At 36.4% G+C, this 56,585-nt stretch overlaps 1 long non-coding RNA gene across 1 annotated transcript; it reads left to right on the plus strand.

The window, feature by feature from the left end:
• The first annotated feature begins 4,119 nt into the window (after positions 1 to 4,119).
• On the plus strand, positions 4,120 to 11,312 carry LOC129283495 (uncharacterized). The gene is made up of 4 exons (XR_010296269.1): positions 4,120 to 4,233; positions 6,124 to 6,299; positions 6,963 to 7,059; positions 7,690 to 11,312. It is a non-coding gene; the product is annotated as an uncharacterized LOC129283495 (long non-coding RNA).
• The last annotated feature ends 45,273 nt before the right edge of the window (positions 11,313 to 56,585 follow it).

The following is a 56,585-nucleotide window of genomic DNA, read 5'->3' on the forward strand; positions in this document are numbered from 1 at the left end:
TTGTAAAACTTATCATGGGCTTCAGTTCAATTCGTATTGATTTCTGCACTTGATTTCCAATATTTGGATTATTTTCCTTATTTGTAATTTATTATGGCTAATTTGCATACAATCCAAATTTTGTGATTTTCATATAGGCTTGTATATTTAAGGACTTTTAATATGGTGTTTAGGAAACCTTCCTGTAAGGTATTGCCATATTCCAATTCCAGTAGATAATCTACTTGCAATTTTTGAGGGATGTATCACCAGTGTGTTTTCTTGAATATTTATAACATGTTAGATACTTTTATTTGCATAATATGCAAATTACACTGCAGACACTCCCTTACGAAAATGTCGTGTGGTATATCTGTGTGGTACCCGGCTTTACCACACGAATTACCACATGAATGTAGGTTACCACATGAACATCTGTGGTAATTTTCCATATCCTTGTGTGGTAACGTCAGCTGGTGGCTGTGGTAATTTGTTGTCTATGTGGTACTTCTGTGGTAAATCAAAATTACCACATGAATGCATGTTACCTCATATGCCATTGTGTGGTAATGTAAATTCAAATATGTGGTATTTGTGTGGTATTGTTATATTTCTGTGGTAAATCAAAATTACCACATGAATGCATGTTACCTCATGATGCCATTGTGTGGTAATGTAAATTCAAATATGTGGTATTTGTGTGGTATTGTTATATTTCTGTGGTAAATCAAAATTACCACATGAATGCATGTTACCTCATGATGCCATTGTGTGGTAATGTAAATTCAAATATGTGGTATGTGTGGTATTGTTATATTTCTGTGGTAAATCAAAATTACCACAGGAATGCATGTTACCTCATGATGCCATTGTGTGGTAATGTAAATTCAAATATGTGGTATTTGTGTATTGTATACTTCTGTGGTAAAACAAAATTACCACATGAATGCTTTACCTCATGATGCCATTGTGTGGTAACGTAAATTCAAATATGTGGTATTTGTGTGGTATTTTTATACTGCTGTGGTAAATCAAAATTACCACATATGAAAGCATGTTTCCACATTAGCCCATTGTGTGGTAATGTAAATTCAAATATGTGGTATTTTTGTGGTGTTATGCTCTGCGGTAAATCAAACTTACCGCATGAATGCAATACCACATGATGCCATTGTGTGTCAATTCAAATATGTGGTATTTGTGTGGAATTATACTGCTGTGGTAAATCAAAATTACCACATGAAAGCATGTTACGTCATAGCCCATTGTGTAGGGCTTATTATATTCACTCGCGTTCGTAATCACTCGCGTCGGGTTGGTAATCACACGCGTTTTTGATTTTTGGCGATTTTTTTTTTTCGGTGCGATTTTTTTTTCTAACGGTGTCTTCAATAGGACAAACGTACTGGAAAAATAAAATGAAATTGAAATTCGAGTTTCGTTTTATTTTAAGCTGGTAAGTGCCTTAAATAAAACGTTCTCGACCACTGTTTTAAGATAACAAGCAAATTTTGACTACTGTTTTAACATAATCACATTCCACATCTTAAATCTTAGAGCCATAGGCGGCGGAAGCGGGGGGGGGGGCTCCCCCTAAAAAAAGAGAGAGGGGGGGAGAAAGGAAGGGAAAGAGGGAGAAAAGAGAAAGAAAGAAAAAAGACAGACAGAAAAAAAGAAGCAAGGAAAAAAGGAGAAAGAAAGGAGAAAAGGAATAAAGAAGAAAAAGGAGGAAAGGCTACTCTCGATTTAGCTTTGCCTTTGGAGGATTTTCCTGAAGTCTGTGGTATTCTTCATAAAGCATAGTGAGGTGCTACAATTTCATAATATCACTATTTATTTGCTTCTCTTTCTTTGTGAATTATTCTACACTAACGTAAAAATCAGGGAGGAAAAAAGTGCTGAAGAAGAAAAGCAAGAAGGAGGAGGAGAAGTAGAAGAAGAAAAAAGAAGATGGAGGACATAAGGGGATAAAAATAAAATTAAAAAGAGAAAATTGAGGAGAGGATGTAGAAGAAGAGAAAGAGAAGATAAAATAAGGGGAAGACTGAGAAGAGAAAAGGAAGAAGTGAGAAGGGAGATGAACAATAAGGACAAATACAGAGAAATAAAAAAAAACAAATACAGAGAAATACAGAGAAATTTAAAAGAACAAATACAGAGAAATTAAAAAAAAAAAAAAATGTTTGAAAAAAACTCCTCAAAACAGACTGCTGCCAGCTGTCTGGGGCGGATCAAGCTTGTTATCTATTCTTGGTACTTAAAACAGTAGTCGAGTACATTTTATTTTAAGGCACTTAATTGCCGGCTTAAAACGAAACTCAAATTTCCCTGCATGTCTGTTTCATTGAAGACACCGTTAAAAAAAAATCGCACCGAAATAAAAAAAATCGCCAAAAATCCAAAACGCGAGTGATTACGAACCAGAACGCGACGCGAGTGATTATAAACTGCCTTGTGTAGTACTGTCAATTCAAATATGTGGTATTTGTGTGTTATTGCCCTTCTGTTGAAAATCAGAAATACCACACAAAAAAAGTTTTCACACCCATAACTTAGACCCCCCTCAGCTCACCCCCTATCAAAATTAAAAATTGATTCGCCGGAGGGGGGGCAGGGTGACCAGACGTCCCGTATTTCCCGGGATTGTCCCGTATTTTGCTTCTTTGTCCCGGCGTCCCGACAAACCCTTCCCGGGACGCCTATTTGTCCCGTATTTCAGAATATTGAACAAAATATATTTAAAAGTGACGAATTTTCATTAAAATAACCAACAGATGACGAAGCAGAGACAACAATAAAATCGATAAATAAACTTTTGCAAGGTGATTTTCTTGCTAACCCAATCGAACTGGCCTCCTGCCTTTGTGTGACAGGCTAGTACTAGCAAGGCATGTAGGATCGGAGCAGATTCTCTACACCAAACACAATGAAACATGCCAAAATAATCACAAAATCGGCGGGAAATTTGTATAATTATATTATGGGTTCTCAGATTACTGATTTGGGGATGTAATCGGAGGAACAAGTTATTGAGTTTTCATAACTAGATCTAGTTGTTTCAACTTTCGTTTTGAGTCTTGTTCTATATAATGCCGCGATGTTTCATCTAATTTTTAAGTAAAAAAAGAATCACTTTGAAATTTTATTCATTTCTAAAACATTTTTTAAAAATATATTTTAAAAACACCAAATATCATTATGATTTTTGTTAGATGATTGGAATTTTTTGCTTGAAGTTTGAACTTTTCTATCCTTCTTTCTTCATCCTTCTATCCTTCCTGCTTGCCCGTTTTTGTTCCATCTATCTCTATGTCCTATTTGCCTTTCCTGATCCTTTCTCTCTCTCTCTGTTCATTTTTTTTCCTCCCTTTTTCTTACCCGTCTTCTTTATCAAATTTCCTTTTTTTATTTCCTCCATTCTTTCTTTCAACTTTTTTCTTCCCCTCCCTTCCTCTCCTTTTTATTTTAATTCTTTCTCTTCTTCCATTATGTTTTCACTCCTTCCTCACTTCATTCTTCCTCCCTCTCTTTCTTTCATTCTTTATTTTATTTTTCCTTATAATTCTTTCCCTTATTATTTCTCTCCCTCCCTTAATTCCTTCCTTCCCTCCTCCCTTACTGTTTCCTTCTTTCTTTGTTTCTTTCTGTCAAAGAATGAAGAAAACATTTTTCTTTCCTTCATTCTTTCTTTCCTCCTCCTTTTTCTTACTTTTTTTCTTTCTCTCCTTTATTTTGTCTTTCACACATGTATTCTTCTTCCATTTCTTTCTTTTTCTCTCTTTCTGTATTCAATTCAAAGAATGGCGGAAACTTTTTTTCTCTTTTTTATTCTAACTTTCTTTTATTCTTTTTTTATTTTTTCCTTCATTTTCCCCTTAATTTTTTTTCTTCTCTTTTCATCTCTTTTCTTTCGCCTTTTCTTTCTTTCCTTCCTTCATTCTTTCGTTCACCCTCCCTTCCAATTTTTTAAAGTTTTTTACAGGTGTAACACTGTGTAGCCTTCTTTGTTGATCTTTTTTCGATTGTCCCTTATTTCATTTTGTGAAATCTGGTCACCCTGGGGGGGGGGGGGCGGCGACAGGCTTGCGCATGCGCACTTACCGCCAACATTTGAAAAGAATACCGTTTGCGTTACGTTGCAGTTTATTGAGCTCGATCGAGAAGTGGGACGAAGAAGGCCGTTATTAATTCAACTACTTAAAGAATGCGGGTTAGATGTGGACGACTTCGAAGACATTTGCAGTAGGCTAAACAGTAAGTTAGATAACCATTTTCTATGATTTTCTTTTCGTAGTTTGTTAAATGCCCCGGCTTGCAACTAGCTAAAGATTTCGTCAATGAAAATGACATGACACTGGCAATCCCATCCTGTCTAACCGGGCGCTCGCCCGGCCCCGAGCGCCTGCTCGCTGCTGTGATGTGGACCACTGGCTGGTGGTCTCAAGTCTGCACACAGTCACAGCACACCTAAACGATTTGAGTTTAGATTTAACGTGAATTTCCTGTTATTTTACAAAATCTTTCAATTGATGATGTTCCTTGTATTCTTATAAGTGTGCAAAAAGTCTCATTAAAAATTAAGAGAAATTATTGATTTTCTTGGGAAAATATCTCGGCCAGTCATGGTCATTTACTTGCATTTTGATTGAACAAAATTATTAAGTTAGTGGTACTGGTACGGTAGCCCGACAGCAGATCAGAATGACATGAGAAATTGAGAATGAACGTTAAGAATATTACTTAGAAATTAGCGGGAAAATTATGTGGAACAATTCATTTTATGATAAAATTTTTTGATAACTATCGGGAAACGGTATCATGTAAAAATGAAAGGCTACGTCGGACCCGGGTCGCACCGCGGACAATTCAGTTTAACATGCATTGTAGCGTATAGCATGCATGTCCAGCTCAGCTAGGCGCGCTGGCAACGCGGGCTAGTGTGGCTGCTCAGCTCAGGCTTGGCTGGCTGGCTAGCCGGCTGGAAGTGGAAATGCGCCAGTTTCTATGCATGGATATTTTTCCGGTCATCAATAAGAAGATCGTAGTTTGTTTGTTGCCGAAATGATTCTGAAACATCCTTTACTTTTGAGGATTGATGATGAATGATGCAACAATTATTTCCGATGACTTTTCCCCACTTTTTATGATTTTTTTTTGCCCGTGACGCATATAGAGCTTGTGGAATTTACGTGTGTCGCATGCGACGCGTGTTCTACACTGGCGAGAACGTTGCTGGTAGGATGGGGGTCGGGTGTCCGGACAGTTTTATCTTTTTGAAGCCTTCCTTTTATCTTTGGATTACACTAAAAATATGAATTCAATACTTGTTATCATCTTCTATTTTGTTCTTTATAATATTTCCTAATAATTTGTACTAAAAATTGATGGAACTTTGCTTTTTTTCCAAATGACTTTCTAAAATTGATCGTCCAGACACACAACCTGTCTGGACACACAACAACTGGGTAATACTAATAGTGGCCGATGTCTGCGCACTTATTCACATGATGCGAAGATTTCGATAAGAAAGCACAGTCACAGAGGCTGCATTTTGAGGACCTCACATGAAATGCCCTGGAAAGAATTCCATATGCAATTCCAATGTACCCCCCACCAACATGATAAAAAATAAGATTGTTGAGACTTAATTCCATTCCAGTTCGTTCACTTCAGATTTTTCTATAATTTTTTTACCCTTGTTTTGGCACCTTAGTTGGGACTTGAGATCACCTCGTTTTATTTGCAGTCAAGACCTGTTCCTGCTATGCTAGCAAGAAGTGCTGATGCCGGAAGGGGTATTTTAACGATTATCAGCCAATAGTTCGCCTAGACTTGACTCACAGACCCTTGAGTAAATAAACCGATGTCTATGGACAATTACACACACTAGATACATCCATACATGCTCGAAATTTGACGGAATAAAGCCATATTTTAGTATGTATTTCCACTCCTAGTACTATCCACTACCCCATCATATATGTTCTATATTGTGCTAGATATATTATTCTGAACCTTCTTCATATTTTTATTTTCAATTTTAGTGGGGTTGCATATGGAACTCTTGCCAATGCCCTAAATTCATTATTTTCCAACCATTTTAAGTCAGATTTTTTATGAATAGATCTGTTTATGACATTCCAGGAGAAAGAGAGGGAGACCCAAAACTACTTGTCCTGGCATCACATTTGAGGAGGAGATGAAGTCGGTGAATATGACCTAGCCCGGGGGAGTTTCCAGAAGACGGCCCAGAACCACTGGCCGCCAGGAGTGGAGGTCCTTTGTTGTTGCTCTACATGTCAGGAGGCATCGGGCAGTAGGTAAGACTAAGTACAGTAGGCTCTTTCAGGTGTAAAGTTTATTTTTTGTTTGGAGTCGTTGCGTATCTTCCATTATCAGAATCGCGCAGATTCGGATGTGCGCAATCTTAGGGCACCTTATCTGTCAATGGTCCTAACTGTACTTAGAGGACTCTGTGATGATATTTTTATCATTTTTACATTGTACAAGGGGTATTTTCATTCACGGAGCTAGACAAGTCTCTGTTGCCTGTAGAACTTAGTACACAAAGATGGATTTCCCTTTAAAAATCCACCTTTCCCACAATAATTTTGGGCAAACATTTGATTTTTCCAATTTGTAAGCCTTTTGTTATCTAAATATACAAAATTAAGGCTTAAGAAATGTTACTTTTAAGCAGGTAAACATTTCGAAGGATCACTTGCTTGCAATTCCCATGCTATATAACACAATGACATGACCTTTAAGTCGAGAGACGTCCATATGCAAGAAAATACAGAGGGAATTGGTGCAAATGCATAGCTGATTGTGCTAGTACTAGATTCCTGGCTGACGTGTATCGGTTTGGACGTTCTAATGACAAGTTTAGAGTGTAATTTGGCGCTAATAGAGTTTCACAACGGTTGGCATGATTTCTTGGCATGATTGAGGTTAACATTTTATTTTTTTTCTCTCTTTTGCAGCCCTGGTAGAAGCACCATCTTGATACCATCATTCAAACTCTCATCAGCTGTATCATTATAGGTGGACTAAAAGAACAATATTCATGCAGATATAATGGTGTGTACAAATTTATCCTTTGTGGAAGGTATTTTTTATAATTATTGTGTTATTTTGATTATTTACATGTGCATGAACATGAGATGCAGTTAAATAATTTTGATTTTGTAACCACTCTGATACAAAGCTTGTCTAATAATTAATGCCCTTACAAGGTTCATGCTGTTGTCAATTCAAACGTATTAGATAGGCATAAGTGAAACATCAACATCTGACATGCATTATTATCACATCAGAATTGATCTTCGTTATGTGAAATTGGCAACTTGTAATTTCTTATTCAAACTGATGGAATTATCCCATAACCATTTAAAACACATTTAAAAAAAGCATGAATTAAAATCATGTTTAATTAAAATAAATATTTTTTTTTTAACTTTAAAATGTCCTTCCCTATACAGAGATGGTTTGGAGGTGCAGCAGATCTTGAGGGCATCAAGCCCCCCTCCCCCGACCTGACTTTACATGTTAATATTTGAAGTATAAATATGGAACAAACCCCACATTGTTTTTTAATCATTTTTTAAAAAGTTTGGAAATTGATATTGAAACCATGTAGTTTTTAATGAATATTAAATAGTTAATGCAGGAAAGGCTTTTATGTTTATCTTCTTCTGTTATTTATTGCAGATGCCTTAAGTTGAAATGGAAGGTGTCCTGAATCTGCACCCATTCATCTGGTTTCGTAACTCCTTTCATAGTGCTATTGGAACCTGCTCCCTACCAGTATAACATCAAACAGATTGGAAGAATAAAGGCCAATGGGAAGTGCCTTTTATATTTCTACTTGCCACAAAGCAGTCCATGGTTTAGCGCTATCTAAACTGGACTATTGTAATGCTCTTCGTGCTTGAATTAGGGCGATCTGGACTGACTGCATATAGTACAGAATGCTGCATCTATTGTGCCATTTGCCATACGCCAACTTCGCTGGCTGCAAGTCAAGGAAAGGATATACATGAACATCAGTGTCCGTCTCCTGATTTTCAAAGTCATTGACAGAGATCGAGATTACATGTTTTATAAGGAATCCCTTGTGCGTCATTTTCATTCTAGGCGCACTTGCCTTTTTATTTTTGTGATCATTACGCACCTACGAATTAGCTACTGGTGATGCAACTTTCTCCACTACTGCTCCAAGGCCGTGGAATTAGCTCCTTCCTCTCCTCCAGTTGTCAACAACCTTTGATCAATCCAAATACAATTTGAGAAGACCTACCATCCTGATCTTTGCTCTGTACTTACAACAATACTGTCACTGTCTGGTAATTTGAATTTTTTTAAATCTCATGCGCTTTGTATCTCGCAAAATAACGTGTTGTGTAAAAGCGAACATGCATTGAGGTCAAGTTTAAGGGTAACCATGGATATTGCCTTTTATTACTTTTTAACAAAACTGAAAAATTCATCCAAATTAGACAAGGGATAATAAAGTAATGTATGACATTCTAACCTCTGCATTAATTTGGTGAAAGAGCTCTAAGCATATATGCAAGTAGCAAGCTGATGATGTCATACTGACGTACATTGTACATGTACACGTATCCCCAACTTATTATTTTGTATATAAAATTGTGCATTTAATTTTGTTTACCAAGAATGAAACAAATCGGATTGTAAACTGTATTGATGTGACTTACCTGTATTGATTATTGCTGGAAGTTCTTTTGCTACATGGGATTGGAAGACATACTTATTACACACATGAAGTAAATTATTATTTTATCTGGTAACATGAGAACAATAAAAATGTGGGCATGATATCATAAACTTACATGTATCTACTTGCATGTGTTGATGACCAATATTTTTGTAATTATTTTTTTTTTAATTTTATCTGATTTTGATAAAATTTTCACTATTTTGCATGGTAAAAATTACTTTATTTTAGATTATGTTGAGCCCGTATCATATACAAGTACAACTTTAAAGATAAATTACCAGTTGTAGTAACAATCTTAAAATGAGTTCGAACAGAATCCAATAGAATTACCAGCAAAATATAAAAGACATGTGCCATAATTAATTATAGCTCGGGAAGAAAATGTGTAATTGCTGAGAAATGAGCAAAATAAGCATGTAATTCTATCCAATGTCAGGTATTTTTCAAATCAATCATAATACACTGTCCTGTCCCACATGTTCTTTTCTGTGTTAGTGATCATCAAAATAATTAATTTTAAGTTCAAAATTAGTGATTTTACAAAAATACAAGCTTACATTAATGTACCAGATCTAGAGATTATGTACAATATTTTGACAATTTCTCATGAAATAATTGTTTGCTGCAACTGCTGTCTTTTTAATACGTTTAAGTGATAGTGTAATACAACCACAAACTTTTCTTAAGAATTAATGTACATGTATGATTCTTTCACCCAAATTTACATGCATTGATACTGTTGACTACTTGCCAAAAGTTCCTGCCAAAAGCCTTTTTTAACGATGTACATGCTTTTATAGACGACCTGCCAAAACATTGTATTGTAATATATATTCAAGGTCCAACCAAAAAGAGATGAATAAAATGTTTGAAGGAAATTGAAATTAACTTTAAAAATGATAGAGCTCTGTCAATGCAGTATTATTACAGGGTTCCCACAGTCATGGAAAATCCTGGAAGAAAATTGGTCATGGAAAGTCAGGGATATGTGAAAAGTCATGGAATTGCATTTACCTCTTGGCTATGACAGCTTTCTAGTTTTTTATGTCTCACAACTCTCATACTCTGTGATTGTACTCTACTATTATAATTGGTGTTCATGATCATAACATGTCTGATTTTGTAAACTGTGCCAGAAAGGAATTAAGTCATGGAAAGCAGCAATTTAGTCATGGAGAGGTCATGGAATTCTGTTTTCAAATTTCTGTGGGAACCATGAATAGGTTTGTGCACTTGACACAGTGTGCACTACAGATGAACTTTGTAATGCCATGATATAAACCAGTACAATATCTTAAAGGAAAATAAAACCCAAAATATAATACCACATGATACCATTGATAAATACAGGACAATGAAAATGAATCCACTCATATACCCCCAATCCGATGTCCCAGTATGGAGTACCACCTTTTCAAAGTTGGCATCTTCTGGTACAAAGTCTATGGATGGGGATTATTCCGTCAGCGACGAACTACATCTCTAAACGTTTGGGCATTATATATTCTATTTCATCGATAATAAATCAAATGTACAGATAAAACTCATAAAATATTAATTAAAATTTGTTTAATATTATATGATAGGTTCAAATTACGACTTGATGAGTTTTAATGATAAAAATTACACCCTAATCTACGATTTACAAATTGGCAGCGGAAATTGGGGTGTAAATCTTATCATTAAAACTCATCAAATTGTATTTTGAACCTACCATATATTAAACAAATTTTAACTAATATTTTTATGAGTTTTATCTGTACATTTGATTTGTTATTGATAAAATAGAATATATAATGCCTAAACGTTTAGAGATGTAGTTCGTCGCTGATGTAATAATTTCCTAACTAACCCCGCGAAAATGGCGACCTCCATCCAGAAACTTCGAACCATACTGTAAGAGGCCAACTTTGAAAAGGTGGTACTCCGTAATTGGATTAGGGTATGAGTGGATTCATGTTGATTGTCCTGTATTTATCAATAATATCATGTGGTATTATGTTTTGGGTGTTATTTTCCTTTAATTCAGATATTACATGCCAGGGTATTGTCCTAGTTTTCATTTTCTCCAAATACATATTATCATCTCTCGTCTATTTCTACTTGCCCTTCAGCCTTGAAGTAAACTTGGGGTAATTATGCATTTTGTTATACGCAATTTTGAGTACAGTGCACTTTGCCGCAGCTACTTATATGATATTACCTATTGTAGACACATCCTTATGTTTTGTTCATTTTCTTAAAAACGATTAAGAGTTTAATCATTTTTGTCTTTAAGCATAAAACAAAGAGTAAATCAGTCCATTCTGTATGTGTGACCTGCAAAAAAACTACAATGGTCGTTAATTTGGTTTGCTGAAAAGCCAGATAACCTTTGAGGTAACTTTTTAAAGTATTTAGAAGAAATGTATCTTTTTAAAAAGTATTTATATGCACTGTAACTAATTTCTTTGATAGTTACTATTATGTTACACTGTTTGTACAGTAAAGCAGCTGTTACACAATTTTTGTCAATAGCAAATCTAAACCAGTATTGTAAATTGATGACTCTATGAGCTAAATACCAGTACTTTCTATATCACTTGTAAAATCATTTGTTGTCTGTTCATTGAAGGTGTTGTATTTTCTTAATCTTATAAAAGTACATAGGGTCATGAACACATTCTACTGCTACCAAAATCATACCCATGATCTGTGATGTATCTAACCAGTTACCACACACATTGCAACACACCAGTTGCAACATACATTATAATGCATCAGTTATCACACATCTAGTTACCACACACATTTTGGGTAATGACTCTGATGCATGGTATTATGTGTATTATGTACAATATGTGTGGTAACTGGTTAGTGTTTACCACACACCATTTACCACACGAATTACCTCATATTTTACCACACACCAGTTACCACATGCATTACCACACACCAGTTACGTAACTGGTGTGTGGTAGTGTATGTGGTAACGTGTGTGGTAAATCGTGTGTAGTAATGCATGTGGTAACCGGTGTGTGGTAAAATGTGACGTAATTTGTGTGGTAAGGCATGTGGTAAAATATGAGGTAATTTGTGTGGTAAATTATGTGTGGTAACGCGTGTGGTAACCGGTGTGTGGTAAAATGTGAGGTAATTTGTGTGGTAAGGCGTGTGGTAAAATGTGAGGTAATTTGTGTGGTAAGGCGTGTGGTAAAATGTGAGGTAATTTGTGTGGTAAGGCGTGTGGTAAAATATGAGGTAATTCGTGTGGTAAATGATGTGTGGTAACGCGTGTGGTAACTGGTGTGTGGTAAAATGTGAGGTAATTTGTGTGGTAAATGGTGTGTGGTAATGCATATCGTAACTGGTGTGTGGTAAATGTCGTGTGATAATCTATGTGGTAAATGGTATGTGGTAAAAATTGTTACCATAAATTAATCCCTTGTGTGGTAAATGTTACCATATATTAATCCATTCATGTGGTATTCCTGTGGTAATGTTGTGTGGTAAATGTTCCAATTTACCACAGGACAATACCACACGACATTACCACACATTACCACACAATACCACAGGACATAAAGACATAGCATTACCACACAACAATATATGTGGTAATCGTGTGGTACAGTCCTATGGTAATTATATGGTATTACCACAGGACATTTTTGTAAGGGCTAAGCTGAATACAAATGTATTCAACGTCCTTAGTGATAGCAGCATGTAAATTCCAACATTAATGAAATTTTCAAGCAGATAATGAGAGAAAAATCACAATACCTTGACATTTTTCCATATAAGGATGCTTATTTGCATATTATGCAAATGAGGTAGATTTTTTTGCACTTTTGACAAAAAACATTGAATACAGTTATATATCATGAATTTTCGCTCAAATTGAATTGTTTTGGACACTCAATTTGTAATCTTTGGGCTATTTTCCTTATTTTTCTAACTTTTTATGGCTAATTTGCATAATATGCAAATTTCATAAATTTCCACTGCTTGGATTTCTTGGGACTTTTAGTATGTTGTTTAGGGGACCTTCCATTCCATTGCAGTGGAATATCTCGTGTTGCAATTAGTGGTGGGTCAAACCCTATATTGACTGGACTATTAGATGAATGTGCAAGGTATGTTGCACGTTTTGTACTCCTGAGAATATCACTTGGGTAGCTTGATGTGCTACACTCTCTCCCTCTGCTCTGCATTGCCATCTTGTGGCAGAGGAAAGCTCCAAGAGTAGCAGTACCAAGACTAGCTCTTTGTTTAGTTTTGTTCTTCTCAACTACAGAGAAAATTCTTTCACAGTCACTGTTACTATGAAAGATCACTAACACAGCTTTCATCACTGATGAAAGGATAGCATATTTATAGCAACCTTTCTGATCTTTATTTTATGCCACTTCACACCAATTCTCTCACTTTCTACACTGATAGCAGAAACTCCCACATCAATTTGGTAGAGGTTAAACTCTGTCTGCACTATATCCATCTTTTCAGGAGGTACAAGGTGGAATCTGTCAATGAAGTATTCTACAGACTTAAACTTTCTGTCAGCCCTTTGGAAATATCCAGTATTTCTGCATTAACCAGCACATCATCATTATAAGGGTTTTTGTGCAGCATGTATGTAGAAGAAGAAATGAGAAAGCTCTTAACACTGGTGTAAAATGCTGGCAAGTCCAATCTATCTTTATTGTCACAAAGAAACATTTTACACTCATATCCAATCTGAATATCCTCATTATCTTTATGAATGCTCTCCTTCTCCAATTCAAGCTTGGTAATATCAACAGCTTCAGTGATAGCAGAAGGCTTGGCAAACTTTGTTAACAGCGATGCCAGCTGGTCAAGCAGTGTTCCATGAATTCTATGTATCTGGGGTTCATCACTTTGTAGAACCTGACAAAGTAAAAATGAATACATTAGAGACCATTTAGAGTACATGCATCTACACAGGATATAAGCCTGAACTTAAACACATAAGAAAAACTCCTTTAAATGTATTTTTTTACTTCTATGCAAATTTTATCTATTTACATGTATGTTGAAATATTGTACCGATATATTTGTGTTTTCTGCCTAAAGAATGTAAAGAAATAAGCTTCAACTGAAAATAAAAATAATTGTTTTGTGTACAATAAACTGAAGAAAAAAATGACCTTTGACCTTGATCATGTGACCTGAAATGCACGCAGGATGATCAGTGATACTTGGTTACCCTTATGTCCAAGTTTCATGAACTAGGTCCATAATACTTCCTAAGTTATGACATTAAAAAAAAATTGAACATATTCTAAGTTCATTGACCCTAAAATGATCTTTGACCTTGATCATGTGACCTGAAACGCACGCATGATAACCAGTGATACTTGATTACCCTTATGTCCAAGTTACATGAACTAGGTTCATATACTTCTTAAGTTATGAATATGATGACATTTCAAAAGCTAAATTTGGCTTGGTTAATGAAATTTCAATGACGCCCTCACCGGCAAGTGGCACCTTAGTCTCGCTCTGCTATGCAGGCAAGACAAAAAATAAAATAACTCTTCAATAAAAAAAAAAGGTGTTGAACGATCTAAAATTCTTTTTTTTTTTTAATATACCCCACTTTTGAACCATTCATTCATTTCATCTTTCTCAAAGTCAAACAAACCTCAAACTAAAGTCATGAAAGTAGAACAGTCTAAATAGATCAAATGAAAGAGAACCTCACTTAAATCCAAATATCATACTTAGGATTATAAAATATTTTGTATCCGCTGTGAGAGGGATATATTTTCATGTTGAAATACGTTTTCGCATTTCAGACTGTTTGCTGGATAGCCAATGGTAGACTTGGCCAAGCACTTCACCATAAATCACGAATCACGACGCCCAGAGTTGCGGCCAACACAAGGCCTATCGAGCCGCTCGCACTGGCGATGCTTTCAACGACTGCGCGTGATTTAACTTAGTGACAGAGCCAGAACGAAAAACACGTTTACAAAGACTCAACATACGAAAAAATATACGTGTAAGGGTCCAAACATAAATCATCACACAAATAAAAAGAAAGTAACAATGACGAACCTGTTTTGGGAGTTCCAGCTGTAATCACGGTTCACAGTCACGACTTCGCTGCACTTGGATATAGGCGCTAGACTGTTTACCATTTCTTAATGAACTACATCAACGCCATGATCGTGTCATTTACGAAAGAAAGGATACCAGTCTCGGAGCCGTGTACACGGACAAATAAGCCATCGGGGCTGCGCTGGCGGGAAACCCATCAATACCTGCACATTCAGGGGATACTGTTGTGCGAGAGAAACGCATCGCGGTGGCGATCTCTCTCAGCCCGCCAACTCGCTGGATCCTCGCGATAAATACGCTAAATAACCGCGATTTCGGGTGGATTTGGTTTAAGACGAAATCTCTCCATCAAAAATTGAAAAAAAACGGGACATTCCGATTTTGGGGGGTCTAAATGTGGAACATGGTATTACAGTCAGATCCGGATACGGCGAGGTAAGATTTAGTATTATCATCTATTTAGAGTGTTCTAGCGATGCATTAAAAACGCGTATTTTGGTCTGCATCAATTGCCTGTGCAGTATCAGAGCGTATCCCTAAAAAGGACCGAAATCCGACGAATATCCCATAGGCTCCAGTAATCAAATATATCAGGCTTTGAGAAAGTATAGTGGAATTATTTATCCGAGGTTTGTCTGGCAATTACTATTTTTCCCGAGGGGCGACGCCCCGAGGGAAATATAATAGTTTTGCAAGTCCAACCGATGGTTAATAATTCCCACTATGCTTTCCAATGAAACGCCTGCTATATTTGTTTTATATTCTACTTTTAATAATTTTCTAACCAAAATCTATGCGCTGAGCATGCAAAGTCCGGTTACTTGCGTTCAATTACCTACTTTTCTCCGAGCCACCGCGCAGATTAGTGCCTGCGCCGACACATCGCGGGACTTGCCCGGGAGAGAGAGCTCGCTGGCCGGTGCGCTCGAGAGTTTAGCTAATTATCCAGTTTTGTAAAATAATGACGTCAGAATATTGGTATAGCGAAAAATATATCGAGGTCTGACGTTACGCAACATCATAGTTAAAATATATTCGGTCACAGGATGCTATTTGAACCAATCACTATACAGGATTTAATCTATGGAGGATATAATACAAACTTTGCTATTGAATATGAGAGCTTATTCAACGGTTTAGGGCGCGGGCGCGAATGCGTGAAATATACTACACTCCATGACGTCATAATGAACTACATGCAAGTCGCATGTCAAAGACCAAAATTGATCCTCTGAAGTGATGATGACTTGCTAAATCAAATTTCACCCTCTTTTTTTGGAGGGGGGGGGGGGTGGGATAGATGATAATTATATCGGATGGCTTTGTTTCATGAAATACCAGAAATATTCCACTCGTTAGGGCCAATACTCCACTCATCTGCGATTCGTGGAATATTTTCCCGAACTCTTGGAATATTTCTGGTATTCCACTCTGAGTCATTCAATATAATATAAATACTTTAAGTGAAATATCCAGTTGTAGCACTCGAAAGTTAAAGAGAGTGGAGACAACAAAGCAGTTCCCCCTTTCTACCGTACAAATAATAACATTGAGATCCAAACTGAGAAAATGTATATTATCGTAGTCAAATCGTAATGAACATCGAATGTTCATTACTTCGAATATCAAGGCGAACGGTGCACCATCCAATTATCACGTTGCACCATCCATTTAATTCAGTATTTATTAGGTGGTCTGTCAACGACAGATCACCTATTAGTTTTGTCAGAATTTTCTTTCTTCTTTATTATTATTTATTTATTAGGTGGTCTGTCATTAAGATGACAGATCACCTATTATATTCGTCAGAATTTTCTTTATTTTTATTGCCAAATCTTTGTCCACCTCTATCTCAAAATCGGGCATGTCAATTTCCTTGATTTTCATGTCATGTATGGGCATCATTATGGACATGGGAATGGAAACTTTTCAAGGTTATCAAATCATGATGACGTCATCTAGGCGCCATTTTGTAAAATTAAATGATTGATCATATCATCGCAACTAATCATAAAAAAATCATCCATATTTGCATCATATCAAGTTCAGGTGACAGGTCATCAGGACATATCATCAGAGGTCATGCAAAGGTCACGACGCGCACGTACGCGCGCGTCAAAATTTTAAATTTCCCCAAATCGACCGTGGTCAAGTTTGGGTACGTTTCTGGTCATTTTGAGCATGTCAAGAATTTGCGCGCGCACAGGTATGCGTGCGCGTTCTTGCACCTACCATCGTTATGCATCTTCGAGTCATCATTTCTTTCATGTCTTTCCATTGTTCATTATCTTCTGATTAATTTGATACCTCATTCAGCCTCTAACGACCAATAATACGGGAATGCGCGTCCATTCAAATTTGCATTACGCGCGCGTAAATGGGCTAAAATATGCCTATATAAAATTCACTGTAGCTCTTCAGGGAGTCCGTTGACCCCAATTTTTCTTTTCATATTCGAATAGAGTATGAATAGGAGATATGATTTCATGCCACATTTGACTCTTAATTACATCGTGACGTCATCAAAATGGCGTCGGAACTAAGAACAAGTGTTTTCTGTTTCATGATGTCACCACAGTCATTTAAATTGATTTTAATTCCGTAAATCTTGGTCTGTTCTCGCCAAATTTTCAATATGTTTTAGCTTAGAATGTATCCTTTAGACAATATCTCCACTGTTTCATTTTAAAGCTTGTACTATTCTCAAAACTAGAATTTGTAGAGTTTTGTCATCATGCCAATTTGGAATTGCAAGAATGTACATTCAATGTCAAGTTGACAATATGTTTCCTATTTTGCTCTCTGTGCTTGTCGAACACACTGTGGCCGACTGGATAACACACCTGACTGGTATACCAGGGTTCGGTGGTTCAAACCTCGCTGGACCCCCTTTTTTTTTTCTTTTTTTTTTTTTTGGTCCTTTTTAGGTGGTCTGTCATTAAGATGACAGATCACCTATTATATTCGTCAGAATTTTCTTTATTTTTATTGCCAAATCTTTGTCCACCTCTATCTCAAAATCGGGCATGTCAATTTCCTTGATTTTCATGTCATGTATGGGCATCATTATGGACATGGGAATGGAAACTTTTCAAGGTTATCAAATCATGATGACGTCATCTAGGCGCCATTTTGTAAAATTAAATGATTGATCATATCATCGCAACTAATCATAAAAAAATCATCCATATTTGCATCATATCAAGTTCAGGTGACAGGTCATCAGGACATATCATCAGAGGTCATGCAAAGGTCACGACGTCACAAAGGTCACAAATTTTAAATTTCCCCAAATCGACCGTGGTCAAGTTTGGGTACGTTTCTGGTCATTTTGAGCATGTCAAGAATTTGCGCGCGCACAGGTATGCGTGCGCGTTCTTGCACCTACCATCGTTATGCATCTTCGAGTCATCATTTCTTTCATGTCTTTCCATTGTTCATTATCTTCTGATTAATTTGATACCTCATTCAGCCTCTAACGACCAATAATACGTGAATGCGCGTCCATTCAAATTTGCATTACGCGCGCGTAAATGGGCTAAAATATGCCTATATAAAATTCACTGTAGCTCTTCAGGGAGTCCGTTGACCCCAATTTTTCTTTTCATATTCGAATAGAGTATGAATAGGAGATATGATTTCATGCCACATTTGACTCTTAATTACATCGTGACGTCATCAAAATGGCGTCGGAACTAAGAACAAGTGTTTTCTGTTTCATGATGTCACCACAGTCATTTAAATTGATTTTAATTCCGTAAATCTTGGTCTGTTCTCGCCAAATTTTCAATATGTTTTAGCTTAGAATGTATCCTTTAGACAATATCTCCACTGTTTCATTTTAAAGCTTGTACTATTCTCAAAACTAGAATTTGTAGAGTTTTGTCATCATGCCAATTTGGAATTGCAAGAATGTACATTCAATGTCAAGTTGACAATATGTTTCCTATTTTCTGGTATACCAGGGTTCGGTGGTTCAAACCTCGCTGGACCCCTTTTTTTTTTTTTTTTTTTTTTTTGGTCCTTTTTAGGTGGTCTGTCATTAAGATGACAGATCACCTATTATATTCGTCAGAATTTTCTTTATTTTTATTGCCAAATCTTTGTCCACCTCTATCTCAAAATCGGGCATGTCAATTTCCTTGATTTTCATGTCATGTATGGTCATCATTATGGACATGGGAATGGTAACTTTTCAAGGTTATCAAATCATGATGACGTCATCTAGGCGCCATTTTGTAAAATTAAATGATTGATCATATCATCGCAACTAATCATCAAAAATCATCCATATTTGCATCATATCAAGTTCAGGTGACAGGTCATCAGGACATATCATCAGAGGTCATGCAAAGGTCACGACGCGCACGTACGCGCGCGTCAAAATTTTAAATTTCCCCAAATCGACCGTGGTCAAGTTTGGGTACGTTTCTGGTCATTTTGAGCATGTCAAGAATTTGCGCGCGCACAGGTATGCGTGCGCGTTCTTGCACCTACCATCGTTATGCATCTTCGAGTCATCATTTCTTTCATGTCTTTCCATTGTTCATTATCTTCTGATTAATTTGATACCTCATTCAGCCTCTAACGACCAATAATACGGGAATGCGCGTCCATTCAAATTTGCATTACGCGCGCGTAAATGGGCTAAAATATGCCTATATAAAATTCACTGTAGCTCTTCAGGGAGTCCGTTGACCCCAATTTTTCTTTTCATATTCGAATAGAGTATGAATAGGAGATATGATTTCATGCCACATTTGACTCTTAATTACATCGTGACGTCATCAAAATGGCGTCGGAACTAAGAACAAGTGTTTTCTGTTTCATGATGTCACCACAGTCATTTAAATTGATTTTAATTCCGTAAATCTTGGTCTGTTCTCGCCAAATTTTCAATATGTTTTAGCTTAGAATGTATCCTTTAGACAATATCTCCACTGTTTCATTTTAAAGCTTGTACTATTCTCAAAACTAGAATTTGTAGAGTTTTGTCATCATGCCAATTTGGAATTGCAAGAATGTACATTCAATGTCAAGTTGACAATATGTTTCCTATTTTGCTCTCTGTGCTTGTCGAACACACTGTGGCCGACTGGATAACACACCTGACTGGTATACCAGGGTTCGGTGGTTCAAACCTCGCTGGACCCCCTTTTTTTTTTTTTTTTTTTTTTTGGTCCTTTTTAGGTGGTCTGTCATTAAGATGACAGATCACCTATTATATTCGTCAGAATTTTCTTTATTTTTATTGCCAAATCTTTGTCCACCTCTATCTCAAAATCGGGCATGTCAATTTCCTTGATTTTCATGTCATGTATGGGCATCATTATGGACATGGGAATGGAAACTTTTCAAGGTTATCAAATCATGATGACGTCATCTAGGCGCCATTTTGTAAAATTAAATGATTGATCATATCATCGCAACTAATCATAAAAAAATCATCCATATTTGCATCATATCAAGTTCAGGTGACAGGTCATCAGGACATATCATCAGAGGTCATGCAAAGGTCACGACGCGCACGTACGCGCGCGTCAAAATTTTAAATTTCCCCAAATCGACCGTGGTCAAGTTTGGGTACGTTTCTGGTCATTTTGAGCATGTCAAGAATTTGCGCGCGCACAGGTATGCGTGCGCGTTCTTGCACCTACCATCGTTATGCATCTTCGAGTCATCATTTCTTTCATGTCTTTCCATTGTTCATTATCTTCTGATTAATTTGATACCTCATTCAGCCTCTAACGACCAATAATACGGGAATGCGCGTCCATTCAAATTTGCATTACGCGCGCGTAAATGGGCTAAAATATGCCTATATAAAATTCACTGTAGCTCTTCAGGGAGTCCGTTGACCCCAATTTTTCTTTTCATATTCGAAAAGAGTATGAATAGGAGATATGATTTCATGCCACATTTGACTCTTAATTACATCGTGACGTCATCAAAATGGCGTCGGAACTAAGAACAAGTGTTTTCTGTTTCATGATGTCACCACAGTCATTTAAATTGATTTTAATTCCGTAAATCTTGGTCTGTTCTCGCCAAATTTTCAATATGTTTTAGCTTAGAATGTATCCTTTAGACAATATCTCCACTGTTTCATTTTAAAGCTTGTACTATTCTCAAAACTAGAATTTGTAGAGTTTTGTCATCATGCCAATTTGGAATTGCAAGAATGTACATTCAATGTCAAGTTGACAATATGTTTCCTATTTTGCTCTCTGTGCTTGTCGAACACACTGTGGCCGACTGGATAACACACCTGACTGGTATACCAGGGTTCGGTGGTTCAAACCTCGCTGGACCCCCTTTTTTTTTTCTTTTTTTTTTTTTTGGTCCTTTTTAGGTGGTCTGTCATTAAGATGACAGATCACCTATTATATTCGTCAGAATTTTCTTTATTTTTATTGCCAAATCTTTGTCCACCTCTATCTCAAAATCGGGCATGTCAATTTCCTTGATTTTCATGTCATGTATGGGCATCATTATGGACATGGGAATGGAAACTTTTCAAGGTTATCAAATCATGATGACGTCATCTAGGCGCCATTTTGTAAAATTAAATGATTGATCATATCATCGCAACTAATCATAAAAAAATCATCCATATTTGCATCATATCAAGTTCAGGTGACAGGTCATCAGGACATATCATCAGAGGTCATGCAAAGGTCACGACGTCACAAAGGTCACAAATTTTAAATTTCCCCAAATCGACCGTGGTCAAGTTTGGGTACGTTTCTGGTCATTTTGAGCATGTCAAGAATTTGCGCGCGCACAGGTATGCGTGCGCGTTCTTGCACCTACCATCGTTATGCATCTTCGAGTCATCATTTCTTTCATGTCTTTCCATTGTTCATTATCTTCTGATTAATTTGATACCTCATTCAGCCTCTAACGACCAATAATACGTGAATGCGCGTCCATTCAAATTTGCATTACGCGCGCGTAAATGGGCTAAAATATGCCTATATAAAATTCACTGTAGCTCTTCAGGGAGTCCGTTGACCCCAATTTTTCTTTTCATATTCGAATAGAGTATGAATAGGAGATATGATTTCATGCCACATTTGACTCTTAATTACATCGTGACGTCATCAAAATGGCGTCGGAACTAAGAACAAGTGTTTTCTGTTTCATGATGTCACCACAGTCATTTAAATTGATTTTAATTCCGTAAATCTTGGTCTGTTCTCGCCAAATTTTCAATATGTTTTAGCTTAGAATGTATCCTTTAGACAATATCTCCACTGTTTCATTTTAAAGCTTGTACTATTCTCAAAACTAGAATTTGTAGAGTTTTGTCATCATGCCAATTTGGAATTGCAAGAATGTACATTCAATGTCAAGTTGACAATATGTTTCCTATTTTCTGGTATACCAGGGTTCGGTGGTTCAAACCTCGCTGGACCCCTTTTTTTTTTTTTTTTTTTTTTTGGTCCTTTTTAGGTGGTCTGTCATTAAGATGACAGATCACCTATTATATTCGTCAGAATTTTCTTTATTTTTATTGCCAAATCTTTGTCCACCTCTATCTCAAAATCGGGCATGTCAATTTCCTTGATTTTCATGTCATGTATGGGCATCATTATGGACATGGGAATGGTAACTTTTCAAGGTTATCAAATCATGATGACGTCATCTAGGCGCCATTTTGTAAAATTAAATGATTGATCATATCATCGCAACTAATCATCAAAAATCATCCATATTTGCATCATATCAAGTTCAGGTGACAGGTCATCAGGACATATCATCAGAGGTCATGCAAAGGTCACGACGCGCACGTACGCGCGCGTCAAAATTTTAAATTTCCCCAAATCGACCGTGGTCAAGTTTGGGTACGTTTCTGGTCATTTTGAGCATGTCAAGAATTTGCGCGCGCACAGGTATGCGTGCGCGTTCTTGCACCTACCATCGTTATGCATCTTCGAGTCATCATTTCTTTCATGTCTTTCCATTGTTCATTATCTTCTGATTAATTTGATACCTCATTCAGCCTCTAACGACCAATAATACGGGAATGCGCGTCCATTCAAATTTGCATTACGCGCGCGTAAATGGGCTAAAATATGCCTATATAAAATTCACTGTAGCTCTTCAGGGAGTCCGTTGACCCCAATTTTTCTTTTCATATTCGAATAGAGTATGAATAGGAGATATGATTTCATGCCACATTTGACTCTTAATTACATCGTGACGTCATCAAAATGGCGTCGGAACTAAGAACAAGTGTTTTCTGTTTCATGATGTCACCACAGTCATTTAAATTGATTTTAATTCCGTAAATCTTGGTCTGTTCTCGCCAAATTTTCAATATGTTTTAGCTTAGAATGTATCCTTTAGACAATATCTCCACTGTTTCATTTTAAAGCTTGTACTATTCTCAAAACTAGAATTTGTAGAGTTTTGTCATCATGCCAATTTGGAATTGCAAGAATGTACATTCAATGTCAAGTTGACAATATGTTTCCTATTTTGCTCTCTGTGCTTGTCGAACACACTGTGGCCGACTGGATAACACACCTGACTGGTATACCAGGGTTCGGTGGTTCAAACCTCGCTGGACCCCCTTTTTTTTTTTTTTTTTTTTTTTGGTCCTTTTTAGGTGGTCTGTCATTAAGATGACAGATCACCTATTATATTCGTCAGAATTTTCTTTATTTTTATTGCCAAATCTTTGTCCACCTCTATCTCAAAATCGGGCATGTCAATTTCCTTGATTTTCATGTCATGTATGGGCATCATTATGGACATGGGAATGGAAACTTTTCAAGGTTATCAAATCATGATGACGTCATCTAGGCGCCATTTTGTAAAATTAAATGATTGATCATATCATCGCAACTAATCATAAAAAAATCATCCATATTTGCATCATATCAAGTTCAGGTGACAGGTCATCAGGACATATCATCAGAGGTCATGCAAAGGTCACGACGCGCACGTACGCGCGCGTCAAAATTTTAAATTTCCCCAAATCGACCGTGGTCAAGTTTGGGTACGTTTCTGGTCATTTTGAGCATGTCAAGAATTTGCGCGCGCACAGGTATGCGTGCGCGTTCTTGCACCTACCATCGTTATGCATCTTCGAGTCATCATTTCTTTCATGTCTTTCCATTGTTCATTATCTTCTGATTAATTTGATACCTCATTCAGCCTCTAACGACCAATAATACGGGAATGCGCGTCCATTCAAATTTGCATTACGCGCGCGTAAATGGGCTAAAATATGCCTATATAAAATTCACTGTAGCTCTTCAGGGAGTCCGTTGACCCCAATTTTTCTTTTCATATTCGAAAAGAGTATGAATAGGAGATATGATTTCATGCCACATTTGACTCTTAATTACATCGTGACGTCATCAAAATGGCGTCGGAACTAAGAACAAGTGTTTTCTGTTTCATGATGTCACCACAGTCATTTAAATTGATTTTAATTCCGTAAATCTTGGTCTGTTCTCGCCAAATTTTCAATATGTTTTAGCTTAGAATGTATCCTTTAGACAATATCTCCACTGTTTCATTTTAAAGCTTGTACTATTCTCAAAACTAGAATTTGTAGAGTTTTGTCATCATGCCAATTTGGAATTGCAAGAATGTACATTCAATGTCAAGTTGACAATATGTTTCCTATTTTGCTCTCTGTGCTTGTCGAACACACTGTGGCCGACTGGATAACACACCTGACTGGTATACCAGGGTTCGGTGGTTCAAACCTCGCTGGACCCCCTTTTTTTTTTCTTTTTTTTTTTTTTGGTCCTTTTTAGGTGGTCTGTCATTAAGATGACAGATCACCTATTATATTCGTCAGAATTTTCTTTATTTTTATTGCCAAATCTTTGTCCACCTCTATCTCAAAATCGGGCATGTCAATTTCCTTGATTTTCATGTCATGTATGGGCATCATTATGGACATGGGAATGGAAACTTTTCAAGGTTATCAAATCATGATGACGTCATCTAGGCGCCATTTTGTAAAATTAAATGATTGATCATATCATCGCAACTAATCATAAAAAAATCATCCATATTTGCATCATATCAAGTTCAGGTGACAGGTCATCAGGACATATCATCAGAGGTCATGCAAAGGTCACGACGTCACAAAGGTCACAAATTTTAAATTTCCCCAAATCGACCGTGGTCAAGTTTGGGTACGTTTCTGGTCATTTTGAGCATGTCAAGAATTTGCGCGCGCACAGGTATGCGTGCGCGTTCTTGCACCTACCATCGTTATGCATCTTCGAGTCATCATTTCTTTCATGTCTTTCCATTGTTCATTATCTTCTGATTAATTTGATACCTCATTCAGCCTCTAACGACCAATAATACGTGAATGCGCGTCCATTCAAATTTGCATTACGCGCGCGTAAATGGGCTAAAATATGCCTATATAAAATTCACTGTAGCTCTTCAGGGAGTCCGTTGACCCCAATTTTTCTTTTCATATTCGAATAGAGTATGAATAGGAGATATGATTTCATGCCACATTTGACTCTTAATTACATCGTGACGTCATCAAAATGGCGTCGGAACTAAGAACAAGTGTTTTCTGTTTCATGATGTCACCACAGTCATTTAAATTGATTTTAATTCCGTAAATCTTGGTCTGTTCTCGCCAAATTTTCAATATGTTTTAGCTTAGAATGTATCCTTTAGACAATATCTCCACTGTTTCATTTTAAAGCTTGTACTATTCTCAAAACTAGAATTTGTAGAGTTTTGTCATCATGCCAATTTGGAATTGCAAGAATGTACATTCAATGTCAAGTTGACAATATGTTTCCTATTTTCTGGTATACCAGGGTTCGGTGGTTCAAACCTCGCTGGACCCCTTTTTTTTTTTTTTTTTTTTTTTGGTCCTTTTTAGGTGGTCTGTCATTAAGATGACAGATCACCTATTATATTCGTCAGAATTTTCTTTATTTTTATTGCCAAATCTTTGTCCACCTCTATCTCAAAATCGGGCATGTCAATTTCCTTGATTTTCATGTCATGTATGGGCATCATTATGGACATGGGAATGGTAACTTTTCAAGGTTATCAAATCATGATGACGTCATCTAGGCGCCATTTTGTAAAATTAAATGATTGATCATATCATCGCAACTAATCATCAAAAATCATCCATATTTGCATCATATCAAGTTCAGGTGACAGGTCATCAGGACATATCATCAGAGGTCATGCAAAGGTCACGACGCGCACGTACGCGCGCGTCAAAATTTTAAATTTCCCCAAATCGACCGTGGTCAAGTTTGGGTACGTTTCTGGTCATTTTGAGCATGTCAAGAATTTGCGCGCGCACAGGTATGCGTGCGCGTTCTTGCACCTACCATCGTTATGCATCTTCGAGTCATCATTTCTTTCATGTCTTTCCATTGTTCATTATCTTCTGATTAATTTGATACCTCATTCAGCCTCTAACGACCAATAATACGGGAATGCGCGTCCATTCAAATTTGCATTACGCGCGCGTAAATGGGCTAAAATATGCCTATATAAAATTCACTGTAGCTCTTCAGGGAGTCCGTTGACCCCAATTTTTCTTTTCATATTCGAATAGAGTATGAATAGGAGATATGATTTCATGCCACATTTGACTCTTAATTACATCGTGACGTCATCAAAATGGCGTCGGAACTAAGAACAAGTGTTTTCTGTTTCATGATGTCACCACAGTCATTTAAATTGATTTTAATTCCGTAAATCTTGGTCTGTTCTCGCCAAATTTTCAATATGTTTTAGCTTAGAATGTATCCTTTAGACAATATCTCCACTGTTTCATTTTAAAGCTTGTACTATTCTCAAAACTAGAATTTGTAGAGTTTTGTCATCATGCCAATTTGGAATTGCAAGAATGTACATTCAATGTCAAGTTGACAATATGTTTCCTATTTTGCTCTCTGTGCTTGTCGAACACACTGTGGCCGACTGGATAACACACCTGACTGGTATACCAGGGTTCGGTGGTTCAAACCTCGCTGAACCCCCTTTTTTTTTTTTTTTTTTTTTTTGGTCCTTTTTATTAGGTGGTCTGTCATTAAGATGACAGATCACCTATTATATTCGTCAGAATTTTCTTTATTTTTATTGCCAAATCTTTGTCCACCTCTATCTCAAAATCGGGCATGTCAATTTCCTTGATTTTCATGTCATGTATGGGCATTATTATGGACATGGGAATGGAAACTTTTCAAGGTTATCAAATCATGATGACGTCATCTAGGCGCCATTTTGTAAAATTAAATGATTGATCATATCATCGCAACTAATCATAAAAAATCATCCATATTTGCATCATATCAAGTTCAGGTGACAGGTCATCAGGACATATCATCAGAGGTCATGCAAAGGTCACGACGCGCACGTACGCGCGCGTCAAAATTTTAAATTTCCCCAAATCGACCGTGGTCAAGTTTGGGTACGTTTCTGGTCATTTTGAGCATGTCAAGAATTTGCGCGCGCACAGGTATGCGTGCGCGTTCTTGCACCTACCATCGTTATGCATCTTCGAGTCATCATTTCTTTCATGTCTTTCCATTGTTCATTATCTTCTGATTAATTTGATACCTCATTCAGCCTCTAACGACCAATAATACGGGAATGCGCGTCCATTCAAATTTGCATTACGCGCGCGTAAATGGGCTAAAATATGCCTATATAAAATTCACTGTAGCTCTTCAGGGAGTCCGTTGACCCCAATTTTTCTTTTCATATTCGAATAGAGTATGAATAGGAGATATGATTTCATGCCACATTTGACTCTTAATTACATCGTGACGTCATCAAAATGGCGTCGGAACTAAGAACAAGTGTTTTCTGTTTCATGATGTCACCACAGTCATTTAAATTGATTTTAATTCCGTAAATCTTGGTCTGTTCTCGCCAAATTTTCAATATGTTTTAGCTTAGAATGTATCCTTTAGACAATATCTCCACTGTTTCATTTTAAAGTTTGTACCATTCTCAAAACTAGAATTTGTAGAGTTTTGTCATCATGCCAATTTGGAATTGCAAGAATGTACATTCAATGTCAAGTTGACAATATGTTTCCTATTTTGCTCTCTGTGCTTGTCGAACACACTGTGGCCGACTGGATAACACACCTGACTGGTATACCAGGGTTCGGTGGTTCAAACCTCGCTGGACCCCTTTTTTTTTTTTTTTTTTTTTTTGGTCCTTTTTAGGTGGTCTGTCATTAAGATGACAGATCACCTATTATATTCGTCAGAATTTTCTTTATTTTTATTGCCAAATCTTTGTCCACCTCTATCTCAAAATCGGGCATGTCAATTTCCTTGATTTTCATGTCATGTATGGGCATCATTATGGACATGGGAATGGAAACTTTTCAAGGTTATCAAATCATGATGACGTCATCTAGGCGCCATTTTGTAAAATTAAATGATTGATCATATTATCGCAACTAATCATCAAAAATCATCCATATTTGCATCATATCAAGTTCAGGTGACAGGTCATCAGGACATATCATCAGAGGTCATGCAAAGGTCACGACGCGCACGTACGCGCGCGTCAAAATTTTAAATTTCCCCAAATCGACCGTGGTCAAGTTTGGGTACGTTTCTGGTCATTTTGAGCATGTCAAGAATTTGCGCGCGCACAGGTATGCGTGCGCGTTCTTGCACCTACCATCGTTATGCATCTTCGAGTCATCATTTCTTTCATGTCTTTCCATTGTTCATTATCTTCTGATTAATTTGATACCTCATTCAGCCTCTAACGACCAATAATACGGGAATGCGCGTCCATTCAAATTTGCATTACGCGCGCGTAAATGGGCTAAAATATGCCTATATAAAATTCACTGTAGCTCTTCAGGGAGTCCGTTGACCCCAATTTTTCTTTTCATATTCGAATAGAGTATGAATAGGAGATATGATTTCATGCCACATTTGACTCTTAATTACATCGTGACGTCATCAAAATGGCGTCGGAACTAAGAACAAGTGTTTTCTGTTTCATGATGTCACCACAGTCATTTAAATTGATTTTAATTCCGTAAATCTTGGTCTGTTCTCGCCAAATTTTCAATATGTTTTAGCTTAGAATGTATCCTTTAGACAATATCTCCACTGTTTCATTTTAAAGCTTGTACTATTCTCAAAACTAGAATTTGTAGAGTTTTGTCATCATGCCAATTTGGAATTGCAAGAATGTACATTCAATGTCAAGTTGACAATATGTTTCCTATTTTGCTCTCTGTGCTTGTCGAACACACTGTGGCCGACTGGATAACACACCTGACTGGTATACCAGGGTTCGGTGGTTCAAACCTCGCTGGACCCCCTTTTTTTTTTTTCTTTTTTTTTTTGGTCCTTTTTATTAGGTGGTCTGTCATTAAGATGACAGATCACCTATTATATTCGTCAGAATTTTCTTTATTTTTATTGCCAAATCTTTGTCCACCTCTATCTCAAAATCGGGCACGTCAATTTCCTTGATTTTCATGTCATGTATGGGCATCATTATGGACATGGGAATGGAAACTTTTCAAGGTTATCAAATCATGATGACGTCATCTAGGCGCCATTTTGTAAAATTAAATGATTGATCATATCATCGCAACTAATCATCAAAAATCATCCATATTTGCATCATATCAAGTTCAGGTGACAGGTCATCAGGACATATCATCAGAGGTCATGCAAAGGTCACGACGCGCACGTACGCGCGCGTCAAAATTTTAAATTTCCCCAAATCGACCGTGGTCAAGTTTGGGTACGTTTCTGGTCATTTTGAGCATGTCAAGAATTTGCGCGCGCACAGGTATGCGTGCGCGTTCTTGCACCTACCATCGTTATGCATCTTCGAGTCATCATTTCTTTCATGTCTTTCCATTGTTCATTATCTTCTGATTAATTTGATACCTCATTCAGCCTCTAACGACCAATAATACGGGAATGCGCGTCCATTCAAATTTGCATTACGCGCGCGTAAATGGGCTAAAATATGCCTATATAAAATTCACTGTAGCTCTTCAGGGAGTCCGTTGACCCCAATTTTTCTTTTCATATTCGAATAGAGTATGAATAGGAGATATGATTTCATGCCACATTTGACTCTTAATTACATCGTGACGTCATCAAAATGGCGTCGGAACTAAGAACAAGTGTTTTCTGTTTCATGATGTCACCACAGTCATTTAAATTGATTTTAATTCCGTAAATCTTGGTCTGTTCTCGCCAAATTTTCAATATGTTTTAGCTTAGAATGTATCCTTTAGACAATATCTCCACTGTTTCATTTTAAAGCTTGTACTATTCTCAAAACTAGAATTTGTAGAGTTTTGTCATCATGCCAATTTGGAATTGCAAGAATGTACATTCAATGTCAAGTTGACAATATGTTTCCTATTTTGCTCTCTGTGCTTGTCGAACACACTGTGGCCGACTGGATAACACACCTGACTGGTATACCAGGGTTCGGTGGTTCAAACCTCGCTGGACCCCCTTTTTTTTTTTTTTTTTTTTTTTGGTCCTTTTTAGGTGGTCTGTCATTAAGATGACAGATCACCTATTATATTCGTCAGAATTTTCTTTATTTTTATTGCCAAATCTTTGTCCACCTCTATCTCAAAATCGGGCATGTCAATTTCCTTGATTTTCATGTCATGTATGGGCATCATTATGGACATGGGAATGGAAACTTTTCAAGGTTATCAAATCATGATGACGTCATCTAGGCGCCATTTTGTAAAATTAAATGATTGATCATATCATCGCAACTAATCATCAAAAATCATCCATATTTGCATCATATCAAGTTCAGGTGACAGGTCATCAAGACATATCATCAGAGGTCATGCAAAGGTCACGACGCGCACGTACGCGCGCGTCAAAATTTTAAATTTCCCCAAATCGACCGTGGTCAAGTTTGGGTACGTTTCTGGTCATTTTGAGCATGTCAAGAATTTGCGCGCGCACAGGTATGCGTGCGCGTTCTTGCACCTACCATCGTTATGCATCTTCGAGTCATCATTTCTTTCATGTCTTTCCATTGTTCATTATCTTCTGATTAATTTGATACCTCATTCAGCCTCTTACGACCAATAATACGGGAATGCACGTCCATTCAAATTTGCATTACGCGCGCGTAAATGGGCTAAAATATGCCTATATAAAATTCACTGTAGCTCTTCAGGGAGTCCGTTGACCCCAAATTTTTTCTCACTCTTTTATATATTCAATATTTCATTTGGAGATTTTGTAATTACGTCAATTTTAAGTTATTAGTGAAAATTACATATTTCCGCAACAAACGTCAATGACTTGACCGTATCTTCGTTTTTACTGGTCAGTTTTCTTCCAAATTTTGATATCGTATAGTGAAGACAATTCTCTACAAATAACGTGGAATAATTTTGACTTTTGACCACAGCATCAATGTGTTATGATGTGTTTAAATTTTTGCAAATTTTTTCTGGACGTAATTTTTGAGAAATTCTTTAGAGAAATGTTTTATTAACCAATTGTACAGTCTTCCTGAAAATTTCAAGCCCACTTGCCTTGCATTTTTTTATGTAGGACAATTTTTGTAATTTTGCCGGAACTTTTTAAGGGGCAATTTTAACATTGTAAAACATCATTTATGTATTTTTTAGTAAACGCTGCAATATTTAAACGCTATTGGGTTGAAAATTTTCATTCCGGACATTTTGCGGAAATTCCTGGATATTTTTCTGTTTGTTCATTTTTACTTAATATAACATATAACAAATTTTCAGGTACCTTCTGTGAAATGAAAAAATTGTGCAATTTAGTTAATTACACATGTTCCCGAAATTTTGCGGGAAAATTGCCAGTATTTGAATCTTTCACCTGACTTTTTTTCAGTAAAAATCATCAAGAAAGAATTTTCAAGTAAATGTCAAAGTCATACAAAATTAATAAATGGATATTGAAAATTTTTGACGGAAAATATTATTTGAAATGTTTAAAAATTTTCAGAAATTTGGCAAACATTTACAAAAAAATCTGGTTCTTTTATCAAATACATCACTCATGAGTTTTGAGGTGAATGCTGTGAAATTATAGCATTATGAAACTTCTCATTAAAATCTATTGAAATGTAGCAGAAAATTTGAACAAAAATATTTAAGATATTTTAGCTTTTAAAAAGTATCACCTATGAATTTTCAAGTATTCTGTGAAATTAATACCCACTGACATTGTGAAATGTCAGTGGGTGAAATAAAAAAAAAAATGCTCAAAGTACAAAGAATTTTTAACAAGAATTTGCATAAAAAACATCAAACTGTCGATTAAAAATTAGCTGCTGTGAAAATTAAGGCGCCTTTCATTGCGCAATTTTGGAAAGCCAATTTCGGTAAAATCGTCTGAGATTTTTGGAGAGTTTTTAAGCCGGCATTTTACGTGCTCCTAACTTTATTTCGTATTTAACATATTGCATTATCACCACCATCATTATAATCATCACGATTGTCATCACTACATTTATAATCACATTTAGCAATGGTCAAAATTTATTCCTTTGATGTCTATGATCAAGATTATCAATCATATCTGAATGATTCATTCCCGGGATTCATTTTATACAACATTAGCCGACAATGAATGAAAAATCATGACAGACCACCTAATTCGTCCGCATGACGAATTAAAATCTAGTTTTTATTTATTTCCGCCAATTTTTTGTTCCTAGGATAACTCCAGATCGGTTTTGTCAATTTCTTTCAATTTTGGCACAGTCAAAGGTCATTGTCATAAGACGTGACAATAACATTTTTAAGGTCATCAGGTCATCGTGACGTCATCCAGGCGCCATTTTGTGAAATCACATTATCAATCATATCGTCATTATCAATTATCAAAAATTAATCATATTTACATCACATTAACTTCAGGTCAAGGGTCAACTGTCCATGTCATCAAAGGTCATGTAAAGGTCACGACGTGCGTGTACGCGCGCGTCAAAATTTCAAATTGCTCAAAATCACTTTTTGACCAAAGTAGAGTACGTTTCAGATCATTTTAAGCATTTCAAAAATTTGCGCACGCACACGTATGCGCGCGCGTTTCCGCGCGTAACGCCTTCAACGCAATGCAGAAACGCCGTTTTTTTTTATATCATTGCATTGATAATATAATTCTGAGCAATTTGATACCTTCATCAACCTTCTACGACCATTAATAATGAAATTAACACCCGTTAAAGTTTGCAGCACGTGTGCGCGCGAGCTCTTACTATAGGCCATATATGGGCAAAAACATGCCTATTAAAAATTCACTGTAGCTCTTTAAATAGTGCGTTGACCCCCATTTTTTTTTTCATATATTGATAGAGTATGAGTTGTAAATTTGATTTCATGTCACCATTGTCCCTCAATTTGATCATGACGTCATCATAATGGCGTCGGAAGTTAAAATATCAATTTTCCTTGTTATGACGTCATAATAATTATGCAAATTGGGCTTAAACTCCGTGAATATTGGTCAATTTTCGCCCAATTTTCGATATGTTGTAGTTTAGAATGTACTTATTCTCCTCATTTGGCATGTAATTTCATTTTGAAAAACGCATCATGGCGTAAAATAGCGATCAAAAGAGGCATGTCATTTTTCCTCATTTTGCGTGTAATCTCTATGGGACATGACTTTTTCTCAAAACTAGATTCTACATTCCTCTATTTCGTGAGCTATATCTCCATCTTTTCTTGTCAGTTGTCTCTGAGCTTTTAAAATGTTGTAGCTGAGATTCTAAGCTTTCGGAAGTGTGCCCTCCATTTTTTGATCAGATGCCGGGATCATGCCCGTTTTTCGCTTGCAAAATTGGATTTGCAATTCTCAAATTTGCTTACGTGTAATCTCTATGGGGAATGTCGTGGCTCAATGGATAACGCACTTGACTTGCGTTCTCGGGGGCGCAGGTTCGAGTCCTGGGGGTGAACAAGATGATTTTTTTTAAATTTTTTTTTCCTTTTTACCACCTCGTACATGATCCTTTATGATAATTAAAAGGTATGAAAGTTAAATTTTAGCAAGATTAAACAGATTATAATTACTTTTTTCATATCACATGTATTTTCATATATCAAAGAGACCCTTTTCACAGTGCTTTATCATCTCCCGTCTTTCACAAGTATTCCATCCATAATGAACATTCCGTTGTCATCATGAAGATCATGTTGATCTGCTGGAACATGGTAATGGTGATCATGATGGCAAGAATAAGGACAGACCACCTAATTCGTCCGCATGACGAATTAAAATCTAGTTTTTTTTGTTACCTGACACATTTGGATTTCATTCGTTGGTTCGACATCGTGTCGAAGTTTATCTAGACTAGATCTACGCAGTTTCAGAATTTGAAAACCATGCCTAACTCCTCTCAGAAGAAGAAGAAAACTAAAATATGTAATCGAAACCATGGAGGTAATAATCTTTACGAGACTTTCGGCAGAAGCCCACTCAGGAGTTCCCGGCTATCAAGCTCCGACGAGGACAGATACTCTTGCTGCTGTTCAACCAACCGGATCGTCATGTGCCAATAACAAGCATATTTCAAATTCTTCCGCTGAATTGAAATCCCTTATTAGGGACGAATTGCAGAAATAAAAGCTTTGCGTTCACCAACCGTTATCCAGGAGATAGTGGACGCTGTCTACAAAAGTGCGTATGAGAAGCTAGCAGGTGAACTACATACCGCTTTTCAGCTGGACCTCGAATCCAAAACATCTAAACTTCAAGAATTAGACCGACAGATCCACAAGTTACAGAGAAGTATTGGTGACATCAACGAAACCCTTGATAACCAGGAGCAATACAGTCGAAGAAGTTGTCTTCGTTTTCATGGAGTCAAGGAATCAGCAAATGAGAATACTGATGCTGTCATCTTAAACATCGTTAAGGAGAAGCTGGATGTTGTGCTCAATCCAAGTGACATCGACCGCTCTCATCGAATAGCTTCGCGGAATCCAACAGAAGGTCCAAGAGTCATCATTGTCATTTTTTCTAGATACAATGCCAGAGATCAAGTGTATCGATCAAGATCAAAACTTCGAAACACGAGGATATATATCGACGAACATCTGACCGCCAAGAGATCAAATCTCCTCTTCCAAGCAAGGAAAACACGAAAACGTGAAAAAACATATGGACCTCAGATGGGAAGATCACAGCTCTTTCCAAGGATGACCGGAAAGTGATCATCCGAAGCAAACGTGACATTGAAATCCTTTAAACTTCATTGATCAGAAAAAGGACCTAGCTGATTGTTATAATGGGTAAGAGATTTCCATGTATAAAATGCCTAAGGACAGTTAATAACAATCAAATTGCCTTACTGTGCATCAGATGTCTTAAATGGATTCATCTAAAGTGTTCCTCTGTTGACTTACCTTTCTTCCGATCAGACTCTGATTTGATTTGTGACATCTGTTTATTTAAAGAACTTCCTTTTTATGATAACTCAGATGTCACAAGTGAATTACTTACCTTCAATATTAATGATGATGTGAACAATGTACATGAAAGAGCTTACAATACTTTATCAACTAAAATAAATTTAACAGGAAAGGTATCACGATCTCTCACCTATTAAAAAATATTCGCAGTATTAGGGGCGAATTTGATCACGTAAAAGATTTCATTTTTGACAACCCCTTTGATTTTAAAGGCCTGACGGAAACTTGGTTAGATCATTCTATTCTTGATTCTGAAATCCACTTAAACGGATTTATTCTTGAAAGGAAAGATAGAAATTCAACTGGTGGTGGTGTGGCTTGTTATATCACATCAAATTTAACTTACATTCGCAGATACGATTTAGAACTTGTAGATCTGGAAATACTATGGGTCGAAGTAAAGTGTAAACATTCACAACCTTATTTGATCGTTATTGTTTACCGTCCTCCAAACTCTCCAAATGTTTTCTTTGATAAATCATGAATTCAATTTGAAAAAGCTCTGCAACATACATTGAATGTTGTTATCATTGGAGACTTTAATTGTAATATGCTCACTGAGAACCCATTGTCAACAAAACTGAAAAACGTTTGTACGTATTTGCAATTAAAACAAATTGTGAATGCACCCACTAGAGTAACAAATAATAGCAGAACTTGCATTTATTTGATTTTAGTTCCAATTGAGAAGAACAATTTTCATTGCGAAGAAGTATCAATTGGACTATTAAAGTGATCATTATCTTTACTATGTTGATACCAAATCGAAAAGGGTACCCATTACTCCAAAGATTAAACTATTTCGTTCTTTCCGAAATTTCAATCGTGATGTTTTTAGGGAGGAAGGTGCACTAATAAAAGACTGGCATAATGTCTTCGCAATTGGCATTATCGATGGAAAATGGAATGTTAATAAAAATATGTTCATTCGTTTATGTGATAAACTTGCATCACTCGTATCCGTCAGGCAGCGACACAAACGTTCTCCATGGATTACTGATAATATTTGTGTCTTTCGAGAGAACGAGATTATTTGAAAGAAAGATTCGATGGTAAACATGATCTCATCGATAAAGGTAATCTCTTAATATGGAAACAATACCAAACTATAAGAAACAAAGTTAATAACTGAAAAAAAAATGAAAAAAGGACTATTATTTGAATAAATTTGAAAGCAAAAAATCAGACTCTAGAAACACATGGAAATCCCTAAAGGAATTCACCCCTACTACTGAAGCTAATCAACTTGGGATGCGTGATTTTATTAATGAAAAATTAGATAGTGATCCTCTAAATATTGCAAATTTATTCAATAATCACTTCACACCAAATTTCTATAATAATCAGAATATATACATACATGCATATGATGATCAGTTCACCTCCGAATCTTTCAAGTTCGAGCCCATCACGGTTGACTACTTATCTAAGGAGCTAAATAAGTTAGATACAAAGAAAGCACCAGGTTTAGATTCTTTACACCCGCTTCTTTTGAAAGAGAGTGCTCACTTTATTTGTGACGTAATCGCTCACATTTTCAATACGTCTTTATGTACAGGTTGTATTCCGAAAGAATGGAAATGGGCACGTGTAACTCCTATTTAGTAGACTTGTTAACTGCAAAAAAAGGGGTGAACGCTGCATTTTTTAGTACAAATGTCCCACTTGGCACAAATGTTCCTTGAGTCAAAAGAAAAGGATTCGTCCAAAGAGACACGCTGTATCTATGCAAATAAGCAAGTAATTTGCATACATTTGCATATTATGTCGATATAGTAAAAACAAGTATTTCAGAATATAGTTTTAACCAGAACTGCCCTAAAATTGGAAATAAAGACTTAGGGTAAGTAAGGGAAGAAAATTGTCATAAAATAATTGGGATATCCTTGTTTATTATTACCTAATTTACATAAATTATGCGAATTATAATTTAAAACAAAGTATTTTTTCATGAATCCTGAACTGTTTTATAAATAACAGCAATTAATACACAATGTCAACATTCTACATGAAAGAGAATATATTAGCGAAAACATCGATATGCTTCATGACAGTATTAGTGTCTTAATTTGCTTAGAAAGAGGGCAAATATGTCCAAATGTATGACGTGATATTGCGCTAAAACGAGACCAAAACAACCTCTATGTCACAGTCACACTCACGAATCGGACAATAAAGCGATCAATGGTATGTCATTCGAGATAACACAATCTCAACACAATAGCTTCCATCGGCTTCTCGTATCGCTTTTGTTGGTGTGTCTGCCACACCGTAATCTATGGTATATACGGGCAAAATACATTTCGGTACCGGTAAAACACTATTAATTTTGTTTTATTTGTTTCTAATTTGTTTCTCTTGGAAAATTTACAGGAGACATTGCTTTGCAGGTTACTGCTTTAATGAAGCTCTGGCACATGAATCATGACGAATGTACCCCACCTCAATCCATATTTCAACTTTGTTAAAATATATATCTTTTGGAGACCCCAAAGTGGCAAAACTGCATTCCCCGCGGCATTCCCGCTACTTTACAAAACCAGTTTGACTTGTATTATCGACTTGGAAAAGACAGATGTATGAGACATCAGTTAACATGTTTCCAGAAGATAGTTTTTTTTTATTTAAGCCTACGTCCATGGGAGCCCTCCGAATTTACCCCATCTCCTCTCTGTATTTCGACACTAAATAAAAAAAATATCGTGTTTTAAAGCCACCGGCAAGGCAAATTGCGTTTTTGGTATAATAAAGCAACTTTTATATCTATATTTCATATTTATCTTTATTAATATTATTATTATCATTAATATTATTATTATTATTATTATTGTTATCATTATTATTGTTGTTGTTTTGCAGTTTGTAATAATGCTCTAGCACAGTAAAGGCTATAACCCAACAGGAGCATGCCTAGGATACCCTTTCCCCTTTTGGTTTTATGTATTCAAAAATAGTTTATTGTCTTTAGAACTCATATCTTGGAATAGATTGAGGTGAAAATACTCTACAATTGACATGTAGAAGAGCTGTGGTACATTGAAGAAAAGCCACACGTAAGCTCTAAAATACCCCTTTATTGATTCCACTTTATGTTAAATTTAAATATTTTTAGAGTCCATTCGGAAGATACATTTCTACTACACACAGTAAAGCCTCTTTACTTTCTCCTCTTGAAAAAAAAAAACATAGAAGGCATTGTTTTATATCGCATAAAATAAGTTCGTGTACATGACGGTGGCCTGTTGAAGTTGCCCAACCCTTTATTTTGTTTTGACAATATATATTTAGAATATCGTCTAAATGAAGCCCTCATCTGGAAAAGGGCACTTATTAAAGGCAGCATCTACATTATATAGAGGAGGCCCTGGTACTTGGAAGCGGGGGCTGAAGCACCCGCAAGATTTTTCTGAAGGGGGGGGGGGGGCTGTGCTGCGTGTGTTATTCTCCATAGATAGCACCCCCTGGAATTCCGGCAGATGTGACAAAACGAAAAAAAGAAACGTTACAAAAAAAAACACCTTCATTTTGTAGTGCAATCCATTTTGTTTATTTGCTTGTTAAATTTCTTGATGTTAATTTGAAAAGCAAAAAAGTTTCAATGTAAAATTTTGGTCCGAAGAAATTTAACAAGCTTCGGCCCCCTCTTCCCAGTGCCAGGGCCTCCTCTATATAATGTAGATGCTGCCTTTAATAAGTGCCCTTTTCCAGATGAGGGTTTCATTTAGACGATATTCTAAATATATATTGTCGAAACAAAATAAACGGTTGGGCAACTTCGACAGGCCACCGTCACGTACACGAACTTATTTTAAGAGATTTAAAACAATGCCTTCTATGTTTTTTTTTTTTCAAGAGGAGAATGCAAAGAATATAAAAATATAGATATAAAAGTTGCTTTATTATACCAAAAAACGCAATTTGCCTTGCCGATGGTTTTAAAACACGATATTTTTTTATTTAAAGTCGAAATACGGAGAGGGGATGGGGTAAATTCGGAGGGCTCCCGTGGGCGTAGGCTTAAATAAACAAAAAAAAATCTTTCTTCAGGAAACATGTTGACTGATGTCTCATACATCTGTCTTTTCCAAGTCGATTATACAAGTCAAACTGGTTTTGTGGCGGGAATGCAGGGGGATGCAGTTTTGCCACCTCGGGGTCTCCAAAAAGATATATATTTTAATAAAGTTAAAATATGGATTGAGGTAGGATACATTCGTCATGATTCATGTGCCAGAGTTTCATGAAAGCAGTAACCTGCAAAGCAATGTCTCCTGTAAATTTTCCAAGAGAAACAAATTAGAAACAAATAAAACAAATTAATAGTGTTTTACCGATACCGAAATGCATTTTGTCCGTATGTATCATAGATTACCGTGTGGCAGACATACCAACAAAAGCGATACGAGAAGCCGATGGAAGCTATTGTGTTGAGATTGTGTTATCTCGAATGACATACCATTGATCGCTTTATTGTCCGATTCGTGAGTGTGACTGTGACATAGAGATTGTTTTGGTCTCGTTTTAGCGCAATATCACGTCATACATTTTGACATATTTGCCCTCTTTCTAAGCAAATTAAGACACTAATACTGTCATGAAGCATATCGATGTTTTCGCTAATATATTCTCTTTCATGTAGAATGTTGACATTGTGTATTAGTTGCTGTTTTTTAAAAGCAGTTCAGGATTCATGAAAAAATACTTTGTTTTAAATTATAATTTGCATAATTTATGTAAATTAGGTAATAATAAACAAGGATATCCCAATTATTTTATGACAATTTTTTTCCCTTTCTTACCCTAAGTCTTTATTTCCAATTTTAGGGCAGTTCTGGTTAAATATATATTCTGAAATACTTGTTTTTACTATATCGACATAATATGCAAATTTATGCAAATTACTCGCTTATTTGCATAGATACAGCGTGTCTCTTTGGATGAATCTTTTTCTTTTGACTCAAGGAACATTTGTGCCAAGTGGGACATTTGTACTCAAAAATGCAGCGTTCAACCTCTTAACAAGTCTACTAATTTTTAAAAGCGGCAGTACACAAGAGTTTGTTAACTACAGTCCCATATCCGTTCTCCGTCACATAATGAAAATCCTCGAAAAGGCAATACACTCTCAATTGTATAATTACGTCACAGACAACTCACTACTCAGCCCCTTGCAGTCGGGATTCGTCCGCTTCATTCAACAAGTACTGTGTTGGTTGAAGTTAATGAATATTTATTACGCAATATTAAAGATGGTCTGGTGACTCGGGTTGTTTGATTGAATTAAAGGTGCTTTTGACTCAGTTTCACACAAACTTCTATGATATAAGTTGTCGAACTACGGCGTTAAAGGAACAAAGGCAATTTGGTTTCATAATTACTTGCATGGACGTAAACAGTGTGTTAAATATAATAATATTTTGTCAGATTTTAGGCCTTTATTTAAAGGTGTGCCCCAGGGTAGTACATACTGATTTCTCCTTTATTCATAAATGATACTTTCAATATCAATTTTGGTAATGATTTTAAATTGTGTGTATATGCCGACGACACTGCTTTATTTTGTCAAAATAGAGATGTTTCAGTACTTCAAAACGACCTTCGATGTGCAATATTGAAACAAATTACTTCAATGGATTGACAATAATGTATTTACCATAAATGTGAAGAAAACCAAATGTATGTGAATTGGGACTTTATCAAAAGTAAAAAAAGAAAATGATGAATATTTATGTGAAAAATGATGCAATTGAACAGGTTAATGAATTTAAATATCTTGGTTTGATAATAGACCCTTACCTTCGTTAGAGTTGTCATATCAATAATGTGTGCAATCAGTTGTCAAGAACTATTGGTTTCGCCCAAGCGAGTTTTATTAATGATGTATAATAACCTTATCTTACCGCACATTGATTATTGTAATGTAATATGGGGGCAGAGTGCAATATGTAATGTAACAAGAGTCCAACGATTACAAAACCGATATGCAAGGTTAATACTTAATGCAGATTCTTATACCCCTCACTTATCCATGTTATCTGGACTTTCCTGGCAACAGCTAAACAAATAATTAAATATCGAACCGCCTTATTTATGTACAAAATTCAAAATAATTTAATGCCATCATATTTGAAAAATATCACAATTCCGATAAAAGTTTCTATTTGTACACGATATGCTGCTCACTCCCCACTTTTTAACCAAACCAAGAACTGATTATTTTAAACGCTCACTGCATTACAATGGTTCGTTAACTTGGAACAACTTGCCCTCTGATATCCGTGCAATAACCTCAGCTCATTCATTTAAGAGGCAGTGTAGGCTTTTTACTCTCAAACCAGCTTGATCTTTTTATTGTTGTTTTCTGTTGTTTTTTAATGTAATATATTTATATTTGTGTAGGCGTGTGTGTGCGTGAGGGTATGTGTGCGCGTGTGTAGATGTTTATGCGTGAATGTAATTAATATTCGAAGTATAATACTATTTTGTTTTGTTTACTATTATCATGTATTATGTAAGGTTTTACTTTGTAATTTATTGTGTATATTTTTAATGCCTTTATCTGTATAGACAGGGCCCTTTGGCAGAGCAATACTCGATATTGAAAGGGTTACCCCGTATAAAGAAGACCACAGAAAAAAAAATAATAATAATAAATAAATAAATAAATAAATAACTCCTTTGAAATTTGGTTTCCCAGTTCGCATTGTACATAATACAACCAATGTCTGTGGCGGCCATGTTGAAAGTAAAAATACAGTATTTAACACAAACATGAAACCTGAATGATATATTTTGTTAAAAATTATCTTTTAGACAGTATTCAATTCATTTATCACAAATACCTGCATTTTAGTGCTCACTCTTGTGTTGTTGTTTTATTGGTCTTTTTTCTCGTTGCACGTAAAATTGTTAGGATCTTTGGCGGCCATTTTGAATACCAAACTACAGCATTTATCACATACATGGTATACTGAATAATGCATTTCGGTAACAATTATATTTTAGTCACATTTCACTCGTTTATAGTGCTCACTCTTGTGAATTTCTTGGCCCCCATTGCCATTGTATATACTGTTTGGGCCATTGGTGGCTATTTTGAATATCAAAATGCAGTAATTTCTCGATGAATGATATAACAATGATGTATCTTGGTTGCTTGCTTACAAGCATTCATGCTTTCTTAGCAATCAGGTAAAATAATCACCACCACCATCTCGTATATAGTAATGATGATTTTCATACATTACTTCGTTCATAAATCACAATTACTTGCAGTTTAGTGCTCATTTTTGTGAAAATAAGTTTTCCTTATTCACAGTGTACAAAAGGGTCAATGGCGGCCATTTTGAATATCAAGAAAATAAATATTTTGTCAAAAATCATTTTTTCAGAGAGTATTTCACTCCCGCCACACAAGTTCATGGATTTTAAAGCCAATGTGCTACTACTACTATTACTGACCCCAGCACCATCACGGATTTACTGCAATAACAATGTTAACAGTTGTTTCATTTATTGTTACAGGAAGCAGTCCGGAACCCTCTCTTACATGGATAAGACTAAATGATCAAGTCTATCTAGTGGATAGCACCAGGGAGTTAACATTCGATCAGTCGCAGGCAAACTGTCAAGCATACGATGCAAATCTGGCCAAAGTTGATTCGGAAGAGATTCGGGTATGTGAAGAATATGCAGTATAATTCAGGGGCTGACCCAGTGCTTTTATTAAGGGGCAGAAAATTGTAAAACTGTAATTGTAAATCACATGAAAAAAAAAATAAACCCTTGATTATAGAAATTTCCAATTGTGTTGCCTGATAGAAAAAGCAAATAATATTGGTTATCATTCCAAGACACTAATGGTGTTCCCCAAAGAACAAAAAAAATAAGTGATCTAAATCAATTGTTATATAGAAATTATTAAGAATCCAGTAGCACTTGGTGATGACTCCAATATTATAAGAAAAGTGAATTTATATTATTTTGGACAAGTTTCAAAATAGGAACCAAAATTCATTAAAAAATGACAAGATCCCTATATGAGGAAAGAAAAATAAAGAAAAAAAAAACAATATACGTATAAAGATCGAAATCAATTTATGCATAGTCGCTTAGATTCAAAGAACTTAAAACCGATAACATCCGATTGTGATATTGTTCCCCCATAGCACCAGACCATCCTACAGTTAGTTTAGTTTTCCATGAAATAATATCAAAATATACTTCCAAAATTAAAATTAAAGATCTTATTGGAAGTTTAATAATAACAAATACGTTTAGAAGATGATAGAAAAAAAATCCGTTGAAATTAAAGATAAAAAGAGTATTATGGGATCTAATAATAATGGAAACGAGGAAGTTTACAATTAAAATATCAAAGAAAAGGGCGGAGGAAAGGAAAGAAAAAAGTTTTTAAAAATATAGAAAGAAATAAAGGACTTAGAAGAGAATCTATTGTCGATTAATATTGGACACTACAAACTTTTTTTTGAAAATATAAGAACTAAGAAACAGAAAAGCTTACTTTATAATTATTCTAATGAAGGTTTCAAAGTTCGGACAAGGTCCTCATGGTATAAATGTGGAAAAAAGGATTCACCATTCTTCAAGCACTTAATACAGTCAAATAGGAAAAACAGTATAATACAAAAATTAATTATACATGGAACATCACTACTGACGAAAAAGAAATTATTGAAGGAATTAAATAATTCCACAGGCAATTATATAAGGAAACGTTTTTTATAGAATATGGCACTTTTTAGATTTCTTTTCTAATAATAATGAGCAATACTGGGGTATGCAGGACCAATTTATATTATTATTACCAAAATATAGGATCATCTTCAGGTCTAATTTAAGATAGAAGATGGCCACCAGATGTCATCTTGAAAACTTAAACTTAATAATCACTAATTCCAGAGTATTATATAACAGCTCATTATAAGGGGTTTGGGTGGGGTGTATAAGTCATTTCTGTCAGTTTTTCTCTGTTTCAACTTTCAATAGATGGTCTGCTTCAGAGTAAATGGCCTATATGTTTGATAAGACACACCCAACCTCGAAAAATAATTTCGGAAATCACTTGTCGTAGACTGATAGGACCTCTTTGGAAGGGTTTATTTTTTTCAAACTCAGTTCTAGCAGCGGTAAACAGTTCCTCTTCGCTTGTTATTTTTGTTTTTGGTGTCTCACAAGTGTCGAAAATCTGTCTCGAAATATATTAATACAATCTTTGAGCAAGCGCAAACCAACTCACCACTAAGGTATTCAGGGACATTCTCTAAGCTTCCTCGCGGTCTTCACCATCTTGATCTAAACAAGGCTTAAAACCTTTTCCTCGACAATCTCCATCTCGACACTTTCGTCATTTCCAGCTTTGACATAGTGACTGACAGTGTATGTATTGCAGCATTTCACTTTACCAGAACAGTTACAGTTTGTCGTATAGGACACATGCTCTTTTTTGCATTCCACATATCTCAGTGCTCCATTTCTTACCCTGTGACCTACATATACACTGACAGCGAATTAAATTAATCTGTTCAAGTGGAGTAGGGTTACCTTGAGCAATGATAGGAACGGGGATTTTTATCTCGGATCTCGCATCCAAAGTGAGCTATATCAGCCAGCTCATCAAGTGGGGCTGGTATTGATCTATAGCTCGAAGCACATGCAGCAACAGGTTACGAGATGTTTGAGGTAGGGCCATTATTAGACTGCTGTGCAAACCCTTCACTCGAGGTAAGGGTCTGAATTGCAGCCTACTCATGCCTTGTGTACTAAGGCCCTCTCGCTCAGGAAAGCGGGTTTTGTATGTGCTAGTCTTTACGTGGAGACACACTTGTGGATCAAAATTTTAATCAGGGTCTTTGCCTGCAGACTAGGCCACCCTGGGTGCCAGTCAAATATATTGCTCTACACATACGTAACCAAAACAGCGTTTAAATGGGTGGGTTTTTTTTTATAGGTGGTTTTTGAAAGACTGGTTATTGGTAAATTGCGGGGTCAAACGTATTTAGGGTATTTTTTTCCAAAGCTTTTTTAAAGACTAGACAAACGTGTTTAGGGTATGTTCCCCCCCCCCCCCGGGGCTTTTTGGATTATGACCTGATGAATTTTAGATGACATTATTTGGATGACATTTTTTTAACATTGTACCCCTTTGTGATATTTTAACCCTCAAACTGCACTGGCTAATATGCATCAGCCATGAATAAAGTTTTGTCTTTTTACGTTATTGTATAGCAAGTAGACTTTTTTAGGGGTCATATTCTGGCGACAACTTGTTTAGGGGCCAAAATGTGTAAATGAAACCCGCGAAAAACTTGTCTAGGGGGTAGTTTTGCACACGGAGAAACAAATCGTTATGTTTGGAAATACTTTTGTCACGCATGCGTACAGCAAGACATGTGACTGCCACCCCCCCCCCCCCGATAGGCAATTTAAGATCTGTTTCTTTTTGATGAAATGGGCGAAGCGAGCTGACTCCATAGACACATCTGGTTGATGACCATGCAAAGCAAGACAGAAGGGTTTTGCTCCAAGTATATCAGCCAGACCTAGACAATCCCAGGCAAGTAGTGTGTTTAGTGCACTTATCTTGCCTTTGCCTTATGGATGATTTCGTGTCGCATCCACCGAAGGCATGAACACCAATCAACTGCAAACATTTAGGTACCAGGTCAACACACGTTGCATTGATATCCAGCACTTTACTATCACACCGTTCCATTTGTACCTTGCACTATAGCTCTACCTGATAAATAAAATAGACAAGCAGGACAGACCTTGTGAATGGTATAGACAACAGAGAACAGATCGATGTCATCCTGCTAGATCTTGCCAAAGCCTTTGACAAGGTGCCACATGGGAGACTTCTTAATAAGCTCGACTTTTATGGTATACGGAACTCTACCCATGAATGGATAGCCGACTTTCTTGACAATCGCACACAAGTACTTATTGAAGGAACCAAGACCCAAGTGACATCGGGAGTTCCGCAGGGTAGTGTCGTCGGTCCGATGTTGTTTCTGATATTTATCAACGACCTACCAGATTACCTGTCTAATGACGTCACTGTTAGGCTTTTCGCAGATGACTGCATGGTCTATCGCAAGATAAGGTCAGAGGAAGACAGGGCTCAACTGCAGGAAGACAACAAGTCCTTGGAGCAATGGGAGGCTGACTGGCTGGTGGAGTTCAACCCCAAGAAATGGCAAGTTCTCCATGTAACCAACAAGCTCAGCTAAAATCATTACATCAGTCAGGTAGCAAAAAAGGCTAATTTCACCAGGGCTTTTCTTCAAAGGAATATCAGATCATGTCCTCGCAAAGTCAAGGTGCTCTGCTACAGGTACCTCACTCTACTTAGACCAGTCATGGAATATGGAAGCATCATCTGGGATCCTTTCACTCAAGCTAACATTATGAGGCTTGAAATGATACAGAGAAGGTATGCTCCTCGCTTTGTTTGCAATGACCACCGCAGAACAAGCAGTGTTACCTCCATGCTCCACCAACTACAATGGCCATCCCTGCAAGAAATTACAGGTATACCATTTGCTAGGACACAGACACTGCAAAAACTACTTTCCTGACGCAACCAGGCTATGGAATGCTCTTCCATAGGTCGCCGTCTCTTCTAAGTTTAAAAAAAAGAGGTACAGGAAATTCAGCTTCGTTAACTTTCTACGGATGTCTTTTTAGCTGCACACTCTTAGACTTAGAGTTTATTTTAGACCCCTCATTTGAGACACTGTACATACATTGCACCTGCACAACAGTATGAAAATACGCCAGACGGTGGCCTGTACTTGTAGAGAAGAAGAAGTAGAAGAAGAAGAAGAAGGACAAAAACGTCTATCATCGCTAAGCACACGAATCACCTTCTGACCGAAGCTGACTGCAAGACACAAAACATCATGGTGATATTTACCTCATCATGAGCAACCCTACCATCATCAAGTATCTCCACTGTCGTATTCTCCCCTAGACATAAGGTACTCAACGCGCTTGCCAGCTTTCGTTTGTTGTTCTACTTGCTCTTCATGATCACATCACTCTGGTGATAGAGAACTCATAGTCTATAATAACTTCAACAGCCCTTCGCATTCTCCCATGATCCCTGGCAGTGATGACTTTGTATAGAACACTCTTCTTTCTACCACTGTATAGTGATTCAAACCTACCTTGATTGTCACCGTGGGGAAATGGCGAAAGTGACGAGATGGAGAATGTCAAGGAACAGGTCTCTGAGCGTTTAGATCAGGATGGAAAAGACAACGAGGAAGCGGACATCCATGAATACCGTGAAGACGAGTGGGAGTCGAGTAAACTTCTCAAACTTGTTTGAACTTGTTCAAGAAGAATTCAACACACCACCGAAATTTCTTATAATAGGCTGTTACATAGTAGTCTTGGATATATTGTAAAATTAATAACATAAATGGATTTTACACACCCCAAAACCCCTAAAAAGAGGTAATAGCTCATCAATATGGGGCAAAGGGTTCAAAAGTTAATTTCTCAAGATGGCGTCGACCTGGCGGCCATCTTGAATTTAACCTAGAGATGATCTGATATTGCAAAGTAGATAACAGTAATGGATTTTACACACCACAAAACCTTTAAAAATAGGTATTACACATCATTTTGGAGCAAGGGGTTCAAATTTAATTATTCAAGATGGCGTCTGGCGGCCATCTTAAATTTGACCTGAACATGAACTTATATGGCAAAAATGATAATAGAAAGGGATTCTACAAACCCCAAAGCCCCGCGAAAGAAATTTCCTCATCATTGTGTTTCTTTGAAAGTTTAATTTTTAAGATTTTATATGGCGGCCATTTTTGAACTATGCAAATTAGGTTACAAAGTTGCCGTTTGGGCACCCAAGCTGAATTTGAGGACCCCATAGGAATATGAATCAAGAAAAAACTTATCCGGTAAGAACATTTTTAGATTGCTGTACGGCATACTGAGCCTATGTGATTGTCAAATTGACTGTACAGATGGTGTATAGAAGTCAAATAACAACTGATGTAGAAATTAGCTTAGCTTTTCATATCTTAATGGGAGCTTATGATATAACAATAAAATAAAATCCAAAAAAAGAAATATCATTCTAATATGCTTATGGTGTCCCCTCCAAGAAAATACGAACTTACATAATAAAACAGACGATAACAACAAAAAGGGGAAAATGCAATTCCCATCCTCGAAATGGGTGCTTTGCATTTAATAAGGTACATATGCAGGAGTTGATTGCCCCATTGGCCATTCACAGTACTTAAGATTTAACTTATTCTATCCGTCTTAGGGAGTTCTTTTGGAATACTATAATAATAATAATAATAATAACGTTTTATTTACCCAGGGTAGCCACTTCAGTTAGGAAACTGCTCTACCAGCGGGCCCTGCATAACATTATATGTTATTATTACCCTTCTCCAATCTAAAGGCTGAGCGCCTAGCAAGAAGGCAGAAGGTCCCATTTTTATAAGTCTTTGGTATGACTCGGCCGAGGATTGAACCCACGACCTCCCGTTCATGAGGCCGACGCTCTACCACTGAGCCACCATGTCCGGTTATTAATGATCAATCAATGATCAATGGATAATTGTTTACGTAGAGTTATTAATATTTTGTCCATTTTAGACATTCTTGATGGAAATCATCTTCAATTTGACGAGTGCCGACCGCTTATGTTTTTGGATTGGAGCAACTAAAAGAGAAGAAGAAACGACATTTAAATGGCGTGATGGGACAAATGTGACGTAAGCAACAGCAATTATCTATTTATTCTTCAATATTTAAATAGGGTGGCCTGATCAGCATAAAAAAACATACAATATACGAAAAACATAGTAACAGGACATGATGAGATACAGAAAAAAGGAACAAATACAAAGTAAAAATACGAGAATATGTTACGAGATACAGATGGCAAGATACATGATAAAAATATGCAAAATACTAACATTTAAAAGCTGGCCTTCCTCGGGGCTCTGTGGTTATATATAAAAAAAAAATTAAAAAAAAATGAATGATTGTTAACATCGCAATGTCGCACAAATAATTTTTCATTATTTCATTTCTGTTATGGTAACTCTCGTAAGAACTCGGCAGGACAGTTTTGTGGACAATCTGTTGTTGTTGATTGTTGGGTATTAATGGCAACCAGTCGTAACATTACCGCCAACTCGTTACTTTTTGTTTCCTTTCTTCTTTTCGTTTTTTTCCTTCCTACTTTCTCTCCTTTTCTTTTCTTCAATCTTTACTCTACCAATTTATGAAATATATATATATATACACAACAAAAAAAGTAAGTCCCCCCTAAATCAAATTGCTGTAACTTTTGAACGGAATTACTTTGAGATATGATATTCCGTAGGTGGTTTTCTACACTCATTAAGCAACTCCGGGGGAAAAATAAGATTGATCGGTTGAGTCATGCATGGGTAATTAAAGATTGAATTAAAAATGACAATTTTTGAAAGTCACAAGAGTCGTTTTTCAGATTGTGCAAATCCAAAGTTGGGCAAATGTTGTCTTTAGGTGGATTTTATGGTGTTATGCTGTTTTACTATCCATCATTTAGCCACTCCACACACAATTTTGATATCGTATGTTCATGGTTGAGTGAGCATAATGTATTGCAGGTGCCGCGGAAGCGGGGGGGGGGGGGCTGGGCGGGGAGCTTCAGCCCCCTCCCCCCACTTTTTTCCAAAAGCATGTACAAAAATGTAAAAATGACCATACGATTGTGATTTTTTGCATGGTCAGCCCCCCCCCCCACTTTGAAAACCCTTCCCCGGCCCCTTTATTGTGACGTATCATCATAGGGGTTTATGGTAGTATCCTCTACAACTTGTTAGATCATGTTAAAAATTGAAAATGTTGGTGGCTCCCCCGATTATAGGACCCTCCCCCATTTAAAAATTCTGGACCCACCACTGATTTGTCCATAAATTAAACTGATCATGAAAAATTGTTAGGAAAAGAATACATTTATGCAGTATAAAGAGTATTCATTCCTAAGTTTTCGAATGTGCTCGCTCAACCATGAAAATGTTTAAAGTTCGGAAAGTGTGTGGTGATAGAAATGATGGATGATAAAAACAAAAGCAATTAAAGTCTTATTTGAAACCGAATTTGCCCCCAATATTCACTTTATTACCCTTTAAAATGAGTCTGTGACATTGAAAATACCAATTTTCCCACTTTGATGCGTGCTCACTCATCCATAAATAAACAAATCGATTTCATTTTTGCACATAATTCTGCCCATAGGTTGATAAACATTACTGCCAAATGACATCGCTAAAGACAGCCGTGAAAAAAAGTTCCACCATATTGAATAAGGGGTTACTTATTCTTAAACATGTGCACCCATAATGTACACAAGTCTATGAGAGACGAAGTCAAAATTTTAACAAATATGAAATGAGGGTTTGTTTTATGGACGGTTTTTGTCACTTCTGCCAATAGTTATTTCATGAAACTTCGTACATGGCTTCAGAGTAACACTATCCAAAAGGCGCGCACACCAAAATAACCATTCGATACGACACAGAGTGGGGCCAAGGCCTTGAACTTTCTTCTCATTTGCATAATTTTCGAATATTGTGTGCTCACTGATGCATTAAACATCGGGATTTTCATAAAAATCAAATCAAATGAACTATGCAAGGAGGTTTGTGACAGATATCCATAGTAACAAATTGCATTTTTTCCAATAACGTAAAAAAGAGCTAATCGCATTCCACATGTTCATTCAAGCGTGGATATTTAATTAAACGCCTTTGAATCATTTGAAGCAAGTTGATCGGTCATGAACATAACGAAAAAGTTGAGAAAAGATCATTTTCAGTTCCCAAAATAAACCAATATTTGCCTATGATATTTGTAAAATCGTATTTTTTTTTTCAATAAATGTTCATTGAACCGTGAAACGATGAATATTGTTGAAGAAACTCTTCCAAAACTAACTGTCATCATATTCTATCATTTTTGTCTCACCTGCATAGCAGAGTGAGACTATAGGCGCCGCTTTTCCGACGGCGACGGCGACGGCGGCGGCGGCGGCGACGGCGGCGGCGGCGGCGACGGCGACGGCGGCGTCAACACCAAATCTTAACCTGAGGTTAAGTTTTTGAAATGACAGCATAACTTAGAAAGTATATGGACCTAGTTCATGAAACTTGGCCATAAGGTTAATCAAGTATTACTGAACATCCTGCCTGAGTTTCATGTCACATGACCAAGGTCAAAGGTCATTTAGGGTCAATGAACTTAGACCATGTTGGGGGAATCAACATCAAAATCTTAACCTAAGGTTAAGTTTTTGAAATGTCATCATAACTTAGAAAATATATGGACCTAGTTCATGAAACTTATACATAAGGTTAATCAAGTATCACTGAACATCCTGCATGAGTTTCACGTCACATGACCAAGGTCAAAGGTCATTTAGGGTCAATGAACTTTGGCCGAATTGGGGGTATCTGTTGAATTACCATCATAACTTTGAAAGTTTATGGATCTGATTCATGAAACTTGGACATAATAGTAATCAAGTATTACTGAACATCCTGTGCAAGTTTCAGGTCACATGATCAAGGTCAAAGGTCATTTAGGGTCAATGAACTTTGGCCAAATTGGGGTATTTGTTGAATTACAGCCATAAATTTGTAAGTGTGTTTTGGTCTAGTTCATAAAACTTGGACATAATAGTAATCAAGTATCACTGAACATCCTGTGCGAGTTTCAGGTCACATGATCAAGGTCAAAGGTCATGTAAGGTCAAAGAACTTTGGCCACGTTGGGGGTATTTGTTGAATTGCCATCATATCTCTATAAGTGTATTGGTCTAGTTCATAAAACGTGGAAATAAGAGTAACCAAGTATCACTGAACATCTTGTGCGAGTTATAGTAGTTTTCAAAATCAGCACTGCTGCTATATTGAATCGCGTGATGCAGGTGAGACGGCCAGAGGCATTCCACTTGTTATTGATATAAATGTGTAAAAAATCCAATCATAACAAATTTGGACTTGTGTTTATTCAACCGTGAAATTTAGCCAAAAAAGCTGTATCGTCTTTCAGAGAGTACCTTTTACAAGCCTTCTGACTATTTTTTATGATGAGAATGTGGAATTAGTTCCAATAAAATGGAATCAAAGTCATGATATTTGGCTTGTGACTCTTGAAAAGTGACATTTTTGCCTTCTGACGGTGCTCACTGAAGCATGAAGTGAAATACGTCCATAACGTTTACTCAGAGGGTAGCTTATGAAATTACCTACACGCTCATGTAAAAATATATTAAAAACTCGCATTGGTTCGGAAATTATTGATGTTTGTTTAAGGGAGGACTTACTTTTTTTGTTGTGTATACATATACGCTTTTAATACGTTTTACTTTGTAAATAACACACGCACGGTACACAACACAACCCTAATTTAGAAGAATTTGCTATGACCCATGTCAGGTACTAATTCACCTTACTTTTTATTTCTGTTGAGTATGATCCTTTGTTATTCCGTGTATTACCACATGATTTCTCTTATTGTTTTGTTTTGCTTTTGCTTTAATTTGCTATTATTTACGTTATGTTTGTTCTGTTGCTTATTCTATGATTTGCTTTATTTGTTTTGTTTAGCATATAAAAACTGAAGAAGGCCAGGGCCGAAAGCTTTACAACATAGTGTATACTTTGCTTCATCCTTGATTCTACTCTACTCTTCACACATATATATATATACATATATATATATATATATATATATATATATATATATATATATATATATATATATATATGTAAAAACACCTACAAAAAAAGTTTGGAAATCTGACTTTGATCGATAATCCCTCCTCGGTTTTAGTAAATATCAATGTGTTATTAATATCAATAAATAGAGCATTTAATTTTCTTTAAAGTTGAATTAAGAAGACGATTCCAAATATTGAGATATTTACATTAATAGCAACCTTACAACCCCCCAAACACTAATAGGTGATTCGACCCCCCATTTTCTTTTTTCAAAATACTGAATTTGAACGATTTATCCCTACCCATTTTCCCTGAGTTCGCTCCTGCAATGCCTACCGAGACGGGTGTTCTTTGAGTGTGACGTCACCGGGGGTATTCGGTCCCGGTGTAGTATACAAGGCAGTGCCGTTTTGTGTACTATGCACGTACTCCTAACTGCAGTTGAAGTTGTATCTGCGAGCCATAGAACTTGCAAAGAGGAAATGATTAAAATATTTGTGGCCGTACTATTATTCCAAATATGTGAATTCCCTCAGAATGATACCATATACCCTAAAGGAATAATTTCAAGGTGAATAATATGAAATTTGATCGAGATCTTCTCACCAGTCGATAACGTAGCAGACGTGTTATTATGACATATTTATCCGCGTGTGACGCGGCTCTTGCAAAAAAACACAGTTGGTTGCGGAATTGCTTTGTGCCGACCGGCCGCCCGCTCCGGCGCAGCTAGCTGTCGAGCTACCGTACCGTTCTTGTTATGTTGTCTTCAACCATGCATAGAGATGTATACTAATTACTATATATCTTTCTGTCTTCAACTCACTTCCGAATTGCGTTTGTATGTGTGACGGTGACCCCTAGCGTAATTAAATATAGAAAACAACTCAGAAGGCCGAGAAAGAATACTATACGTTTGGTTCAAGATTGTTCTGTGGAATGAGCTATGAGTGGAAATGATCCAGAGGATATAAAAGTGGAGTCAAAGACAAAAGAAAAGAAGAAAAAACGCCAGGGGATCGCTGCACGGCCATGAACTAAGTCGACATACCAGACCATAACCCATAACAGTACACTCAATGCCTGGGTGTTGTGTGTACTAGTATTATGCGTTCAGCGCGCGCGCGCTGAGGCCTGAGCTAGCCGCCGGAATTACTTTCCAGCTACTCACTTGATTGAACATCGTGATAAAATAAATGAGAAATAGTGAAAATATCATTCAATAACTCACTGTTTGCTATCTTACATCATGATTGAAGAGTTCATGGTGGTTATTCATACTGTTTTTTATACAGGGAAAGTAAAGATTTGTACATATCAGTCCTATTTGTTTGATTTGAGTTGCTTTGAAAAAAAATTGTAAAATATCTTTCTCTCTCTGCATAGCATTTCTGTATGACATTCAGGCACCTCTTATACTAAATTCCCCCCGGTGACGTCACACTCCGAGTGACTTTTCTGTACACTCGTCTCTCGGGCTCTGACAGGTGGCTAATTTCATAGACTTTCAAAGCAAAATATCGAGAAGGCAGAGGATTATTGTGACATGCTATGTGTTTGAACAACTTATATATACTATATATTGTATGTAGAACCTATATTTATGGAAACTCACCCCCTTCTTAATTCAACTTTAAAATGATATCCTACGTGATATGATTATGGTTCACATGGAGGTGCAGTGCCTTGAAGTGTGGGACAAGGACATTATTCAAAAGTTGCAAAATGACACAATATTGAAGGTCACTGTTCTTTTTTCCGTGGTGATGAGTAAGTTTCTCAGCGGTTTTTTAAAATTATTTTCATGCACCTTAACATCAACATTAATATGGAATCAAACACACCTCTGCACAAGCAAACACATAACAAACAAACAAACATGCATAGGTATTTCAAACTACGACTCAAACCATGTTATCTCACAGAACCATCACTACAGAAGCAGGGGCTTGATTTGAATGGATTTTCATCTCTATTGACACAGACAAAATAATCATGTTCTGTATTGACCCTTCATGACTATTTCTGCTCGTTTTGCAGCTTTTCAATTTAGACCTCATCTAACACTTTTGAATCCTGCTCTTTTCGTGATGGCATGATCATAACAAGCATGATATCATTTTAAAGAGAATTAGATGATCTTATGAATGATGTAAAATATGCATTGTGTAAAATTGGAAGTTGGGATAAATTAATGGCCAAACTCAAATTTCCCCGGGAGATTTCCAACCCCTTTTTTGCTCGTTTGCAGCTTTTCAATTCAGACCTCATCCAACACTTTTAAATCCTGCTCTTTTTGTGATGGCATGATCATAACAAGCATAGTATCATTTTAAAGAGAATTAAATGATCTTTTGAATGATGTAAAATATGCATTGTGTAAAATAGGGAGAAATCAATGGCCAAACACAGATTTCCAAACTTTTTTTGAGGGGTTATTATATATATATATATTTCATTATTTCTTCTTATTGTTATTATTCTAAGAAAGATCATTGTATCTTACAGGTTTCCCGGATCCTGGCCATTCTTCGACACCTCGTCGCCCCGCTAGTATTTTATAGTAGTCAATTAGAACCCCCGAAATAACCGTCCAGTTGGGTATGACTGTATTTTTTAGCTGGAAATTGTAGTATGGGGGGTCTACTCCAATAATACAATTCAATATAACAGAATGACTAGGGAATTCATGATAAAAAGCTGAAAAAACAATATAGTAATCTAAATGAATTAAAAGTTAAAACAAACTATAATTTATATTAATAATTCACCAAAAAATATGTAAAAATGAGACAAATATTCAGGAGGTGAGGATAAAAAAATAAGAATGACATTAGTTAAAAAACAGCTTTATATTCTATACACGTTTAAAATATTGCAGGGATTGGATATTTTCCGTTGATGTTGGCAAAGAGTTCCAGACTTTTATAGCAACATATTTGGAAGAGATTTTAAAAATTTCCTTGTTGGTTTTTGGCAAGACTGCGTTTAAGGAGTTGTAATTTTTAGTATTGATACCATGTCTGTCAAAATTCATTTCGATTTCATTACACAATGTAGAAGGTGCAAGCCCATAAATGCATTGATATGCTAATATACTAAAAAAATAGTCACGTCTTTTTTTAAAAGGCTGCCACTTTAATTCCTTGAATAGATCGGCGCTACTTACAGAAAAATCGAATTGTTTGCCAATGAGGCTTGTACTAATCGGTCGGGTCGCGTGCGCGTGCGAAATCACTCGGGTTTTGGATTTCGATGCTTCTTCTTCTTCTTCTTATGTTGGTTTGAGTGGCAATTAGTCATATTTGACTATTGTCGCCATTGACTCTATTAATAAAAAATCTCACTTCTCACATAATGATATTATTACCAATATGATGTATACATATATGAAATATTTTTCTTGTGCATCCTTCTAATATGAAAAAGGATAATTATAGTATGTACAAAAGTTTGTCGTAACTCTTGTCAAAATGGCATATAAACAAATCTTCACCAAAAACAAACTGCTATCTTCAGCTCAGTTCCAACTAGTTGCGCTTGCCCTGCCCTTTCAAAGATG

Source organism: Lytechinus pictus, chromosome 17 (genome assembly GCF_037042905.1).
Source record: "Lytechinus pictus isolate F3 Inbred chromosome 17, Lp3.0, whole genome shotgun sequence".
NCBI lineage: Eukaryota > Metazoa > Echinodermata > Echinoidea > Temnopleuroida > Toxopneustidae > Lytechinus > Lytechinus pictus.